This window comes from Lepidochelys kempii, chromosome 4 (assembly GCF_965140285.1).
Source record: "Lepidochelys kempii isolate rLepKem1 chromosome 4, rLepKem1.hap1, whole genome shotgun sequence".
Lineage (NCBI taxonomy): Eukaryota > Metazoa > Chordata > Testudines > Cheloniidae > Lepidochelys > Lepidochelys kempii.
The window spans coordinates 124984404-125044818 of record NC_136383.1 but is presented as its reverse complement, the minus strand read 5'-3'; the positions used below and the strand labels follow the sequence as shown (position 1 = coordinate 125044818).

Sequence of the window (60415 nt, the reverse complement as noted above, 5' to 3'; positions counted from 1 at the left end):
GGCTGAAGCCCACTTTTGGCTGAACCAGAGGAGGGGGCTGAAGCCCACCTCTGGAGTCCTGCAGCTGAAGGGGGAAAAATGTGGGCTGAAGCCCTCCCCTGGAGCATCTGGACACTGCAGGGATGCACTTCTGTTTGACCCCTCCCCCATCTCTGCCCAGGAGGCTGTCATGGCCACAGGAAAACACTCAGGTGACCGCATGTGGCCACAGTGGCCGCATTTGAGAAACACTGTACTTCTGTAGATACAGCACTACCCTTAAAAGATGCAAGAATATTTTACATTTATGTGTATTAGTGCATTTGGTATACTACAATATTATAAAGTGTTACTAAGCTCTATTCTTATGACACAAAGATCCACTGAAATTAAAACTTCCAGTCACCTCAAAGAGAGGCTTTTTATAGTTAAAAAAGTAAAGAAATATATAGTGAATCTACTGGGCAAGCTGCTCAGATAGGAAAGCTTGTATTAAAAAGACATACTGGCAATCATCTTATTTTTACTTTATTAAAAAAATACTCTGCAGTTCTATAGTGCTTTTCATCCAAGGATCTCAAATTCCTTATGAATTAAGCTTCATAACACCTCTCCAGTAAAAGATTATTATTCCAAGTGGGAAAACAGACATAGAAATTGAGTGACTGTCAGTGAGAAAGCCACGGTCAGACTACCCATTTCCCTGCTGCGCCTACTCCATTAAAGACCACACCTCCTTACCATTGTGTTATGCAAACTTGATTAAAATAAATACTAAATTATCTTTATTTGCAAAAATTATTACAGAAGGGAAATGCACGCACCTATCTGAGAGCAGAATTCAGCCCACTAAGACTGTGTAATGTAGGCTGAAAGAATACTGTAAATGTCACTTCAAAATAACCTCCCCACAAACTCATACTCACTTGAGCATGCATCATGTATTTTAAATTATTAGTGTCTTGCTTTTATTTTTTTTCAGACTTAGCACAAGCCTGAAGCTAAGGAATTCAATTGGATTCTGGACAAATAAAAAAAAACAACTGATGTCAGTTAGCAATTTTTTATGAAAGAGATTCAGATCCACATGGCCAGCCTCTGTATCAAGTTTCGATTCCATACGATCTGAAACAGCTGAGATATGAAACCCAGGAAAATCATCATTAATTAATTAATATATAGTATAAAGAGTTGCCAGTATTTCATAGTAAAGAGTGCATGCCTAACAGCATGCTCAAGTGAGTACTTTCCCCAAATACAAGTAATCTGGTAGTTTATATATATAAAAATTAAAACAAAAAAGAGGCCTATTTGTCATTTCTAAGTGTCCTTAAACCCTGTCCACAATACAAGTTTTAACCATATTTGTAACCAGTTCTTGACATGCCTGGCTTGTGTCTACACACCACACAGGCTGTGGCTACACCAAAGTTTAAATGAAATCTCCCACTATTGCAGCTCATTGCTTGTATTATTACTATGCTTGGCAGAACTGACTATTTTTAAAAAAATAATTTTGGCAGATAATATAGAGGTTTATTTTTAAGCATTTGTTTAGATTTGTATTTATTTAAATTTTCATCTTTGCAGGAAATTGTTAGGGGTGGGTGGGGGGTGAGAAGAGGGTGGTGGTGGTCCAGACAATAATTATTTAATGACAGTAGATGTTGAGATGCAAAAAGTTAAAGCTACCTAAATGGCATCCCTGCTTCAGCTCCGCTAAGCCAGCATTGCAACACGCTTTATACACATTGAGGTGGGACTCTAATAAGTTCTCAAGCAGCATTTTTCTCATTTTGCCTATCTATAAATTTCAGTTAGTATTGCCGGAAATATTATTTCATCAGTTTGTGCATGTCTGGTGAAATCAACGTTTCCTGACATTTACCAATAAAAATCTAATTCTTCAAAGCATAATTGTTACCAATGGTGGGAGCTCGAGTGTAGAGTGGCTGCTATAATTTTTTACACTACGCCATCTACTTCTGCTCAAAGTGGTCCTACATGACCTACAGTGATTCAAATGCTGGCAACCACTAGCACCTTGTCTATACTCCCACTGCTACTACCTACCCCTTGTGGAGCTGCATCAGTGGGAGGTTTTAAGGAAAGTGCCAGAGTAGACAAGGCCACACAGTTGACGCACTAGTAATACGGTCTTGTCCGCACCAGGAAAATCTCTCTGCTTTTCTGCACTGGTGCAGCTCCATTGTGGAAGCTGTGGTATAGGAAAGCACCAGCATTTTTACCACTGTGTTGTCTAACCCACACTCTGTCTATACCTGAAATAGCCAGCATGGCGACACGTCCTTATCCAGTCCTGACACCCCATTCATTTGGAAAAGCAGTTGCCGAGGAAAAAGCTACAGGTTTTGACACAGCCGAACATTCTTTTGGATTACTCAGATAATTGAGAGGATTGCTGCTCTCCGTCCAAATATGGATAAGTCATGCTTAACATTAGCATTAGCTGGAGAGTGCTGAGACTCCGAACAGGGAAAAAGTAGCTCTAGCTATAAGATGCTCTACACAGCACCAGCAGCACTTCAGATTAATGAACTAAATTAACCACCCTTTTTGACTGACCTTCCTTGTATACTAAATATATCTGGAAACAAACTATTTTCTATTCTTCTTTGCGCTAAACTCCCTGCAGAAGTTACAGCGTAATTTCCTAGATCTCTATAGTAGTTGATCTGTGGGCCTGTTTTGGTGGAAAGGAAAAACACAACACTGAGACGTCTGTTTTGAGGAAAGCCCACAAAAATTAAAATGGACTTTACAAATGGATTCAAGATGAAGAAAGGTAGGCTGCAATTTGAGCCAACTATCCTTAGCAATAGCAACTTGCTTAGTACATCTTATTATAAAGGAAAATTAGCCCTTAGCTAAAGAATCATTAAACACCCATGCTTAATCCTGTAACTAAAATAGCACTTAAGATATAGCTAGTTTACCAGGATTTCACCTATGATGTAAGGGAAGCAAATGGGCCACTCTTATTGGTTTAAAGTGCATCCAACTGTTTGGAAATGAAAAGCAAACCCCCCCCCAAAACTCAACAATCTAAAATTTTAACTACGATGTTAGTGAATAAAAATGGAGAACACATTTTGAGGAGTGGGAAGAAAAGGAAAAGAAAATGTTGGGTTACCATTTTCAGGGCTTTGAAGAAGAAAACTCCAGAGCTTTTACCTCTTCAGAAGCAGAAGAGCAAGAAACAAATCTAATGGGGCTCGCATCCAACCCTGCTGTGAATACATTCAGATTTCAAAAGGTAAACTGTACCAAGATATTATTCATTGTATTATGCAAACATCTAAAATGCAAAACTTTGCTCGGCAGGTTGGACAAGGCACTTGGCTTGATAGCCAGGTCTCTGGGTGCTGCTGATCCTGCCGGCTGGCAAACCATTTCCCCATGCAAGTCAGGCACCACATAGGACGACAGTAGCATTGCTGGCATTCTCCTTCGTTTGGCTCTTGGCAATTTTTAACAAGCTTGATGTTTGCATTAGTCTGCATACACCCTATACATGGCTCCAGCTCCTATAGAAAGAGAAAAAGGGTAAAAAAGCATAACCGTATAGAAAATTATTGCTCTTCAATAACATTTACGAAGGTACTTGAAATGTAATGTTTGTTATGTAGTCTCCTTCCCCCAAAAGGAAGGAAGATATATTGGGTGAAATCCTAACTCCAATGAAGTTAATGGGTGTTTTTCAAGACGGCCAGGATTTCACCCCCTGGGAGTTTTCCAGCAAATTTTGTATAACTGAAAAGGACAGACTATCTGGGCATTAATCCACAGTTAGTCATGTTGGGTGTGCACCTGCAGCCCCCTTGAGAAGGTGCAGGCTGGAAGAACAGTTTTTAATGGTTTTATTAACAATAATATTTTGCATCGCCACTGGGCTTTCCAGCCCAGACCCTCAAAGCATTTACGTGGTCCAGCAGATAGGGCACTAAACTGGGAGGATTACACCTGAGTTCTGCTCTCAGCTTTTTCAATCATTAGTGTGGCCCTCGGCAAGTCACTTAACCACTCAGTGCCTCACTTTGCTCATCTGTAAAATGGCCTTTATTATACTTACCATACTTTGTACAGCACTTTACTCTATAAATGAAAAGTGCCAAGTACTATTTACAATCAAATTAGCCTCATAATTCCCCTTCAAGATATTATCTACATTTTACAGAGGGGGAAAGCTCAGGCACAGAGGGATTCAGTACATTGGTTAGAGTCACGCAGAAAGTCAGTCTCAAAGCTAGGGAGATATCCTAGATCTCCCAATTCCCATTTCTGTGTTTTAACTCCCAAATCATCACCTCTCTTTTTCAATGTAGACCATTACTTATGGTATCAGTCAGTATCAAACCAAAACCCATAAGCACAAGTACTTTATACCTAAAGATACCACAAGCTAAAAGGACTGAAATAAAGTGATTCTCTCTCAACCCAATAACTGTACAGTTCTGAGCCTGAAGGTTTGTTTCCATTGACACTTGGTCCTTATTATTACCGAAGAAAAGATTCAAAATATTATTTATAATGAAAATAAGATCCAGATTAGGAATCATTTCAATACATTAAAGGATAATAGCCCAGATCAATAAAGATGTTTAGGCACCTAATTTCCATTGATTTCAAAGGACATTGCGTATTTAAAAACCTTTAAGGATCTGGGCCCAGATCTAAAGTAACTTAGCTCTCCAGAAATACAAGATGTAAGGTGTGAGCTAGCTAAGGCAAATTGTCAAGACAGGGTATGCGCATCAATTTCAATTATTAATAGGAGTTGTGACTCTAGCTCTCTAGACAACACATGGAAATGTAACTCCATCATTTCCAAATTCCCCAGGTAAAATCCTAGCGTTGACATTACATTAAAATAAAACTCCTTATTATGATATTTCCCATCCTCCCCCAAACTTAATCCATCAATGGCTTCTCTTGGAGCAAACACCAGAAAAAACAGCCAGGTTTACTTTACTAAATATTTACTGAATTGTAAGATAACCACTACGCAAACACAGTAATCATAGATTTGACTAATCCAGAAACTACAATTATTATAATGTCAAGTGATTAGAAACTCCTACCTGATTGCTGGGAACAGGGTATGTCTGATTAATTTCCACCAGAGATGTAAAGGTTTCCAGAAACAAGTCACTGAGGCTCTGATGGATCACAACGTTAGCTGCATTACGGATCGGAGCATGAAGTTTCTCTCGTAGTTCCCCATACTCTGAGGAGTTCAACCTAAAGAAAGGATGGAACAGAATGTCACCTCATCATCCATTTAAGTAAGAAGAGAAAATTTATCTTGCTTGCTACTTTGAAGCATAACATGAAAGAAGTGAATACCTAGAAAAGTTGTGTAGAGTGGTGCAGTCTGGTATCTAGTCAGAATAAATACACTTTGGGCTTTTTTTTTTTTAATAGGTAGTAAAAGGAAAAACTTTATTTTCCTTTTCCACAGGTCAAGACAAACCCTGAAACCCTAAACTCGTTCACTCTTTTTTTAATTGTTGTGGTTGGTTCATGCGGGACCATATTTTCAAAACTGGCTTCTCGTCTTGAGTGCCTAACTTGAGACACCTTTGGCTTGTTTCTTCAGAGATGCTGTGCACCAACACTGCCACTGATTTCAGATGGAGTTGCAGGTGTATGACACCTTGGAAAATCATGGCCAAGTTCAGTCAAGCTGGGGTTCCAAAAATTGGGACACCACAACCCTGAAGCCACTTCTGAAAATGTTGGTCTTAAGCATGCATGAAAGGGGTTAGTCTGACAATACTGAAGGGTGAAGCCATCCCTTTAACTACAGGGCAGATATAACCTGGATAGTGTGTGCTTTTCACACTGGCCATTATCATGCCTCAACCAGACCGAGATGCACGGCTACTAGGGCCAAGAGTGTAGTTTGGACTTCATGCCCATTCAAGTCCTTGGCTTCTTTGCCAAGACTGCCAATAGGGGCCATACAAGAGATGAATTAAAATATTACATAAAACCAAAATAAACCTTGTTCATCAGTAAGTGGAAACCAACTTACTGAGTCTCTGCAGGATTTACATATGTTACCTTGTCCAGTCCCTCCCCCGCCCCATTTGCACTCACTCATTTACATCACGTCTAAATTCTAGTTTGTAAGCTCTCTGGGGCAGATATCAGTTTAGTTATTGCTCCTTTCAGGCACATATCACATAGCTAGGTGCAATATAAATAAATAAATTAGGGCTGTCGATTAACTGCAGTTAATTCACGCGATTAACTAAAAAAAGAATCGTGATTAATCGCAGTTTTACTCGCACCGTTAAACAATAGAATACCAATTGAAATGTATTAAATATTTTGGACGTTTTCCTACATTTTCATACATATTGTGTTCTGTGTTGATTGAAAACAAAGTGTATATTATTTTAAAAATAATAAAAGAAATAGTATTTTTCAATTCACCTCATACAAGTACTGTAGTGCAAGCTCTTTGTCATGAAAGTGCAACTTAAAAATGTAGATTTTTGTTACATAACTGCACTCAAAAACAAAAAACAATGTAAAATTTCAGAGCCTACAAATCCACTCAGTCCTACTTCTTGTTCAGCCAATTGCTAAGACAAACAAGTTTGTTTACATTTACAGGAGATAATGCTGCCCTCTTCTTATTTACAATGTCACCAGAAAGTGAGAACAGGCATTTGCATGGCACTTTTGTAGCCAGCATTGCAAGGTATTTATGTGCCAGATATGTTAAACATGCCCCTTCATACTTCGGCCACCATTCCAGAGCACACGCTTCCATACTGATGATGCTCATTAAAAAAATAATGCGTTAATTAAATTTGTGACTGAACTCCTTGGGGGAGAATTGTATGTCCCCTGCTCTGTTTTACCTGCATTCTGCCATATATTTCATGTTATAGCAGTCTCGGATGACGACCTAGCACATGTTGTTCATGTTCAGAACACTTTCACTGCAGATCTGACAAAACGCAAAGAAGGTACCAATGTCAGATTTCTAAAAATAGCTACAGCACTCGACCCAAGGTTTAAGAATCTGAAGTACCTTCCAAATTCTGAGAGCGACGAGGTGTGGAACGTGCTTTCAGAAATCTTAAAACGCCACTCCGATGTGGAAACTACAGAACTTGAACCACCAAAAAAGAAAATCAACCTTCTGCTGGTTGCATCTGATTCAAATAATGAAAATGAATATGCGTCAGGCTGCACTGTTTTGGATTGTTATCAAGCAGAACCTGTCATCAACATGGACCCATATCACCTGGAATGGTGGTTGAAGCATGCGCATCTGGCACGTAAATATCTTGCGACACCGGCTACAACAGTGCCATGGGAATGCCTGTTCTCACTTTCGGATGACATTGTAAACAAGAAGCAGGCAGTATTATCTCCTGCAAATTTATACAAATGTGTTTGTCTGAGTGATTGGCTGAACAAGAAGTAGGACTGAGTGGCCTTGCAAGCTCTAAAATTTTACATTGTTTTATTTTTGAATGCTTTTTTTTGCACATTTGTAAGTTCAACTTTAATGGTAAAGAGATTGCACTACAGTACTTGTATTGGGTGAATTGAAAAATACTATTTCTTTTGTTTTTTACAGTGCAAATACTTGTAATAAAAAATAAATATAAAGTGAGCACTGTACACTTTGTATTCTGTGTTGTAATTGAAATCAATATATTTGAAAATATGGAAAACACCCATAAATATTTAAATAAATGGTATTGTTATTAGCAGTTCAATTATTAATTGCGATTACTTCTTTTAATCGCTTGACAGCCCTAAAATAAATAAATAAAGTGTGTTAATAGTGCCAACCATTGTACTGCTTTGTATGTAGCATTATGGGTAACACAACTGAGATTTCATGTTTCACATAGGCTATACCTACAACCATTAGATGGTAACAACTCTGTGTCACTATTGTCCAGCAACATTGATCGGGTCCACATTAGGTTATTTTTGCTAAAGTTTCCCACTCTTGCTACCACCAGTTCAGCGCCGGAGGTGGTAGCCACAGTGGCAATGCTAGTTAAGATACGGCTCCTGGTGGCCCCCATTGTTTTAAGCACTGCTCAGCACAGGTCACCACAACATGGGGCATAAAACCTGTTGCAGAGGGTAACTTGTCTATAGTAGGGCTCTCATATGTGCTATCACTGGTGGAACTGAACCTGCGGCAGCAAAAGTGAGAAACTGTAGCAAAAATGTCCTAATATAGACAAGGCCATAGAGGTAAAGGCTCTTCATCCTATTGCTAATTCTCTGAGCTACCCATGTTCTTTAACTGTGATTTTCCTTTCTAAACCTGCTCTTCCCCCATTTTGAAGCAGCACAGGGATACAGCAATTTTGCTTTAAATAGTGATGGCACACAGGAAAATCAGGATGTGAAAGGCAATTACTGCTGGGTCTTTCTAGGAAACAGAAGCCTCTAACACAAACCCCCTACATTGGGAGAGTAATTTCAGGAGCATGATAAGATCTTATTTGGCAAGTTCCAGAGTAGCAGCCGTGTTAGTCTATATTCGCAAAAAGAAAAGGAGGACTTGTGGGACCTTAGAGACTAACCAATTTATTTGAGCATAAGCTTTCGTGAGCTACAGCTCACTTCTGTAGCTCACGAAAGCTCATGCTCAAATAAATTGGTTAGTCTCTAAGGTGCCACAAGTCCTCCTTTTCTATTTTTGGCAAGTGCAGTTTGCAGGGACACAACTAGCTGTTTGGTTCTGTCACAGCCAGAACTGATAAAGAATACTCATCCATTACTGGAAAGAAATCTTTCAAGGCTAAGGCTAAGCTGATTTAACAGATCAAACTCTTGTCTACAGCCATATACTGTAGTCTCTAGTACTCAGCTTTTCAGCCTTTACAAGTTAAGCTTTCACACTGATCATATGTATCTGAAAACAACACATCTTGTTTTGACTACATCTTAACTTCAGTAGACTGAGAATTATTTTGATAGGTAATTTAACCTACGATAAGGTAAAATTAATCCTGCCCCAGCAGAGGGGGCTGGACTAACGGAGCCCTACAGTTCTATTATATTTTAACGTAGGGCTGCAATCACACTGAATATTACTCTGTTCAAGTTACAATATGTAGGAGTCTGCAAAAAATAAAAAAGGAAAAGGAACAGTTCAGGAGGACTGCACCTAGGAGATACTTTAAAAGAGACATTCCTGGGATAACATACATATTTGTAATGTGTGTCACCACTGCCCATGGCTGAATGGAATCACATCTGCTCAAGTGTTTGTGATGCTATCTTCTGGTGGCTGCAGACTACAGAGTGGTTAAATGCCCTAACCCCCAATGTTTTCGGAAAGCTCAGTGGGAGAATCAGCTGCACCTGGGAGAAGTCTGAGAAGGGTTTAATGGGCAGGAAGTGAAGTGAACTGGAGTACTGGAGAGCGGAGTACTGGAGAGCAAACTAGTGGTGCACAGAGCTTCAGCAGCACACAGGTGCAGGAAGCCTTGCAGTGGTTGGAGAAGCACAAAAGGTGGGATACTAGGAGCAGAAAGGGAAGCCCAAGTGTTGTTTAGAACCGCTGGCCAGCTGCAAGATGGTAGAAACTGGAGCTGGGCGTGAGGGTCAACGGAGAGATGTGTAAGAGAAACTGAAAAAAAAAATCACCTGTATGAGAAAGGCATGATACAGCCCTTTGGAGAGCTACTCCAGTACACTACTAAATGAAGAATTATAGCTAAAGGTAATATTGCTGATAGCAAGTAGAGGTATTCTTTCAGTGCAAATGGTCGAGGCCTGTGTGTTCAGGGCAGAAGGTCCTAGGTTCTCATGTTGAACGTGTGTGATATATGGGGCCTTGTTCACACAAGTCAATTTTTACAAAAACTTTCCACTGTTGCTAACAATGGTGCAACTCAGCCTGTGGGTATGTACCTATACTGCACACAGGGGGAAGGGGAAATGTTGACATATGTCCTATTATGACTTAGTTATGTTACATCTACATTATACCTATGGAGATTTGCTATTTCTGCATTTTCTTATTACAAGAACTTTCTGACTTTATAAAAAATATTCTTGGTACTAGTTTATTTAGCAAAAGGAAGGCCCTGATATTTCTTTGGAAAAAATTACCAAGGTAAGTGTCTGATTCTTAACAGTGGATGTGACTTTACTATTGCCTCATTAAAACACAATTGAAATAATCAGCTAATGAATAATCTTTATGTCACCACCTTCAAAGCCCTACACACATTTGACCCTCCCTACTTATACCTTTGTCAAGGATTGCACTGGGCTCCTCCCTTCCCCCCACAATCTCCACAGTTCTGCAAATGTTCCAGCTCTGTCAGTTTTTCACAATCACCCTTGTGCCTTCTTCCATGCTTCCTATGACCTCCCTGAGCTACCCTGCAAGGGTCCTGCCTGGTCCACTTTTAAATCTCTCTTAGATACACCTCTGTCATGCAGTAAGTCAAGTTGATTTGTATATAGGTTGTCCATTACTGTGGCCTTTTCCTTAAACTCTTTCTACTTAACCGTCCTTATACTAAGCTCCTAGAAGTAGGGACCATCTGTTTTCAGTGTCTGGCAGATGCCACTGTAAATAAATAACACACTGAAATTGATGGATTAGTATCTTAGATCAGGCCTGAATATATCTGCTATTCTAGTTTAGACTTCAGAGCCCTCTGACACTTACGATTTAATCTGTCAGTCATATCCACAGGCTGTCCCACAGACTAGAAACTTACAGATTCAGCCATGTAAATGGACACTGTCAGCTACCTTTTCAAATATATAGTTTTAAATATCCTTTTAGAAGCATGAATAAAAACAAACTACAGGGCGTTGTTTGTTTACTCCTTTGTGAGACAGCATTACTAAGGATGTCAGCATCACTAAAAATAGCCTTTGTTAACTACATTTTGCTGCAGAACTGTAGATTTATCTAGCTCCTACATAAACAGTGACTTGAAAAACAAAAACAGCAATTGAGAGGAACACAGAAAACAGAAAATAGGCATTTAAAATCCAGAGAACATTCACTAAGAACATAAGAATGGCCATACTGGGTCAGACCAATGGTCCATCTAGCCCAGAATCCTGTCTTCCGACAGTGGCCAATGCCAGGTACCCCAGAGGGAATGAACAGATCAGATAGTCATCAAGTGATCCATCCCCTGCCCCCTTTCCCAGCTTTTGGCAAACAGAGGCTAGGGACACCATCCCTGTCCATCCTGGCTAACAGCCATTGATGGACTTATCCTCCATGAACTTCTCTAGTTCTGTTTTGAACCGTTAGTGTCTTGGCCTTCACAGCATCTTCTGGCTAGGAGTTCCACAGGTTGACTGCGTGTTATGTGAAGAAATACTTCCTTTTGTTTTAAACCTGCTGTCTATTGATTTCATTTGGTGACCCATAGTTCTTGTGTTATGAGGAGTAAATAACACTTCCTTATTTACTTCACACCAGTTATGATTTTATAGACTTCCATTACATCCCCCATTAGTCATTTCTTTTCCAAGCTGAAAAGTCCCAGTCTTATTATTCTCTCCTTATATGGAAACTAGCAGGATTTTAAATTTAAATAAGGTGAAATTTGGGGCCAAAGCTACTTGTCCACTTCTCTTTAAAATTAGGTTTGTTTGCAATAGGTCACTGTGAAAACACAACCACAGCTTGTAAAGGTACGTATGTCTCAAAGGAAGATGGAAATCATGGTCAATTTTGCTAGAGTCATTGATTTTTATCACAATTTTGACGGGAGATTTTCCCTTGTTCCCTCTTCTCCCCCATCCCTCACCCATAGCTCTTCTAAGTGGCTTCGCTCTCCCTCTTTAACCTGCTCTGGGAATGAGTAACTTGTTCCTCTGACTGTCCAATATGCCTTCATTGCCTTACAGAGTAGCAATCTCCCTGAATAGCATTTTTCCCTGCACTTTACAGGGCTACACACAACTTTCTCTGTTGGCGGCGAAGGGGAGGTGTCAACACCCTAAAAGTTTTGGGATCTGTCACAGCAGCAGCAGATATGACACATGCGCTTCCCTATCCATCATCAAATGGCATATACTATACACGGCATAACACTGCAAGGTTAATTTGTTTTACCGGATATCAAAAGCTTTCACATAGGGATTAATACTGGCAACACGGATGGTGAGGAACTGCACAGGCATGTTTGAATCAGGTGATAGTTCGTGTTGTCTGGAATCTGTCACTGTCAGATGAATGTCCTGCTGTTGGGCAACATGTAAACTGTAAGTGGTCACTTTAATCACCCAGGTGTCCGTAACAATCACCCTTGCTCCTGGTGCTCCAGTAGCAAACTTGTCAATCCTCCTGAATTCTGTATTGATGGAAGAAGCCACTGCCCGCCAACCAGACTGTGGAAGAGCATGAAAGGCAAGTGTCCGAGCTAAAGGATGGTTATCCCAGCCATTCCGTGACCAGTAATATGCCAGGATGCCAGTGACTGTTGGAGCAAGAACAGCCAGCAAGAAGAATATTTCCCAGCCTTCTGAGGCCTGGTAAAAATAGAAAAGCTGCTTCTCTGGTGCTGCAAAGCACATGCCAATGTAATAACCTGCAAAGAAAGATATTTACTTTCAGAAGACAATAGAATATATTCACACCAATTGATCTTATAGTTCATCTGGCGGGTGTGCTCAACTCTGGGTGACTTTTTTTTTTTAGGGTGGTGACTTCAATTTCAACTTTCCTAGCCTGAGTCTTTAGAAGGCATTTATTTTTACACAAGTTATACAGTTAGTAAAGGGAGGTCATTACAGTTTGCTGAGTAAACAAACCCATATCCCTATATAACATATAGTCAAACATAGCCAACTGAGAGTTACCGAGAATAAAAGTAAAGTGGTATGTATATAATATGCAGGTCCCAGAGATGGAATTAACCCCATTATTTAAAGTTTGACAGTTTGGGTTTTTTTTTAAACTTTATAATAAATGGCACTGCACTACCACCCTGAACTGCCTTTCTGTGCTTGCTTCCTTCCCTCTCTGGGGTTAGTTAATCCTGCCAGAGTAGGTCTTCTGATGACAACAACAGACAGAGAGAGTTTCTCGGACAGTGGTGCTGATTGGTTCAGTTTCACAATTCACATGCAGATGTAATTTCATACCTGTGAGTTACAAGATTTCTCCTCCCAAAATGGATTACTTTGTTTAACACTACAGCTCAAGTATTATTTATGTTCACTTACACTGCTTTATTAGAGTGGTGTAGAGACACAGGGCACCATGGTTGGGGTGAATGCAAGACTGTCTTTATTTTCTGTTTACACAGAATTTTACCTCCCTACAACATGCTCCCTAGGGGCCACCCTCAATAGCGGCTCTAAGCGTTCACATCTAATGCCCCAAGCAGAACCTCGCTATTTGCACCATTTTCTGGGAAACCCATTATTGATTACTTCATAATTTGCAGAATCTGACAATCAGTTAGTTAAAAGGTGCTATATCTTACAGTATTTTTTCACTGACATGTAGTTTTGTTTTATTTATAATATTCTGTAATGTCTGAGTAAATATTCTAATAGTGAATTTTTGTAAAACAATGAATTCTTAGTAATACCAGATCTCACTAGAGCTGATATTAGATCTCCACTCATAGGCAGGGCAAGACCATTGTTATTTTGGTGCAAATTAATGAGGCTCTGATGCATATGAAGGAGCTGCTTCACCTCACAAGTACTTCAGATGTGTTTGTGGATTTGCAAAAGAGACAGAAGCATGTAAAGACACTGAAGCCATGGACAATCCCTCAACCTTCAAGATCTAGGTCTTGCCTTCCTTCAGCTCACACAGCCACACCCACGTCAAGGGGACACAATAGAGCGCATTTTTCAAACTCAGTGCAGACAAGGCTACATTCAGTAAAGAAGTGGGGATGCAAATCACAGCAAGTGAAAGAGATGAGAAGGGGAAACCACACTGTCAGAAGACTGACTAAATGATGACAGACCAGGGTCCAGGCTTTCTGCACAGTCACTGCTAACTGAAGGTGCAACGGGACAGTCTGACAGCAGAGACTGTACAAATACCTATTTTAATTTGCTGTCACCTTCTTCCTCCTTCTCCATCCCCTCAGTTCTTACCACACGACCTAGGTATTATCCCCCCACCCCCTTCACCACAGCTCCCTGGCCATTTCCCTCCATCCCCTCTCCTCAAGCTATACTCCCCCATTCTCCATAGTTCCTTGATCTCATCCAACCCCCTAACCGTTCTCCTGCCTGACCATTCTCCCACCCTTCCCTACAGCCCCCTCGCTATCCTTTCCCACTCCCTTTCCTTCCTCCCCCTTGCTACTCTCCCCCAGCACTTTCCCCCTCCTTCCACCAACCCCTCGCCCGCTACTCTTCCCCACCATCATCCCGTTCCTCCCCCCCCCGGCCACTCTGCCCACAGCCCCCCCCAGCCACTCTGGCCCCAGTCCTTCCCCACAGCCCCCCTCCCCCCCCCGGCCACTCTGGCCCCAGCCCTTCCCCACAGCCCCCCTTCCCCCCCCCGGCCACTCTGGCCCCAGCCCTTCTTCCCCCCCCCCGGCCACTCTGGCCCCAGCCCTTCCCCACAGCCCCCCTTCCCCCCCCGGCCACTCTGGCCCCAGCCCTTCCCCACAGCCCCCCTTCCCCCCCCCCGGCCACTCTGGCCCCAGCCCTTCCCCACAGCCCTCCTTCCCCCCCCCGCCACTCTGGCCCCAGCCCTTCCCCACAGCCCCCCTTCCCCCCCCCCGGCCACTCTGGCCCCAGCCCTTCCCCACAGCTCCCCCCCCCGCCACTCTGGCCCCAGCCCTTCCCCACAGCTCCCCCCCCCGGCCACTCTGGCCCCAGCCCTTCCCCACAGCCCCCCCCCCCCGGCCACTCTGGCCCCAGCCCTTCCCCACAGCCCCCCTTCCCCCCCCCGCCACTCTGGCCCCAGCCCTTCCCCACAGCCCTCCTTCCCCCCCCCGGCCACTCTGGCCCCAGCCCTTCCCCACAGCCCCCCCCCCCCCGGCCACTCTGGCCCCAGCCCTTCCCCACAGCCCCCCCCCCCCCGCCACTCTGGCCCCAGCCCTTCCCCACAGCCCCCCCCCCCCCCGCCACTCTGGCCCCAGCCCTTCCCCACAGCCCCCCCCCCCCGCCACTCTGGCCCCAGCCCTTCCCCACAGCCCCCCCCCCCCCCGCCACTCTGGCCCCAGCCCTTCCCCACAGCCCCCCCCCCCCCGGCCACTCTGGCCCCAGCCCTTCCCCACAGCCCCCCCCCCCCGGCCACTCTGGCCCCAGCCCTTCCCCACAGCCCCCCTTCCCCCCCCCCGGCCACTCTGCCCACAGCCCCCCTTCGCCCCCGCCTCAGCTGCTTCCCCCAGCCCCGCTCCCTCCGTGCCCCAGGCCCCGCTCACCGAGCGGCAGCAGGCCGTGGGCCAGCATGGTGCCGGTGCTCCTCCGCAGGTGGTAGTGGACGAAGGCCGCGTCCTCGCTGCCCAGCCAGCCGGCCAGCAGGTTCTGCACGGTGAGCCCGGCCGAGCGGAACTCGTTGGGGGTGAACACGAAGCAGACGGCGAACACCAGGTAGGCCAGCGTGAAGGTCACGGCGGGGCTGTCCATGGCCCGCTCCGCTCCAGAGGCGGCTCCGAGTCCGCCTGTGCCCGCCCGGCCCGGCCCGGCCCGGCCCGGCCGCCGCGCAGGGCCCTGGGAGAGGAAGTTGTGCGGCGGGACAGAAAGCGGCGATCCCCGGCGCGGCCTCCGCCCAGCGGGAGACCAGCCCCCAGCGGAGCCGGCTCGGGACCCTCCTGCGAGCGGGGGCGCTACAGCGGGCTGCAGGGCACGGAGAGGCCCCGGGGGCGTGTGTGCCTGGCCCCGGGCCGCGAGCAGCCTTCCCGGCCCGCCGCCGCCGACTCCCGCTCGGCTTTCGGGTGCAACTCTCCGGTTCCCAGCCCCTGTGACGCGAGCCCTGAGCACGTAACCGACTCCGGAGCGAGGTATCCGAAGTCCTCCCACAAGCAGCGGGCTGCTGGGCTTTGAGGTCCAAAAAACTTCATGACAGTCGGTCCCTCGGTTTTTCACAAAGAGCCGTGGCCATTTCACACAAGGGGCCTGACCTGCGTGCCCCGGTTACTACCCGGGCTGTTGTAATTCCCTGCTAGCCCGCGGCCTGTGGCTGAGTCAGTGCCTCTACTGAGAAGCCCGCAGCCTGAGCTCTGCTCCCAGGGGCTAGACAAGGGACTGACCTCAGGGGATCGATCCTGATACGGATTCCCCTGGGCTTGGTCAAGTTACACAAACCGGCATTTTCCAACTTGGGCACCTAACTTTAGGCAACCAAATCTAGAGATGCTAACCATTGCTAGTATTATACCAATAAAGTAAAAACCAGCAGGATCTTCTTAAAGGGGAAAAGGCAAAATGCCACATTTATTGTGAATACAGAAAGAATCATAGTCAGCAGTTAGTTATAGCTATAACATTCCATTCAATCTCATATTTAGTCACACATTCATTCATACACACTCTCACAGGTTCTGCAAGGTTGTTATCCTAGTTACCAGCCTTAGAGTTGCTCATGCCGAGCCACTGGCCAGGTGGCCTGGACATGAGGAGGGAGCAGGGCCTTGTCAGATGCTCATCTGATGCTCCTGGAAGTTGGTTTGCAGAATCAGACCCCAAAGTTCTCACTTTCTAGAGTCCATTTTTTGTAGGAATTCCTTCCTATACCAGTCTATGGGAATTGCTTCATAATGCTGTTGCTGAATCAATCAGTAGATGTCACAATCCTGAGGGCTCCGTGCTGCCAGATGTTATCTTGTTCTTTGGTTCTCCCATTCTTGAGGCTGTTGGGTGGATTCCAGTCTGCCCTCCCGGCTTATGCTTAAATAAATTTGTTAGTCTCTAAGGTGCCACAAGGACTCCTTGTTGTTTTTGCTGATACAGACTAACACAGCTACCACTCTGAAACCTTTACAGAACAGTGTTCAGAGTAGCAGACGTGTTACTCTGTATCCGCAAAAAGAAAAGGAGGACTTGTGGCACCTTAGAGACTAACAAATTTATTTGAGCATAAGCTTTCGTGAGCTACAGCTCACTTCAGCGGATGCATTTAGTGGAAAATACAGTGGGGAGATCTATTTACACAGAGAACATGAAACAATGGGTGTTACCATACACACTGTAACGAGAGTGATCAGGTAAGATGAGCTATTACCAGCCGGAGAGTGGGGGGGGGGGGGAGAGGGAGAGCCTTTTGTAGTGATAATCAAGGTGGGCCATTTCCAGCAGTTGACAAGAAGTCTGAGGAACAGCGGGGCGGGGGGAGGGCAGGGAATAAACATGGGGAAATAGTTTTACTTTGTGTAACGACCCATCCACTCCCAGTCTTTATTCAAGCCTCAGTCATGCTGAAACTGTGGAAAAGCAGCATCACTTGCCCCATAACCTCAGCCGTGCAGAACACAATGCCATCCACAGCCTCAGAAACAACTCTGATATCCTAATCAAAAACGCTGACAAAGGAGGAGCTATCGTCATCATGAATAGGTCGGAATATGAACTAGAGGCTGCTAGGCAGCTCTCCAACACCACTTTCTACAAGCCATTACCCTCTGATCCCACTGAGGGTTACCAAAAGAAGCTACAGCATTTGCTCAAGAAACTCCCTGAAAAAGCACAAGAACAAATCCGCACAGACACACCCCTGGAACTCTGACCAGGGGTATTCTATCTGCTACCCAAGATCCATAAACCTGGAAATCCTGGATGCCCCATCATCTCAGGAATTGCCACCCTGACAGCAGGATTGTCTGGCTATGTAGACTCCCTCCTCAGGCCCTACGCTACCAGCAGTCACAGCTATTTTCGAGACACCACTGACTTCCTGAGGAAACTACAATCCATCGGTGATCTTCCTGAAAACACCATCCTAGCCACTATCGATGTAGAAGCCCTCTACACCAACATTCCACACAAAGATGGACTACAAGCCATCAGGAACAGTATCACTGATAATGTCACGACAAACCTGGTGGCTGAACTTTGTAACTTTGTCCTCACCCATAACTATTTCACATTTGGGGACAATATATACCTTCAAATCAGCGGCACTGCCATGGGTACCCACATGGCGCCACAGTATGCCAACATTTTTATGGTTGACTTAGAACAATGCTTCCTCAGCTCTCGTCCCCTAATGTCCCTACTCTACTTGCGCTACATTGATGACATCTTCATCATCTGGACCCATGGAAAAGAAGCCCTTGAGGAATTCCACCATGATTTCAACAATTTCCATCCCACCATCAACCTCAGCCTGGACCAGTCCACACAAGAAATCCACTTCCTGGACACTACAGTGCTAATAAACGATGGTCACATAAACACCACCCTATACCGGAAACCTACTGACCGCTATTCCTACCTACATGCCTCCAGCTTTCATCCAGAATACACCACACGATCAGTTGTCTACAGCCAAGCTCTACGATACAACCGCATTTGCTCCAACCCCTCAGACAGAGACAAACACCTACAAGATCTCTGTCAAGCGTTCTTACAACTACAGTACTCACCTGCTGAAGTGAAGAAACAGATTGACAGAGCCAGAAGAGTACCCAGAAGTCACCTACTACAGGACAGGCGCAACAAAGAAAATAACAGAATGCCACTAGCCATCACCTTTAGCCCCCAACTAAAACCTCTCCAATGCATCATCAAGGATCTACAACCTATCCTGAAGGACGACCCATCACTCTCACAGATCTTGGGAGACAGGCCAGTCCTTGCTTACAGACAGCCCCCCAACCTGATTACTCACCAGCAACCACACACCACACAACAAAAACACTAACCCAGGAACCTATCCTTGCAACAAAGCCCGTTGCCAACTGTGTCCACATATCTATTCAGGGGTCACCATCATAGGGCCTAATCACATCAGCCACACTATCAGAGGCTCGTTCACCTGCACATCTACCAATGTGATATATGGCATCATGTGCCAGCAATGCCCCTCTGCCATGTACATTGGTCAAACTGGACAGTCTCTACGTAAAAGAATAAATGGACACAAATCAGACGTCAAGAATTATAACATTCAAAACCAGTCGGAGAACACTTCAATCTCTTTGGTAACTCCATTACAGACCTAAAAGTGGCAATTCTTCAACAAATGGAATTAATTTGCAAACTGGATATAATTAACTTTGGCTTGAATAAAAACTGGGAGTGGATTGGTCATTACACAAAGTAAAACTATTTTCCCATGTTTATTCTCTGCCACTTCCTCAGACGTTCTTGTCAACTGCTGGAAATGGCCTACCTTGATTATCACTACAAAAGGTTCCCCCTCCTTCCCCCACTCTCCTGCTGGTAATAGCTCATCTTACCTGATCACTCTTGTTACAGTGTTTGGTAACACCCATTGTTTCATGTTCTCTGTGTATATAAATCTCCCCACTGTATTTTCCACTGAATGCATCCAATGAAGTGAGCTGTAGCTCACGAAAGCTTATGCTCAAATAAATTTGTTAGTCTCTATGGTGCCACAAGTCCTCCTTTTCTCTTTACAGAACAGAGCCGCAGGTGTGGAGCTCAGCCTTCTATAGGCCTCTTCACTTCTGACTGTTAAATAGAGACCTGATCCTGCACTGAATTCTGCATGGGCAGACTCTTATGCCTGTCTGAGGTCAATGGTGCTTCATCAAGTGCAGAAGTCCACCTGTGAAGAGCTCATTCCAGAATTGAGGTCTAGGTGTTTTCATAGCTTCCACCAATGCACCATATAAAAATCCAGTTGAGGCTTCAAATTCAGAGCCTTGCCTTGTAATTTCATCCCATATCCTTATGTGGCCTTGTGATCACTAGGCTTAATTTTTGTAAAATTTCCCCTTTGCAGAGTGGTTTATGGCATAAACACAGAGAAGTTAGATAAACAAGTAAAGTTATCTTGCTAGAAGTTTGCAACTTAACACTACTTTATTTCTTAGAATTCAGAATGATAACACACAAGAACGAAAGAGAGACAAAGCTGTTCCCTAAGACAGAGAGGCACAACTCACCTTCCCCTTGTTCTTTTCAGACTGACTATGGTACTGCTCCCCATCCCAGATGACTAAGGTACCTAGCCTGCAAGTGGACCTGGAACTTCCTCCCTCCACACACACTCTTAAAGTGATAGCTTGCATGTCCAGATTATTCACACAAGTAAGGGTTATTCATAAGAACAGTCCTATTGGGTCAGACCAATGGTCCATCTAGCCCAGGATCCTTTCTTCTGACAGTGGCCAGCACCAGATGCTTCAGAGGGAATGAACAGAACAGCGCAGTTTTGAGTCCAGTCCCATCTTCTCGCAGTTGGTGCTTTAGGGATACCCGGAGCATGGGGTTGCCTCCCTGACCATCTTGGCTAATTGCCATTGATGGACCTATGCTCCATGAATTTATCTAATGCTTTTTTGAACCCACTTACTTTTGGCTTTCACAACATCCTATGGCATTGAGGGTCACAGGTTGACTGTGAGATTCATGTGAGTAAGAATTGCAGGATTGGGCCTTATGTTAGTCATTTCAAAAGTATTTTATTCAGTTATTTCCAGAGCAATGTTTTATGTCATTGTTGTTAACATTTACATTTTTCAGAATTAAATAAGTTTTTTGTAGCATTGGCTTGGTGTTTTATAAATACCAGAGGTCCTTATCCTGCAAAAGGGACCCACTTGTGCAGACCCCTTGCTCACACAAAGTCCTATGCATGTCCAGGGACTGAATCCCTGGTTGATGCAGGTGCAGTGATCCACCTACAACTTATTATGGCATTTGTGCCCATGTGAGCATAAGAATCCTTGCAGCATTGGGACTTGAAATAGATAATTTCAGTATTTATATTGCAGTAAGATTTTAAAATAATATTTGTGTAGGATTAAAGTAATTATTTGCCCAAGTTAAATTTTGTTTGTAATACAGACAGTTGTGGGGCTGTTTCAGTGACCTATGCTCTTTATTAGTAAATATACAGCATGTTTCTTGTAGGAAACATTTATTTGAAGCAGAATATATTTAGGTCTCTCATTAGCTTTCCTGAGCTCACAAACATCAGCCCCTGAAGCCAGTGGGGAGAATTTGGTGCTTAGCCAGCGGGAGCGAGATGAAAAGATTCTCGTGTTCCACCCTCATCCCTAGAAAACTACATTTCCCAGCATGCCGCACGCACCATCGCTTAGTTCTGGGGAGCTTTTATCGGCTGGGTGCCCCTCCTCCAGCCCCCTCTCTGATTGGTCTGTTCATACCGAGGTCACCTCTGACTTGATTGGCTCCTGGCCTGTCATTGGCAGAGTCGAGCTAACGTTGACATTTGAAATCCTGAGGCGGGGGCCGCGGCTGCGGCGAGTGGGCTCGGCTGGTTGCTTGCCGGTGACGGGGAGAGCGGCTGCGGGGCGAAGAGGGGAGACACTCGGGCAGCCGAGCGCACAGGCAGGGCCTCAGGCCTGGAACTCGCCGGCAGGTAGCAGCCCCCCCCACCCCCAGCTGCGGGGAAGCTGGCGGGGTGGTGTGGGGGGCGCTGAGGTGTCGGGGAGGGGAGGGGTTTGTGGGTTCCCCGCTGAGGGAGTCTGGGGTGTGGTGCGGGGCCGGGGGGGGGGAACTAATGCGACTCCCTGGGCCGGGTGGATTTGGCTCGTGCACTGACGCGACGGTGAGGGTGTCCTGACAATACGGCGGGGGGGGGGGGGCGTTCGTCTGTCGGCCTCTAAGCCTCCCAATCTCCCGTCGCCCCCTCTTCTCCCTCTGTCTAGTCTAAGCCGATGAAGCGAGCTGCAGCTCTCGAAAGTTTATGCTCAAATAACTTTGTTAGTCTCTGAGGTGCCCCAGGCCCTCCTTTTCTCTTTGCGAATACAGACTCGCACGGCTGCTACTCTGCAATCTCTCTAGGCTGTTCTCCCTTCCCCCTTGCTGCAGCTCAGTGGCCACGTCTGTGGCTGCCCGGTGTGGGAGCCGCTGCTCCATTCCTGGCTCTGCTGGTAACCGAATGTCTTGGTGATTCACCAGAAAAAGGCCCTCTTTTGTTCCCCTGAAATGCGTGACAGGGGCATGGGGGAGGGGCAGGGGGTTTAATCATCAGCTGACTTGGCAGTGGCATGACCGGGATCTCCTCTGCTCCCTGGTGAGGCTGTGTCACCCTCAGACCTTTCCTTTGAGTTATGTGTTACTTTCGCAGACTTGCCTGTGGGGCTGTAACTTACGAAACAGGATGCCTTTTTGTGGCTGGGAAGTCTGAGTAAAATCAGCCTGGCAATCATGTCTTCTAGTTGTAAATAAAAATTGATTTTCATTTACATTTGCTACTAACTTAAATGCTGGTATTTTTTTTTAACATAGCTATGGTCATCCCAATGACTAGGCTCTTACTGAGTGCTAAATCTAAGAGCTCAATATTGCAAAAAAATAAAATGTAGGTTTAAAAAAATGTGGTATGTTTTACACATGTGCCCAAGGAATCTTTAAATATCCATGTTAATATGACCGTGATTCTCAACCTATTTATCATTGTGGGCTGCATATCCAGCTCTCTATGTGTTATGTGGACCACATCCACACAATATATATTACGTGTATGGCCCCGAGGATGTCATATGGGCTGTAGCTGTGTGCTGATTGGGCCCCAAGTGGTCCATGGGTTGAGAACCACAGTTCTATGAACTGAACATAGACAACATGCACATGCCAGTATAGAACACTGGCCATGCAAAGCACTGAAGCTACCTGTTCTTCATGTCCTGTGTTCTGCTGAAGAACTGAAGGCATTATTCATAATGCTCCACACTAGTCTCTTCTCTCTACGCTGAATATTCAATGCAAACTTTAAGTATGCACAACTGTGTGAGTATTTGGGTACGCTGTTGCCATGATCTTAAAGTTTGACATATATGCCAAAATGAATTACTACTAAACAGTTTTTAGCTGCGCATCTTCTAATTTCAGGTTTTGTGCATTCTGAGGCATACAGAGAAACCTGAGTTGACCTTTTTATCTAATGATAGTGACAGTTCTGCATATGCAATTGCAGATTGGCACCAATGCACTTAATTATATCCTTCACTAAAACCTAAAGCAATTAAATGTTAAATAGTTGAGATTTATATATTTATCAGGTGGAAAACTCAGTGATGGCTTTCACATACTAACTCAATCACATTTACACATGACCATTCTTATGCGGTTGTACCTCATGGTATACTAATATTTATGCAAATGGATCAAGTTATAGTTAATTGCTGTGAAAACTAATTTGTGTTCTCAACCAAATCTTACATTAAAGTAGTCTATTCTCTGCAACACTACTTCAGATATCAAGTATTTACAATGACTTTGTTTCAGAAAGTAGAAATGGTTGCAGTGGTTGCTAATGTATGGAAATCTAGATATATGTGGTGTGTGCGTGTATAGTATCTTTAACTCGATGTTGGATCCCTATTGTGCACATCATATGTCTTTTTAGTGGTCTTATTAACTTTTCCAGCATGAGCAAAGGCAGCTACATTGAATAAGTGAAGAAGTCTCTGAATGGTCCTTGTTGTGTAAAGAGATCTGGTATTAAAAGGATGCTGTCAACTTAAATCTTATCTTATACTTTCTATTTTATTCACTGACTACTTAGAATATTACAACTACAACTCTAAAAATTCAGTTCACTGCTGCTCACAGGTTTGTGTGCATGTTAACGCCCCCTCCCCCCTTTGGCTTGGACAAAAAGCAGTGAGGTTAACTTCCCTTGAAGATTCTCAGAGCTGTAATTTGGGGGCAAAGTTTCAGTTGACACTGTCCCTTTAAAACAAGATGAGGACTAAAAAAAATAGCAGACATGCTTTAAATCCTGCTAAACTTTCTTGCATACCTTTCCATTTTTAAAAAACCCTCATAGATAGTTCTTAAACATTCAAGAGTAATACTAGGCATCTGTAATTATTATCACAATCATACCTACAAAAAGACAGACAAATGAAAAGTGTCTGTCAGAAATCGCCAGAGTTAGAGTCCAGTGCCAGCATTAAAAACATTAGGATTTTTATAATAATTTTTGAATACTTGCTTTCACTGTGCTCTAAACTTCTCTATCTTTTGTCCTTGATATAAAACCCACTGAAAAGTAAGCATACTATAAATTGTGCTCCCCTAGATCACTCGTAAAACAAATCAGCCTACAAAGTCTGATGAGCTGTATATAAGCTCCTTTTAATGTTGACAGTAACGTTGCATGGAAAAATTATATTCCCTATAAAGCTCTTCTGGTTCTCATGCTAAAATGTTATATATATTATTTATGTAAATAGGACCCTATGGTTCTATGTGCCTTATTATGTCTGCTTGAACTGTTGAGTCACAATTTATATTTGAGGGGGATGAATAACTGACATCCTGAGAAAGTGGGAGGAAATGCATATTATGCTTATGTCCTCCGTACCATTTCAGAACATTAACTATTAAAAACTCTGTTCAAATAAGGAGATTCTGGAAGCTTAATCATGATGCATTATAAATAAAATGTAGGAATTTTGCAGGCATTCTGTTTCCCCTGCAAAAACTGTGGCTACGCATAGCTTGAATGTCATGACAACTGCATGACTGCACATACCTGTCAGGTTTGGGGGAGGGGAGGGAAGAGAAGAGAACTTGTGACCACTTTGTGTTTAAAAGCAGAGTTGCTGATGTAATATTGTATGTATCTGCTTTTTCAATGTATTGTAGTATGTTAACTTGCATAAGGATTTAGAATAGTTGTAAAACTCAGTTCTGTGGCTGTTACAGTCTTTCTTCACTAGCATGCCAGGCTGACTGTTAAGAGGCCAATTATCTGAAAGCACAGCTGTCTGTCAACACCCTCTCATTCACGTTGTGGGCATGTAAATGTGTTTATTTTCTAGAATGAGTCTGCAGATTTTAAATGGCGAAAACATCAGTGATGATCTAACAGCAGAAAGCTGTTCCTTCCTTTTCCCGCCACCAGAGTCCACAGGGAGACCTTCTATCCTTCGTCCATCACAGAAAGAAAATCTGCCACCAAAAAGTGTAGCAAAAGCTATGAAGGTATGTCTGCATTTATGTTAGCCTCTTCCTTCTCACGCTTTCAGGGCCTCGCTCTTAAGAGAAAAAATCATGTATGTATTGTTGGGGGCTTAAAAATATTCAATCAGAAACTACTTTTTTTTCACCTCAAAGGTAACTTTTCAAACTCCTATGAGGGATCCTCAGACTCACAGAATCCTGAGTCCTAGTATGGAAAACAAACTTGATGCTACTTTCACACTAGACGATTGTACTGAAGTTCTAGGAGACCTTCATCTGTCTGAATCCAGCAGTGCTGCGTGAGTAATACACTTAGTGTTCTTGCAAATAATTAAGGCTATTAAGAGTGACTGGTTTGTGAATGCAATATATGTTGAGGACGACTATCTCCCATTAGAAATTTGTCTGCATAATCAACTCTGACACTTTCATACTTATCAACAAGTTCTAAATTGTACAAGTAAAGCAATCTGGTGCTGCAATTAAAAATGATACAGGGGAGCCTACATAGCTGGAGCAAAAATACCCTAGTAATTATAATAGTACTACAATAGTAATTCCCGTGTTCTAGTCCCAATGCTTTCACTGATACTGGTCAAAGGAGTCTGACTAGAGGCAATGCTTGAGTTATACCTATAAAACAATGCTGGGAAGACAAGCCCTTAGACTACACCATTGTAATACATGTACATGACTAAGATTTTTTTCAGTGGTACTCACTTATAAGTAGGGCTCTTGATTTAATTGCAGTTAACTCACACGATTAACTCAAAAAAATTAATCGCGATTAATTGTAGTTTTAATCACATTGTTAAACAATAGAATACCTGTTGAAATTTATTAAATATTTTGATGTTTTTCTACATTTTCAAGTATATTGATTTCAGTTACAACACAGAATACAAAGTGTGCAGTGCTCACTTTATATTACAAATATTTGCACTGTAAAAATGAGAAACAAAAGAAATGGTATTTTTCAATTCACCTCATACAAGTACTTTAGTGCTTTCTCTTTATTGTGAAAGTGCAACTTACGAATGTAGAATTTTTTTTGTTACTTAACTGCACTCGAAAACAAAATAATGTAAAACTTCAGAGCCTACAAATCCACTTAGTCCTACTTCTTGTTCAGCCAATCGCTCAGACAAACAAGTTTGTTTACATGTGCAGGAGGCAATGCTGCCCGCTTCTTGTTTACAGTGTCACTTGAAAGTAAGAACAGGTATTCACATGGCACTGTTGTAGCCAGCATTGCAAGATATTTACGTGCCGGATGCACTAAAGATCCATATGTCCCTTCGTGCTTCAGCCACGATTCCAGAGGACATGTGCCCATGATGATGATGGGTTCTGCTCAATAACAATCCAAAGCAATGCCAACCAACACATGTTCATTTTCATTATCTGAGTCAGATGCCACTAGCAGAAGGTTGATTTTCTTTTTTGATGGTTCAGGTTCTGTAGTTTCTGCACCGGAGTGTTGCTCTTTTAAGACTTCTGAAAGCATGCTCTACACCTTGTCCCTCTCAGATTTTGGAAGGCACTTCAGATTCTTAAAACCTTGGGTCGAGTGCTGTAGCTATCTTTAGAAATCTCACATTAGTACCTTCTTTGCATTTTGTTAAATCTGCAGTGAAAGTGTTCTTAAAACAAAGAACATGCTGGGTCATCATCTGAGACTGCTCTAACATGAAATAGATGTCAGAATGTTCAGTCACAAATTTAATGCATACGTTATTTTTTTAACAAGCATCATCAGCATTGAAGCATATCTGCCAGAATGGTGCCCAGAGCATGAAGGGGCATATGAATGTTTAGTATATCTGGCACGTAAATACCTTGCAATGCTGGCTACAACAGTGCTATGTGAATGCCTGTTCTCACTTACAGGTGACATTGTAAATAAGAAGCGGGCAGCATTATCTCCTGCAAATTGTAACCAAACTTGTTTTGTGTGAGCAATTGGTTGAAGTAGGATGGAGTGGACTTTGTTTTATTTTTTGCAGTTATTTTTTGTATATAATTCTACGTTTGTAAGTTCAACTTTCATGTTAGAGATTGTACTACAGTACTTGTCTGAGGTGAATTGAAAAATACTGTTTCTTTTTTACAGTGCAAATATTTGAAATAAAAATAATATAAAGTGAGCACAGTACACTTTGTGTTCTGTGTTTTGTAATTGAAATCAATATATTTGAAAATGTGGAAAACATCCAAAAATATTTAAATAATCTATTGTTTAACTGCGTGATTAATTGTGATTAATTTGTTTAATCGCTTATAAACCCTACTTGTATGGCATTTTTTGTTCTTTTTTCAGAAAATTACTATCTCCAAGCTGGCTAAAAAAGAACTGGGTAATCTTTGACTAGTGGTCAAATTCTGATCTCAAACCCACGCAGCCTCTCTGAACTGAACAGCAGTATTTGATTCTAGATCTTTAGGCATGGTCACTAATTTCTTAGTTGTAATTCATATGTCAACTAAACTTCTTGCTCCTATGTCTCTAAATGTCAGGGTCTGACATGTAGGGATTAAGTGACTTTTACAATGGCAAAGTGGAACATTTATTGATGGTGTTGTACAGTCATGATTCAGGCACAAGTAACAGCATCTCAAGAGCTACTGCTTTTGTTAGAATAATAGAATATCAGAGTTGGAAAGGACCTCAGCAGGTCATCTAGTCCGTTCCCCTGCTGTTGTATATCTCCTCTCCCTTTCTCCATGCTACAATGAGAACGCTTGTGTTGCTGCAGTCTAGTATTGTGTTGTGGTAAGGAGTATGAGGACTTATTTTAGGACTAAGAGGAAGAAAGTACTGCAGACGGAAACTTTCAAAGAACAGCACTGTGGTGCATAGTTCTCAGGCTCTTATTGGTTAAGTACTGAAAGAGGATGGGAGGGGTCTGATTACTTAGACAACAAGTCTTGCAGAGAAGAGACTCACAGGGTGGGGAGATCGTAGTGAACTGTATCCTTTCTTGCTTCCAACTTTGTCATGCTGGAACTTTAACTGGTTGGCTTTTAATTATGTTTTGCTGTATAGCTTTTGTGTGTGTGGCATTCATATAACTTTTTGTACTCTTTTGCAAAAGAGGCAAAACAATGGGAGGAAATACTTTTTCAGGAAGTAATGTCTTAATGCTCTATCATGTGTACATGAGCTACAAATAAGCAAACTTGAGCTCAGGGGTGACTTGGGAACATAACATTAGAATGTGTCTGTCGTGATTATGCATAATCTTTCTATAATCTATTCACTTACAGCAGTCAGTCATTTCTTTCTCCCCCCACCCCCTGTGTTCTTCCTTGCCTCTCTGTTTTTAGTAAGTCTTAGCATTCAACTTCTGTATTCAGAGCAGTCTATGCAATTCTGGCATACATGTTTCATAGATGGCGGGGGAGGGAAGGGAGTGTTCACAGACAGCCAAAAAAAAAAAAATCAGCAGTGACCAGAGAAAGCAAAGGATGGAATGGAAGAAGTGAGTCATGTTATAACTTGATACATTATGTTGATGGTCACTCCCATTCTTATAAACCCTGTGTGAATATCTACAGTAGTCCAGGAATCTGTACCATTATCTGAATCTAAGTTCTGTAGGGGTTTTCAGTACTACTGGTTCTTTACTATTGCAGTACATATTCAGCCTATCCAGAGAGTTATGCCCTGAATTTCAGCCTCCCTTGTAAAGCATTCCTATGTGGGGTTGAGGAGAAAAGGAAGGGGACTCAGCAGTGTGTTTCTATATGAGCACAATGTGGTGGAGGAGAACTGACTTCTTTAAGAGAGGTTTTGTTGGCTTTTCTCTAATCCCTGAACAGTAAGATACCAGGGTGGTAGGCTCTTTAGAAAGCAGACAAATTCTCTTGCTTTTATGGTGATCTCAGCCTTCTTATGTCCAACTCTTTTGGTGTAGCATAAAGCTTTGCAAACTCCAGCATATGAGTTTGAAAACTGTTTTTTTAAATGGTGTCTTAAAATGGCTAATTATAAATTAACACTGACTTTATTTTTGTGTAACAGAAATCAACATGTAACAGAATTTGACACTAAAATTACTAGAGAAGATGCACAAATGCAGGAGGAAGCCAGTGTTGTTCCTTATCCAGATGATGAGATGCCAGTGAAAAGCTGTGGTACATACAGCATTGATTTTGATAACTTAAACAACATCAATCCATTCCAGAGTTCCTCTCAGATGCAGAATTCTCCTGAGAGCCTAAAAAAGTCTCCTATATTGTCTAGCAACCCTGAAAAGGTTTCTGAGAAAAATGATACAAATTCTCTGTCACTGGATGATACCCTTCCTGTTACTTCCCCACCTACTGCTGCAGTGTCTGAGAGTACAAATCTAAATGCAGACACCCTTATTGGTGTGACAAAAGAGACTGTTTTCATGGATGTCGTGGTGTCTGGTAATGAATCCAAACCAATTCCTAATGACACTGAACTGGATATAAAGCCCACTTCTGGTGAAGTCAGCAAAACCAATTCTTCCAACGGATCAACACAAACACAGAATTCTCCACCACCTGTACAAGGGTCCTACACCTTTGATCCTAACAGCTCTGATACAACACATCCTTTCGAAACTAGGGAATCAAAGCTACAGAATTCTCCAGTAGCAGAAAGAACTTCAACAAAAGAGTCAAAACCTGAAGAAGAGGCTAGCTTCTCCAAAGCCGAATCTGTGAAACTAGAATTTGACTTCACTGATAACACAGCTAGTAAAAGGCCACCTCCAAGGAAACTAGGTAAAAGACCTGGAATTAAGCCTCCTTCCAAGAAAACCGCTATAGCTCTAGGGAAAACATTGGAGAACTCTGAGGCAAAAAGCAAGAGTAAAACAGAAAGTGATATTCCTGTTTCCAGTGCATCTTATAACTTTGACTGGGACAAATTTGATGATCCAAACTTTAATCCATTTGGAGGAGGTTCCAAAGTTTCTAGCTCACCCAAATGCCCTAAACCCAACACCGAAAAAGCTAATCAGCAAGAGGAACAGGATAACACCTTACCAAAAAGGGAATCTCTTCCACCAGAGCAGCTTAACAGAATTGTTGTTGCAGATGAGACTGCTGAAGAAATAGTGCCTGAAGCTCAGTAAGTAAATCTTTAATTGAACTTGTAGAACTGCCTCAAAGACTTTTTTTCAGGGCAAGATGATGCCAAAAATTTGTGGGTGCAGAAATCTGTACAGTTCTGAGAAATCTGTGCTGGTGCCTCTGAACAGAATTTTTCGGTTGACAGTCAACAAATTTTAAAAATACTTCTCTCTGTCCTTGCTTCAAAAAATAAAAGATAAGAGCATCAGATCTGTGTGCCTGCTCTCCCTTCAACATTGCCCTGCCCCTCCTTCAAAATAAACATATCTACCCTGTTTCCCATTCACTGATCTGTCACATTCCTTCCATTGTAGATGTTAAAGCTTGGAGAGCTACCAGATAATGGCTGGTTCAGTAGCAGGGAGCGGAACAAACTGGACAATTGTTCTGTTTTACACTCTTAGCCTAAAATCAATTCTCACTTCACCTCTGGTACCTAACCCTAATGTTCTTGGGGTGCAGGACAAGAGCTAGCAAGGAAGAAATGACCCTCTTGTTCATCCTATTATTCTATAGTAGGGAGTTCACACTGCTTTCTGGTTGTGAACACGGTCTGTAATATAAATGCTTCTCACAAAATCTGGAGCTGCAGGAAAAAGTAGTAATATCAAGGGACTGGAGCTTTCTTCCCCTAGTTAATTTTAGGGTGTAGGGTGTTGAGTTTTGAAGTCCAGTTTTAACCACTACATGCCAACGACTTTACTATGGAACATATTGGAAACAACTAGCTGTTTATCCAGAATAGACTCTATTTCATTTCATTTGATAAGAATGAGTAATACGTGTTCACTCTCCTGGTCAAGCATACAGAGCCACCTATTACTGTTAAACTTAGGGTAAATATTAAATTTACACTACCATCAGCTAAAGTTTTGGACTGCTACAGTGAGGCTTTATGGAGTGCCTATAAAAATGTTACTACGGATATTAGACCATTGTTAAGGGGAGGGTGGGAACCCTATGAGTTCTGGGGTTTAACTCCAACAGAGCTGTTTTCACAGAAGTAGAAACTCCTTTAAATCTAATCTCCCTGTTTTTTGTTAATGGAAAAGGCTGTTTGGCCATTCTGTGACAGTCATGACTTTCTATGCATCCATGATAGCATTCTAGCTTTCATGGGAGAAGTATGTAAATTCATTGTCTTACCTGCTGATTTTTTGTTAATGGAGAGCTTGTTGCCATTTAGAGACCACTATATTAGCTGTGGGCTGAGGGGGGAGGCAAGCTGTCAAACAAGCTTCCTCTGCCTAAATGACTCTTAGCCAGGTCTAGGAACATGTTTAGACCTTACAACTGACTAGATTACAATGACTTTAACCGTTTGTTTAGTAGCTTCCCTGAAGAAAAACTGAGTGAAGATGAAGACAAATTTGTAGTTCAAGCAGAAATTGAAGAGGAATCTTCAAGAGAACTAACTATGGTAATGTGTATCTATATTTAAGATATCCAGTTCTAGGTAAAACCATTATGTTAAAGCAGTTTTCTATTTCTAATAAAGTTGCTGTTCTCCCCTTCTTGCATGCCTTTCAGTCTAAAACTGTAACTCTTACAGATCCTCAGACTTCTTTAGTGAAAACAAAGTTTATTTTAAAAACCAATGAAAGAGGGGTTGGGCCCTGTCTGTACCAAATACCAAATCCATAAACTCAGCCTGACATAACTGAAGGGATCAAATCAGTATCACGGAATATCTGAAATATCTTGATTTTAGTTGACAGCATAAAGTGCTCAGGCTAAAAACTTAAATCAAGGGTGGGGAATCTGATAAAATGCAGTTCTGCTTGATGAGGATTAACACAATGTGTTGGGTTAACAAATTCCTGCTGCTGTTGCAGTCTTCCCCATGGATTCTGTTTCAGCAACCCTTTTAACTGTTGTGTAACAAACTGATTTAACCATCACTAACGTTTTTAAGTGCCATAAATGCACTATGCCAGTCATACTCCCAATGTTCCATATTACAAACTAAGTGTGTGTATGCCTTCCAGGAGAAAAAAACAAGCTCAAATACCTCACCAGTTGATGCCCACAGTCAAGATAACTTGCCTTTATTTGGCAGTGGAACATCCCCTTTGGCTGACCAAGAACATGAAGCCAATTGCAAGAAAACTGAAATGGCAGTTGATATAAATGATCCAACAGTAGTCACTGAGTCTGAAGAGTACTTCAGACCCTCAACAGAAGGTAAGAGCAGTTGCTCTTAGCAAGGCGCTGCAACAGAACTGGACACACATGCTGTTAAAACAGCTCTGTATGCTGTTTTTCTGCTACTTCAGTTTAAGTTACAGGAACATACATCTCATTACCAATTCTAGTTTTTAATGTTTCATCCTGCCTACCTTTAAAGGGACAATTCTTAAATTCAGACCAGTAACTTTTCCTAAGATTATTGAAACTGACAGAAGTTTAAAGAGGACTTTTTACACTTAACACTTGAAAGCATTGTTTACGGTCAGTTTCCCTCTAATAGTTTTCTTTGACTGTTTGCTTCTTGCAAGTACTACCCAATAGCTATTTTTAAAGTTGAAGGAGGGGGGAGAGGAGTAACTTTAAAGCCACCAAAACTGGCAGGGTTGTCGGAGCTGGTGGAGTATCCAAAAATACTCTTTCCTTTTCCTTCCCCCTTCAAAAACTGACTAGATTTCCTGTTGACATTGTCCCGTCAAGCAATAGTCACTAAATAACCAGGTGCCAAATCCAGTTACAATCCAAACAATACCACCTCGCCTGTTTTGGTGACAATGATACAGTTTCTAATGGGTTTCACTTGGCTGGTTGTAACATTAGAAAAGCACTTTTATGTTGAATTATTCTTTTCAGGTCATAAAACCACACATTACCAAAGTGCCCACTATACAAAACACAAATCTATTGAACAATCTTGATACTACATTTACTTCATACAAACCCATAGGACCCACCCTGTCCTTGTTATGGTACAAATAGCTTTTCTGCATTTTCATACCTTAAACAGAGAAATCAAGTGCAGAATTGCAATTTTATTAAAAAATAAAAACTTCTGTAGTATGCTGCATAATTCAAAAGATTGTTTACGCTCAAAACTAGAGGGCTAGGTCTATCATTGCACATTAAGTTTACTGGTTCCCCTTTTACAATCTATCACAAACCTCTTAATACTTGGGTTGGTGGATCATTTTGGAAAACGATGACTATGGTAATAGCAGCTGTGTGTAAATCTGCATAGATTGAACTGTCAATGATATACTAAAAGGACAGAGCTCATAGAAGAGCAGTGTGTCCATTCTTGAGGATACCTCCATGTTAAACTTAAAGATGTGCACTAGCTTTTCAACTACATCAAGACACTTGAATCGTGTTAACTCCTTCCGTCCCCAAATAAATAAACCTGAGTTTTAAGAAGAGCAGTGGGGTTGTGGGGTTTTTTTGTTTTATTTTTTTTAAATGCGAACTCTTTCCCTTCTAGGCTAAAGTTCAGGGTTCTTTTCTCCTGCTAATAACTTAATCTAACTGGGGACAGTAGTTTCTCTTTGCTTTCCATCAGTTTCATATCAATGTCACTTTCCATCCTGCTCTATTAACAACTGTATGACTGTATTAAATCATTTTTATTAATATATTTGCCCTTTCCAGTTCTAGGAATGGGCATAGAAATAGACTACCTGGAACAATTCGGTACATCCTCAGTAAGTATCTGATATTTAAGCAGTTAAACTTGTTGGCTCAAGAGTTAGGGGTGGGGAGAGAACAATAAGATCTAATCCTTTCTCCTCTAGGTTGTAGGTTCAAATGTGGCCCAGTTGGGTGTAGCAGTTTTATGTACCATCTCATGAGTAGATAGAGACAATGGGTTGAGCTCAGTCTTTCTCATGATCCCCCTATAATTAGCTGCTGTCCTTGTTGGTAGTCTAGCCAAGGCTGAGGTTTGACTAAGCCTATCTTCTGGAGAGAACACACCACTTGAAGTTTCTGAGTTGGCTATACTACAAAGTAACATATCCTTCAATGTGAGTAATATCTCCCCTATCTCTCCCCAGTTTAAAGAGTCTGCTTTGAGGAAGCAGTCATTGTATTTGAAGTTTGACCCTCTACTGAGAGACAGCCCCAAAAAGCTGGCCCCTGGAACAATAAACTCATGTGTAGTCAATGCACCATTTCAAAGTGGGTAAGTGTAGATTTTAATCTAAATTATAGCACATAAATTTGGTTTTGAACACTCTCATTTTAACTGTTTTTGTTTTTTTTAGTCCTCTTTCTGACTTCAGTAGACTGCCTTTGGAAACCCCAAAGCCTGCAGTGAAATCTCTTCAAAATGAAGAAAAGCCTAAAGGACTGGATCTTCTGGGAACTTTCCCAGCTCCAGTAAGTAAATCATAAACATGTCAATTTTCATGTTAGTGGATTTTTGGATGAGTTCTTCGAGTGGGAAGAATAAACAACCTTTATCAACTTCTTGCCTGCTTAGTGTTCCTGCACTGCTGTGGATTAGTGTTGGTGTTACAATTGCCAGTACCCTCAAACAGGACGTATGCATTCACTGGGTGAATGGCATTACAAGTGTTGCCAAGAGACTTTAAATGGCTTAATACATATAGGTTGTCTGAGTTTTAAAATGACAAAGGAGCTGTGATGATGTATTGAATCTGGGGTACACTTGAGGATATTATGAATATCCATTTTGTAATGAGTTATGCCAGATATGCCATGTAAGGTATCTGCAAAAATGTTATAATTTGCCAGATCTGATGATCTGATGTATGTGTTTATTATGAGTTCTAGATATGTATGTCTGTATTTCAAACTTGTGCTATGCTTCTGGGTGACACCCCCAGACAGTTTGGTATCTGTACTGCCTAGTCTGCTTGATGGCCAATTAAGGACCATCAGCTGTACAACTGACCCATTGAGAGAAGGTATGGGGATACACCTTATGAATCAACAAGGCATGAAGGGCATGCCTAAGGACAGAAAAGGCTTCCAAGCCATGTGCTGGGCAGTTTGTTTGAAACAAAGGAAGCACAAGCCACATGGCAAAAGACTGTAAAAAGGCAGCTGCATGTTCTCCATTTTGGCTTCAATCCTGCTTCTTACCTCTGGAGGAACTTTGCTACAAACTGAAACTCTGAATAAAGGACTGAATGACCCATCCACGCTGTGGATGTATTCCAGAGGGACTTTCAAGCCAGCAAAATCACCAATACTGCTAGGAGCCTGATATACATCTCTCTTCTGGTCCTTCCCCCACTTACAATAAACCTTTAGGTTTAGACACTAAATCATAGAATATCAGGGTTGGAAGGGACCTCAGGAGGTCATCTAGTCCAACCCCCTGCTCAAAGCAGGACCAATCCCCAATTTTTGCCCCAGATCCTTAAATGGCCCCCTCAAGGATTGAGCTCACAACCCTGGGTTTAGCAGGCCAATGCTCAAACCACTGAGCTATCCCTCCCCCATAAAGGACTGACCAGCAGCTTGGTATTTTGGGTAAGATCCAAATTGTACTGATCTGGTAACGTGGCTGGCCCTTTGGGGTCAGAAGAACATTTTTTGTATATGTGAGTAGTTTTAAAACTAAACTTCTCACTGTACTGGGACTAGGTGCTGACTGGGAGCCAGAGAACTGGAATGAAATAAGAGGGCTGTGTGATTTCCTTTTTGCTTCTTGATAACTAGTGGGGAATCAGAAGCATGGTTTGTGACTGGTTGAGGAGATAAACTTCAGTGTTTCCCACCAGTCTTGGGAGTATCTGCTCTCCCTTTTGCAGCCTGCCCTCCACAGGTCACATTGGCATAGTCTTGGCAGGATCCACAGAACCAGATTATTTGGGTTTTTGATCAGAACCCCATGATATTCCAAATTGGAAATTTAAAACTGAATGTTAAAGTTAGTTAGCTGGCCAGTCCTGTACAACTAGCCCTGCTGGCCACACCTCAAAGATGGGATATGGAGATTAGTTAGTGGAACCAGCTGTATATGAGGAGCCGATTCCTTTATAAAAAGCAGCAGGAAGCTTCAGAAAGGGGAGTGCTCAGGGAGAGAGACAACAGTAAAATGGAAGTCAGAGACTGCTAGGAGTGAGCAAGTTCCAGCATGAAATCCTGAGCCGTAGGGAAAAGGGCTTCAGGTAGGGAACACCTAGGAGACACCCTCAGCAGGAAATGCAGATTGCAGCCTTGATGGAGGTTTGAGGACTTTGTTTTATTATTATTTTTGATTACTCTGATAAAACAATCCCCAAGGAGGGTTGTGCTGAACCATAGAATTTGTTTAGGTAGCTTGATTGAGTGTGATGGCTCTGTTAGTAGAGCCAGGTACCTGCAGAGTAATCTCAGGCCATGAAGGGGTGCTCAAGAGGCAGTTGGCCTATTCACAAGATCTTCATATTTAAAATAGTTTCTAGCCCCAATACTGGGTATTAAAACTAACTTTTTTTTAATGTTTAAGTGAACTGTTATCATTGGTGAGGAGGCTTCTATCAAGCTTGTTTTGACATCAGAGTCACTGTCCTATAATTGTGCTATATAATAACATTTTTGTTGGCGCTTTTGTTTTACTCTGGCAATTAAAAACAAATCTCCAAAAGTGTCTTCCACACCCTGAATTTCTCTTCCTAGTATCTTCCACACTATGTCTTCCTAGAGAGCAGTTAAATGTTACAATCTCAACATATTTAATTTTTGGCTTAAAATTAGGCTAAGATATTGTGTGTCTGAGTACAGAAATTCAGGATAAAGAGGAAATTCCAGCACTAAGCACTGGTCCTTTGGGGGAAACGGGGGAAATCTCGCTTGCTTACCATAACCTTAAGCTAAATTCTTACAAAACTTTGTGTGATGAGAAGCATTTTTGTGCATGATCCTTTAGATTAAACTTGATTAAATGGTTCTCTGATGCCTAATAGCATTGATCCAATCTCTGAAAATTGGCGCTATTAATGATCTACAGTGTTTCTGATGTTAAACACTAAAACAGGCTTGCTCTTGGATAGTGGGCTCCTAGACTGGTGTTATTGCATGTTGCCTTTCAGTCCCTAGAGGCAGCTCAGATTCCCATTTCAGTCAAAGCATTCTTTTTTCATACAGCTGAACCCATGTAAGGTGAGAAATGGGTTTTCACTGTAGTTCCTCTGCTTCTTGAATAAGCAGCACTCTGTGCCAAATTCTACAATTAAATGTAAAGTTTTAAACTTGGCTGTCCTTGTATAACTCTTTATGTGGATGAAGGTCTGTTTGCCTAGCAGTAATGCTTAACTTGCTGTGGGGGGAGCTGTTTCTTTGTCTGCTGTTCATGAATAGGCAAATAGTGCAGTGCGCTGCATCTCAATATAGCTATAGTATTACCACATCTCTTTATCAAGCTAGAAAAATGACTAAGCAGTTTATAGGGATAGCTTTGGGGTTAAAATAACTTGCAATAATCTGAATAGATTCTAGTGTAGCTGATGTGGTAGCCACTCAAACTTTTTGTTTTTCTTCTCCGCAAAGGATACAGTTCCTCTAATTCCAGATATCTCAACCAGTAACGCTTCACCGCTCTCTCCTTTTGGTGTGCCAACCAACACTGCAGTTGACGCTATTATAGAAGTGCTGAAATATAGCCAAAAAGATATGGATGCAGCTGTTGAAACAGTTAAACTAGAGGTAAGAAGAGAGCTTAAAAAGCCTTGAGGAATGTAGCACTTACTTTGAAAAGGCGTGTCATTATAACTTGTGTTATACCAATAAAATAAAAACCAGCAGGATCATCTTAAAGGGGAAAAGGCAAAATGCCACATTTATTGTGAATACAGAAAGAATCATAGTAAGCAGTTAGTTATAGCTATAACAATCCATTCAATTTCATATTTATTCATACACACTCTCACAGGTTCTGCAAGGTTATCCTAGTTACCAGCCTTAGAGTTGCTCATGCCAAGCCACTGGCCAGGTGGCCTGGATATGAGGAGGGAGCAGGGCCTTGTCAGATGCTCATCTGATGCTGCTGGAAGTTGGTTTGCAGAATCAGACCCCAAAGTTCTCACTTTCTAGAGTCCATTTTTATAGGAATTTCTTCCTATGCCAGTCTACGGGAATTGCTTCATCATGCTGTTGCTGAATCAATCAGCAGATGTCACAATCCTGACGGCTCCGTGCTGCCAGATGTTATCTTGTTCTTTGGTTCTCCCATTCTTGAGGCTGTTGGGTGGATTCCAGTCTGCCCTCTGGGGGTCCTCTGTTTATTTCCATTTGATGCCTTCTTCCACCGATGGACACTGGATTCTTAGGCTGGCACCTCCCTGATCATTCCGTTATTATCCCCACCAAGCATCCATCCACATACATCCTCTATCTCTATTTTAATCACAATTGTTAACAAAGTGAGATGAATACAACAAAAGGGCGGAAAGTCTCTAGGTGCTGTTTCTGTTAGAGTATTGCTTTGAGTCTCTCTGAGTAGTTGTTGTTACAAAGAATTGCTTTGAGAACAGACTCTGTCTTAGAATGTACTAACACAATTAGAAGCTTGCAAGTTTCATACACAGAGGAAGAGAAACAGTACCAAAAATCAAGAGACCTCTTAATTAGTAATACCCTGGAATTTAAACTATGGGGAATCAAACTCATTTGTGATTTTAATACAGAACTTCTTTAATATGATCCAACACATGCAAGCATTCCCCTCTTTGAGTTACTCAGTAAATACTGGGCATCTATTTCAACACTTGTTATCCCACTACCCCCACCCCCCTTTTCAGGTTTTGAAGTACAGTAACTCCCCACGTAACGTCATCTCGCTTCACGTTGTTTCGATCTTACTTCCCTGCTCGATTACAGAACATGCTCCATTTAAAGTTGTGGTTAAGGGTGGGGGCTTCGTGCAAGGGGTGGAGTGGGCAGGCCGAGGGTTGAGCCCCCCCGCCCCTGGTGCTTGCAGAGTAGGGGAAACTGCCGCTGCTGCTGTTCAATGTGCTTCTAGCCTACAGCACCTTCAGCCTCCTTGCCTGCCTCGTTATCTCCAGTGCCAGTGGGCTGTGCCTGTGTGGGGTAAGGTGGGGGCACCTCCCAACTATAGTACTGTACTGTGACAAGAACAAGAAATGATGGATGCCCTGAAAAGACCATTCTTGATGAGTTTCTCTGAAGGAGGAAGACTTTTTTTTAAAAAAAAATAATTTTTTTAAAATTATTTTTAAAATGCCCTATAGTGACAACACGAGGGGAAGAATCTTATCTTTTCAAATCAGTTTCTTCTAATCTGGAGCAACAAACACAAATATAACTTCATGGTTATTGCATGGCTTCACTACAGGACAGAGTCATGTTTGTCTGGGGGCCTTAACTGTGCTTCTTATAACTTAAAAGAGAGCCAACCATTTTAAACTAAGCCTGAATTTCCTGGGGTTATAATGCTTGCTACTAGGATAGTTCCTACATAGCTAATGTGTTTTTTCTCAACTGTAACTCCATCTTAATATAACTTGTCTGAAAATGTAAGGTTATCCTTGTTCCCTCCAAATTTGTGTGAACACAGATTGATTCAACCTGCAAATTAACATTGACTTGAATAGATTAAAAGAGTTGGCTGCATTCTGAGAGAGTCAATAGTTTAATACCGCGAACAGTGTGGGAGTAAGATGCCTATATCACAAATTAGGGGAAGTCTACTTGGAAAAAACCAGTCTGTGATCAATGTATGAAGAAATAGTAAACTTAGTCTTGCTGTGTGATGCAACAAACACCAGTGCTGTGTGTACAGGGATAGCATGGGAAGGTCACTTGTAATCTGCTTTAAAACAATTTTTTGTGTGAATCTTTTTGATTGAGAAGTGTTGAATATTACAATGAACTATGAGACTAGTGATAACACTACATCACCCAGTCTACTGGTCTGTCTCTGACTAGTACTAGAGCTTTCTGCCATAACTGACACTTATGAAATAGTGTCCATAGGGAAAATTTTATCTTCTGTCAACACCTCTTTAAGATACCCTTCAGGTTGTTGTGAATGTCCGTTTATCTCAATCCCTGTTAAGTAAATGTAGAACTTTTTTTTTTTTTTAAGGTTCAAGAAAAGCAAATGGAAGTTTTAGAATGGAAAAAGAAGTATGACAGGCTTTATATGGAATACCTGGAAATGGGGTTAGTGCCTGCTAATTATACAGCTTGATTTATTGCTTTTGATTGCTTTCTCTAATGTATATTCAATATTGTTTTTTTTAGAAAAATTGTTGCAGAGTTTGAAGGTACAATAACCCAAATGATGGGTAAGTATACTGAATAAATGGAACACTGCTTGAGATGGGCTTTTGCTTAGACCTGAAGGGCTCACTAAATATATAGCTGGCTTTGACACAAGAATATCTAGTACTTTAGTCATGCTGTCAATACTGCATTACATGTTACACTTGTATCATACTGAATCCTTGGAACAGAGATCAGAGCTAGACAAATTAATGTGTTTATGGACAGATTTCTAAAGTAGAATGTGCACAGTTGTATGCATCTTAATTACACAACTGGGGTACTTACATGTTTGCTTGACTTGTACAGACACATGCACGTAGCAAGGTAGGTGCCTGATTTGTACCTAACTGAGGCATGCACAGTAATGGCCACAATATGGCTCGTAGCTGTTCAATTCTAGATGGTCCATTGATGTTACAAGTTCCAGTTGCTTACTAAGCAATTCAACAGTTTGCTACTAAATGAGAACAATAATCTGTTCCACTTCTGTAGATCACACACAGCCATATCACTTCTGACCAAATGTCAGTGGAACCCTCTGGTGGACACTTCTTGTTTCTACTGTTCTAAACTGCAAAGGCAACGATTAACATGTCAGCCAAAAGCTTGCATCTTGAGTCCATAAGAATATGAGAACGGCCATACTAGGGCAGACCAATGGTCCATCTAACCTAGTTTCTTGTCTTCCGACAGTGGCCAATGACAGATGCTTCAGATGGAGCAAACAGTACAGGGCAATCAAGTGATCCAGTCCCAGTAACTGTCAGTCAGGCCTAGGGAAAACCAAAGCATGGTTACATCCCTGACTGTCTATTGATGTACCTATACTCCATGAAATTATCTAATTCTTTTTTTAATCCAGTTATAGTTTTGGCCTTTGCAACATCCCTGGCAATGAGTTTCACAGGCTGACTGTGCATTGTGTGAAGAAGTATTTGTTCATATTTGTCTTAAACCTGCTGTCTATTTCACTGGGTGACCCCTCATTCTTGTGTTACATGAAGTGGTAAATAACACTTCCTTATTCACTTTCTCCATACCATTCAAGATTTTATTGACCTCTGTCATACCCCCTCCACTCCTTAGTCATCTCTTTTCTAAGATGAATAGTCCCAGTCTTTTTAATCTCTCCTCAGATGGAAGCTGTTCCATACCTCTAATAATTTTTGTTGCCCTTTTCCATTTCTTATATCTTTTTTGAGATGGAATGACCAGAATTGCACACAGTGTTTATGGTGTGGGTATACCATGGATTTATATAGTAGCATTATGATATTTTGTCGTCTTATCAATCCATTTCCTAATCGTTCCTAACGTTGTTAGCTTTTTTTTTTTGACTGCCACTGCACATTGAGCAGAAGTTTTCAGAGAACAATCCATAATGACCCCAAGATTTTTCTTGAGTTGTAATGGCTAATTTAGACCTCACCATTTTGTATGTATAGATTGGATTATATTTTCCAATGTGCAATACTTTGCATTTATCAACACTGAATTTCATATGCCATTTTGTTTCCCAGTTGCCCAGTTTTAAGAGATCCCTTTGTAACTCTTCAGTTAGCTTTGGACTTAACTGTCATGAGTAATTTTGAATCATCTGCAAATTTTGCCACCTCACTGTTGGCCCCTTTTGCCAGATTTATGAATATGTTGAACAGCACTGGTCCCAGAACAGATCCTTGGGGACACTATTTATTCCTCTCCATTATGAAAATTGACCATTTATTCCTACCCTTTTGTTTCCTGTCTTTTAACCAATTACTGATCCATGAGAGGACCTGCCCTCTTATCCCATGACTGCTTACTTTGCTTAAGAGCCTTTAGTGAGGGACGCTGTCAAAGGCTTTCTGAAAGTCCAAGTACACTATATCAACTGGATCACCCTTGTCGACGTGCTTGTTGATTCCTTCCCCACCCCCCGCAAGAATCCAAATAGATGAGGCATGATTTCCCTTTACAAAAGACATCTCTCCTCTTCCCCAACAAATCGTGTTCATCCAAGTCTGATATTTCTGTTGTTTACTGTATTTTCAACCAATTTGTTTGGTACTGAAGTTAGGCTTACCAGCCTATAATTGCCAGGATCACCTCTGGAGTCTTCTTTTTTTTAAAAATTGGTGTCACCTTAGCTATCTGGTACAGAAGTGACAGATTACATATCTCAGTTAGTAGTTCTGCAATTTCATATGAGTTCCTTCAAAACTGGTCCTGATCACACATTACTGTTTAATTTATCAATTGTTCCCAAACAACTTCTATTGACTTCAGTCTGAGACAGTTCCTCAGATTTGTCCCTTAAAGAATGGCTCAGGTGTGGAAATCACCCTCCCATTCTCTGCAGTGAAGACTGCAGCAAAGAATTCATTTAGCTTCTCTGCAATGGCCTTATCTTCTCTGAATGTTCCTTTAGTACCTCAATCGTCCAGTGGTCTTACTGATTATTTGGCAGGCTTCCTGCTTCTGATGTACTTTTATTTATTTATTTTTGCTGTTTAGTCTTTTGCTGGTTGCTCTTTTTGGCTTGCCTACTTATACTTGATTTACCAGAGGTTTTTTTTCCTTTTTATTTTCCTCAATAGGATTTGACTTCCAATTTTTAAAGGGCTGCCTCTTTGCCTCTTAACAGCTTCTTTTACTCTGTTTTAACCTTGATGGCTTTTTTTTCCCCTATTACTGTTTAATTTGGGGTATACATTTAGTCATCCTTTTACAAGTAAGCATGCTAAAGCTGTGCATAATTTAGATTAAATCCTTAATTAAGGAAGACTCATATTTACAAGAATGACAGTTCTTCGATGCTTGTCCTTTGGTCCTTTAAAGAGAATTCTGCAGGAAAAGTAATATGGCTGCGTGTGCTGATAAGAATTAAAGGTTTCGTAAGTAGAGATAAGAAGTAACGGTTTCATTATGCTACAGTAATGTCTGGTCCTGTGTCTTTAGTAACTGGGATGAGGGGGTGCTTTGCTTTAAGAAAAACAAAAAACACCCAGCCCTCTTGTATTTTTTTTTTTTTTTCATCTTTAGAGGATGCCCAAAAACAGAAAGAGCTTTCAAAAAAGGAAAACCAGAAGATGCTGGAGGAGAAACAGCAAGTTCTGTCAGATCTGAACTCCATGGAGAAGTCTTTCTCTGAACTCTTCAAACGATTTGAAAAACAGAAAGAGGCTTTAGAAGGTTATCGCAAAGTAAGATGATGGAGTGACACTGGTACTGTGCTCCCAAATCCCAAACAAGACTAAGGCCCTGTTGAGACTGGGGAAATAGCTGAAATTCTAGAACACCTCACTTTACACTAGGTGTTAGGTGGTCACAGTCAAAATTCGACTCCCCCTAGAAATGTGGCTGGTTAAGGTCTCAAAGATGTTAGTAGTTAGGGTAGACAAGGTTCAAGTCATGTTTTAAAATGCAGTAAGTATGGTTTAAAAAAAATTTGTTTTTGTTTTTTTAACTGAAAGTACTCCACATCTTCCTGGCTGTCTTGAGAGTTGCATCAAAATGTGACTAGCTCAGTGTCCTATCCTTTTCTATCACGAACAATTGAACGAGTGACTCTGAGAAGATTAGATATGTGTCCAAAGAGAGCCTGTCTCTGGATTATTCATAGGTTCCGAGGCCGCAGGAGGTCAGACTAGGTGATCACAAGGGCCAAGATCATTTCTACTAGAAGGATCTGGTTCAGGTTCAGGAGAAGTCTGCCTATTACATTAGCCCTTGGAGACCCTAACTTTTATATCACAACTCCCTTGTGCCAGAACTGTACAAACCAAGGCGGACCAGGCCTTTTTGCCCTAAAGTCTCACTCAGGGGAAAATGACTTATCTTTTCTCCTCCCATCTCACTGTAGTGGCTTTTGTTGCACTGCATGGTTTCATACGTGGTATTAAATATTTAATATTTGATTCAACTGCAGCAGGGTCCAAATCCTGAATTTTCCCCATCATCTTCTGCCTTTCCTGGAAGAGAGTTGATTTAGCCTTACTTTGAGCCAGAGTAGGTGGTACATTGATTGAACGAATAGAAGTGGCACAGAATGAGAAAATTTCAAGAACATGGTGGCTTTTGATAAGAGAAGAGAGAAAAAGAGACAAAGTTGAGGATGCAAACTAGGATGAATTTCTCCTTTGTCGGCATTTTGAAGATAAGTGAGCCTAAACAGAGGTGGGCGAGAACAAGTGGCTGGGTGGGTGTCGAGGAAAGATCTGACATTCAACTATACCCTTAACTATTTGTTTTCTTGAACAGGTCTTTTGTTTTAAAAAAAAAAAAAAAAAAAAAACCCCTGCAGTAGTAGAGTCTTGCCTGCCTATGGGGTAATGAGGTTAAATTCAAACAACCACCTTGACACTAACTGAACTCTCCAATTATATTGGGATAGAATGAAGAGGCTCTGAAGAAATGTGTTGAAGATTATCTTGCAAGGATTAAGAAGGAAGAGCAGAGATATCAAGCACTGAAGGCACATGCTGAAGAAAAACTGCATCAGTGAGTACTTTCTCATTCTTAGTCTCTCATGTTTACCTTATACGTAGGGTGAATTCACAAGCAAAACTCCCCTTGATTTCAATGGGGCCAGGATTTCACTTTAGTATCTCAATCTCAAAACCTCTCTTAGAAATATTGTAACCACTTCTAAAGTGGAAGAACCTAACTTGACTTCAGACCGTAACTTGCTAGCTGTTTTGAATTAAGTCAGATTTAAACATTAGCTCACTTTCATTCCAGAGCAAATGAAGAGATTGCCCAGGTACGGGGCAAAGCCAAGACGGAGTCTGTAGCACTGCAAGCTACTTTGCGTAAAGAACAAATGAGGGTACAGTCTCTAGAAAGAAGCCTTGAACAAAAGGTCAGTTTAAGTATCTGCTACTTGACTGGTTTTAAACTTGTAATAAGCTACGTTCTAAACTAGCATCAGAACTGGTGTTCTCAGGAATACCACTGTGAAATAGCAAGAAGTCTGGTGGTACCTTAAAGACAAACATGGCTACCCGCTGATACTGTGAAATAGGAGTCTTGATTGTATGTCTCAAATATTGGTATGGCAGAACCCTTTGATACTGAGAGATGGAATCCATCTACCCTTGTAGAGGGATCTATTGTGAATAATGGGTTCATTTGCATAGATGGGCCTCAGAAGTAACTAACAATATATAGACTTCCAAGACTGGATACTAGCTGAACTGTTGAAAGGGTGTAACTAAAATATAGGTTCAGGTTGAAAGTGAACAGTACACCTTGTCCTGGGAATGAGGCTTAAATATGATGGCACTGCATCCGTTCTAGATGCATTATGATCTAAAGAACCAGCATCACTCATGCTATAAACATAATTCCATAATGAATTGCTTCAGCCACTTAGGAAGTGGAAAAACAGGCACCAGTAATAGGTATGTTGATGGTTGCATCTTCTATTTAGTTGTAAAGAGAACTTACAAAAGGGTGTACAACAGTCTAACAATAGTCCTTAACAGTAGAGACTACAGTCTAAATTTTAGACACTGCCTGGAAAGTTAAGGAAACAATGTAATGTAGCTGTCCCTTTAAAATCTAATCAAGATATGCCTCCTTAGGATGCCTTGTTCCAAGTCTTTACTGCATTTACAGAATTTGAGCATTTGTAATGGAACTCCTGTTCCACACAACACCAAAGGTGCTATGACTCCTGTGACTGCAATTTTGTGATATGAATGTGAGTTGCAGTTTGTTCTTGACTCACTAATTCTTTGTCTTCTTAACAGGCAAAAGAAAATGATGAACTAACAAAAATCTGTGATGACTTGATTTTAAAGATGGAAAAAATCTAATATTTGGACTGTTGTACATATGTTCACTCAGATTCATTCTGTCCTTTTTCTTTGTGTGTTCAGTGACTTTTTAATTATGTATGTGGAAAGTAATAAAAAGTAATAGATTTCACTTGCACTTGTTCCTTCATGTAATGTTGGTTGTATATTGGCTATAAATATGGAGTGTCTGCCTAATTTAGAAATACACTAAAATGAGCAGGTTCACCACATGCCTATGAAAAGTCAATTGAATAAATGAGCAAGTGTAAGTTTCACTCAAATTTTGTAAATAAAATAAATTGGGACACTCATGGCTCTTAATCCATTAGCTGTGGCAATCTCCTCAGGAGCTCTGGACTAAAGATCTTAATATCCCACTGGCTACACCAGCTCTCTGTTTGCCTTGCCGTTAACAAGATATGCACTCCAAATACCCTTGAAGCATTCCCCTGTGATATCCAGTCCCTGATACTGATTATTCACAGAAATCCCAGATACTTTACCCAGGAGCAGCACACCCCAGTTTTACCTTAAATCTCCAGTCCTGTCTTATATCAACACTTGTAATAAAACAAAAGGTTTATTTAAGAAAAATTAAGGACTTCTCTAGAAATCAGTGACAGAAAAATGATTACAATACAAAACAGTCATAAAATCCAAACTAGGGCCTAAACTTACTAATAGTTACCTTTCCTATCCAAGTAGGCCTCCCCCACAACCATGTTCATCCTGCAGAGCTGGCTAGTTTAACAGGAATCAGGATCCAGTTTTTTGTGGAAAAACAGCCCAGATCAACAAGATGCCTCCTGATTGATTGGATCCAAAGTACCTTTTCTCCATCTCATGTTAGCATATAATAGTTTCTTGCCTTTATTCATAGGGTCATCCCTTGTCTGTTTTATTGTTTGCAGTTGTTTGTTTGAAGGTTTCCTGTTGATGGGACAATGGTAGACAGTTGAGCATTGCATTACATCACTGGCTAACCAGTGTCAATTCCCTCTGATATAAATAGGCTTTCACTAAGTACTGGATTACTCCTCTTAACCTTAAGGGCATAAACTTCAATATAGTTACATTATTCCTTAAATTGCCATTCCCATCATGCCAGGATAATTAACATTGAGAAGTTGCAAGCTTTCAACAGAGATCTTACACATGTCATTTTATGTATTTGGCATGAGTTTGTCAGGACTGAGAGGAATGTTGTTTGCAAAGAACACGGGACCCTTGCTCAAGGAGCCATTGTGACAATCTAAAATAAAGGCATCTGAGATTCAGTTCTTTCAAAACGGGAGCTGCGGTTTTAAATATGGCTCAAGGCCCTTCAGTTTTTCCTATTACATACAGCATTGGAGGGAGGAATTTTGCCACTCATATGCAACTTGGGGTACAATATAGAGCTTCACACTGCAAGGGCAAGCACGAACCAGTCCATGCTTAGGCAGCTTTGACCCCTCTCCCTCCCTACAGCACTGTATTAAGCTCTCCCTCTTCATACTGCTTTACTACCAGTTTTGTTTTCCTTACTTAAACTAATTTAGTGGTCATGGAAGTGACAGACTCCTATAAGGTAGTAAGTTATTCACAGAACAGGTACCTCACATACAGCAAAAATTTCCTGTGCCTGTTTCAACTTTAGCCAGTGGGGATGGCTGGAGGATATTGACTTTTGGTCTGATTTGCAATGGATTTAACTAGCTAGCCTTGTAGTGGAAAGCTCTCTGCTCTATCAGTGGTCTTAAGATGTATCGCTCCCTGGAATTTTTCTTTGAATATTATTTCCATTAAACATTTTTTGGGAACTAGTTACTGTGATGAATCTTCATGGATTTCATGATTTTTCTAAGAACAAGACTGCAGTGCCATGTGTTTCCACAAGATGTAGCTGCTGCCCTTCTAAATGGACTATATTTTATCTGTAGTAATGTGAGGAAACTATACCTAGTCAGTTCTCTTTATGTGTCCAATACATTGGATCGCCTTCTCTGTTCTTCAGACACTCATGAATTAAAGATTCATTGTTCTAATGAAGGTTCTTTTACATGATAGGCCAACAGCTGCAAAAGGAAATGTACCTACTGATCATATATCCATTCAAGGCTCCCCCTGTTATGATTAGGGTTGAAAGTTTTTTTTTTTTATCAAACTGTCACTTTCACTGTACAGACAAAGTGATGAAGAAAATATTTCCATTGATAATTATTGAAATTTACAGCTATGTAGTGTAAGAAAAATGCTGCTTGAGAACTTAGTTTGATTTAAGAATATTTACTTGGTATGTTTTGACATGATGTTGAAAATGTGTTAACAATTAATAGAGAGCTCACTTTTTGAATCTAAACATTTACTGACAATTATTGTCTGCCCCCATAATTTCTCATACTGGACAGTATAAATTGCTAAAAATAAAGCTTAAAATTCATAATTTTGTGCAACTGAAAATGTAAATCAATAAACATTAACAATTGCATAAAATAAACGTGGATATCAGTCAATTATAAAATAATAATAATTGAATTCTGCTAAGCCCAGTTATGACAGCTTCCCAATAGCAAATGTTATAATATGCTTATGTATAGACTAGGAACTTAGAAAATGCCACTTTCAGGAAGTGATTGATGGGATAGTACAGAGGAAGAAATAAAGCCTGACTGTTGCACTGTCTTGAACACCCTGGATAGAGGAAAATATTTATAAGGATCCTTGGAGATATAGTCCAAAAGGTATGCTGAATATAACCTCTGCCCATGTAACTTTGCATTGTGATCCTGTCAGCTCTTACAACGTACAGCATTAAGCTGTACCAAAATTTAAATGGAGAGCTCTAAGAATCCTGGCTACTAAAGGAAGTGGGGTTAGTGATATGGCAGATGGTACTTGACTGAGGCCTTGGCTACACTTGCGAGTTACAGCATAATAAAGGAGCCCCAGGTGCACAAGCATACTACCTGTCCACACTGGCAAGGAATGTAGAGCGCTCTGACTCCACGGCTACAGCACTCCACCTCGGCGAGTGGAATAACGTTTGCTGCTCCCCTGCTGGAGCGCCGCAGCGCCAGTGTGGATGCCCTGGTCTGTTAGTGTGCTCTGATCGGCCTCCAGAAGTGTCCCACAATGCCTGTGCTAGCCACTCTGGTCATCCCTTTGAACACTACTGCCCTGCCCTCAGGTGACCAACCCTCAAACCTGCCCTTTAAATTCTCTGGGAATTTTGAAAAATCCCTTCCTGTTTGCTCAGCCAGGCGTGGAGTGCTCTCAGCGCATCTTTCCAGGTGACCATGCCTCCATGTGCCAGGCGAGCCCCAGTATGGAGCAATGGTGAGGTGCTGGACCTCATCCGTGTTTGGGGGGAGGAAGCTGTCCAGACCTAGCTGCGCTCCAACTGTAGGAATTACGATACCTTGGGACAGATATCAAGGGCCATGCTGGAAAGAGGCCATGACCAGGACGCACTGCAGTGCAGGGTTAAATTGAAGGAGCTGCGGAATGCCTATCACAAAGCCTGCGAGGCAAACCACCGCTCCGGTGCTGCCCTTGCAACCTGCCATTTCTACAAAGAGCTGGATGCGCTACTTGGGGGCAACTCCACCTCCACTCTGGGGACCACCATGGACACTTCAGAGCCCAGTCCAACAAGGCAGGAGGAAAAGCAAAGCGGGAGCGAGGGTGCTGAGGCAGAGGAAGACACTCCGGCGTCCCTAGATGCATGCAGTCAGGAGCTGTTCTCAAGCCAGGAGGAAGGTAGCCAGTTGCGGCGGCCGGTGCTTGGGGAGGACAAACACCAGAGGAGGTTCCCGGTAAGCGACTTCTATTTTGGGAAGGAAGTTATTCGGTGCAGGCTCTTGGGGTGAGGAGGGTCAGGGCTACATGCATGCCTAGATGCGGAATAGGGCATTGATGTGCTCTCTCACATCATGATAATCGGCCTCAGTGATCTCTTCAAAGGTCTCATCCAGAACTTGGGCAATGCACTTGCGCAGGTTTCTCGGGAGAGCCACTGTGGTCCTTATCCCAGTCAGACTAACTTATCCGCGCCACTGTGCTGTGAGGGGCAAGGGGACCATTGCTGCACACAGGCAAGCTGCATATGGGCCAGGGCGGAAGCCGCATTGCAGTAGAAGAGCCTCCCTTGCTTCCCAGGTTACCCTCAGCAACGTGATATCTTCCAGGATGAACTCCTGTGGAAAATGTGGGGACAGTGTTCAGTATAGGGGCCCCCTGCCACTGTTGGCTCTCCCCAAGGCCCAGAAACCCAGAGGACAGTACAGCCATGAAACAATCAGTCACGCTTGACCTTGTGCTTGCTCACCATTTTGGGGCTCCCGTGGGTTATGTGCACTTGCTTTGGGACGGGCAAATTTATGCTATTGTGTGGACTGTGGTTGCCCTTAAGTACGGGGGAATCATTGCTCTGTCTGGTGTGAACAATGCTGCCTCTGTTAAGCGTTGCATTTTGCCTTTACAGATGCAACCTTGAGATCTCAGCCATCCATGTTATCACTGGCCGAAAGACTCCAAAGAATCAGGAAGAGGCCACGTAGAAGCAAGGAAGACATGTTGCATGAAGTAATGCAACATTCAAGTAATGAAAATCAAAAAGTGCAGGAGTGGTGGGAGAGTGAAAGGAGGATCCACCAGCAGAATGCAGATCGCTGGCACCAAAGCACAGAGCAGCTGATAAGCATAATGGAGTGCCAAGTGGACTCGATCCTGGTGCTCGTAGCCATGCAGGCGGAGCACTACCGCACCCACCCACCCCTGCAGCCCTTGTCCCAAAATTCTTTCCCTTGTGCCCCCATGTCAACTCCAACCCACTTTCCCCAACATCCGGGTTCTTACCGCCTCCAGCTGCTTCCAACACCTGTAGCTTCACCACCCAGCCCTAAAAACTACGATCCTTACCCACTGTACTCAACCCCTATCATCATGCAGTATAGCCATCCTGAAATGCAGCACTCATTGCACAGCACTCCAGGCAGGACATATGCAAATCTGTGATTGTACCGTTTCACACCCCTTTGCCCTTTCTATTTCCCAAGCAGTTGTGTCTCTTTTCAATAAATGGATTTATTGGCTTTGAAAAAATTCTTTATTATTGCATAAAGTAAAAGATACCTTAGCCTAGGAAAGAAACAGGCACTGCAAGTCAGCGTTGCAAACACAGATTTCTACTAACATTGGAACCACTGCACTTCACTCCCGTGCAGGGCACCAGACATTACTGGTAGCTTTCAGCCTCAAATTGCTCCCTCAAGGCATCCCTAATCCTTGCAGCCCCACGCTGGGCCCCTCTAATAGCCCTGCTCTCTGGCCATTCAAATTCAGCCTCCAGGTGTTGAACTCCGAATTTCATGCCTAAGAGGAATCTTTCACCTTTCCCTTCACAAATGTTATGGAGGGTACAGCATGTTGATATAACCACAGGGATGCTGTCATCGGCCAGGTCCAGCTTCCCATACAGAGAGCACCAGCGGCCCTTTAAACAGCCAAAAGCACACTCCACAGTCATTCTGCAGCAGCTCAGCCTGTTGCTGAACCGCTCCTTGCTGCTGTCAAGGCTCCTTGTGTAGGGTTTCATGAGCCACGCATTAAAGGGTAAGCGGGGTCTCCAAGGATCACAATGGGCATTTCAACTTCTCCTGTGGTGATCTTCTGGTCTGGGAAAATAGTCCTGGCTTGCAGTGAACAGGCCAGTGTTCCAAAAGGTGTGTGCATCATGCACCTTTCCAGGCCAGCCTGCGTTAATGTCAATGAAACGCCCACGGTGATCCACAAGCGCCTGGAGAACCATCGAGAATACCCCTTCCAATTAACGTACTCGGAGGCTAGGTGGGCTGGTGCCAGAATTGGAATATGTGTGCCATCTATTGCCCCTCTGCAGTTAGGGAAACCCATTTGTGCAAAGCCAGCCACAACGTCATGCACGTTACCCAGAGTCACGGTTCTTCTGAGCAGGATGCGATTAATGGCCCTGCAAACTTGCATCAACACAATTCCAACGGTCGACTTCCCCACTCCAAACTGATTAGCGACCGATCAGTAGCTGTCTGGAGTTGCCAGCTTCTAGATTGCAATAGCCACCCGTTTCTCCACCATCAGGGCAGCTCTCAAGCTCATGTCCTTGCGCCACAGAGTGTGGGCGAACTCATCACACAGTCCCATGAAAGTGGCTTTTCTCATCCGAAAGTTCTGCAGCCACTGCTCGTCATCCCAAACTTGCATAACAATGTGACCCCACCACTCAGTGCTTGTTTCCTGAGCCCAAAAGTGGCATTCCACGGCTGTGAGCATGTCCGTGAATGCCACAAGCAAACTTGTGTCATATGCGTTACTTGAGTCGATATCGTCGGAGCCCTCACTGTTCCTTTGGATCATAAGAAGTAACTCAACGGCCAAACGTGACATGCTGGCGAGACTCGTCAGCGTACTCCTCAGCAGTTCGGGCTCCATTCCCGCAGACCGAAAGGGAAGACAGAGCTAGCAGTACAAAAAACGTTGAAAGATGGTGCCTAATGTGGACGGAATCACAGAGGTTTCTGGGATGCGAACCGATGCCTCAGGGGGTGTTGGGACAGGACCCAGAATGCCCTGCACTCCCCGTCCCCTTCCTACAAGCCACAGCGCCAGAATGGGAAGAGGTGTTCTGTGGGATGGCTGCCCATAATGCACCGCTCCCAATGCTGCTGCAAATGTGGCCACGCCAGTGCGCTTGCAGCTGTCAGTGTGGAGAGACTGCAGCGCTTTCCCTACTGCGCTCTACGAAGGCGGGTTTAACCCTCAGTGCTCTACCTCTGCAAGTGTAGCCATGCCCTGACTTGTTAAACGCTGGTTCTGACTGCTTGGGATCATTAAAGATGCCACAAAACTTAGCATTAGGAGCACTAAAGCTGGTACTTGAGCTAAATTTCAATTCAAATAACGATATTCTGAGTGCCAAAAATTCTCCCTGCGGTTTCAGTTGGGTTTTGTGATCACGTTCTAAACTTCAGTGTCTGCTGTAATTGCTGCCCGCTTCCATCTCAGAAGTAGCTGCATTTTAGTTGTGGGTGAAATGTATCACCCTTACTTATTCAGACAGATAGTATGAGCCTTTATTTAATGTTTATAAAGTACTTTTTGATCCTTGCATGAAAGGTGCACTTGAAATGCCTTTTTACTGAGCATTCTTTTTACTGCCTATGGATCCTCAAGTCCTGAGCACCCCCTTATGGCAGAATTTATACTGTTGACACTGTACTATGTACAGGGGCTTGGATATGCATTTAAGAATGCTTGACTCTATTACACTTGTGGGATATGATTGTTTTCATGCAATTTAAGAGGATTTTTTTGTAACCAAGTGGAAATGGGGGCTCCTAGCATGGACAGTGTATGGGTGCTATGGGCAAAGGACGCAGGACCTGGCTGCTGTCACTTACAAACCAGGAGAAAGCCCATGGAATTACAGTGATATAAAACCCACCTGAGAGAAGAATCAGGCTAAATATTTTTTGATCCTGATGCTGTAGACACTGGGGCCTACATCTTCAAAAATACTTACATGCCTAAGTCCACTGTTAGTGACTACTGCTGTTCTCAAAACTGCTACTCAGCGGCCACTGCTCAGCATTTGCAAAGCCACCTAGGCTGATGCTGCCCCACAGCTAATATGCTGCTCAGAGTTGTATCTCAAACCCAAGTCCTGGAGGCCCCGAAGTGGGATGCTCAAATTAGGCATTCCCTCGCCTATCTCACTAGCAGGATCTGTGCAGCTGAGATTTCCTTGGCATGGAGGAATTTCAATACAGTTATAGCCACGAGAAATGGAAGTATTGCAGGTTTCAGAGTAGCAGCCGTGTTAGTCAGTATCCGCAAAAAGAACAGGAGCACTTGTGGCACCTTAGAGTCTAACCAATGTATTAAGCTGATGCTCTAATAAATTGGTTAGTCTCTAAGGTGCCACAAGTGCTCCTGTTCTTTTTGAAGTATTGCAGTGCTGTATCAGACTGTGAATTCACATCCATATATAAAAAAAAGCTGCATTTTTAACCTTGTACTCTATAGCTTAGAAGTGGGTTTAATTTTTTATCCTGTTTGTTACCACATTGTAAACATTTAAATAAAATGGCTAAAAATGGATTAAGTAGTACACTGGCTCAATTTTGCTTCCACCTTCAAACTGTTGTTGGGACCCACAAGCCAGAGCATTTTTTCAAACATGAGGAGGAAATTATTGTTATTTTTAATGGAAACACACTATTAAACTCTTTTGCTTAAATCTAGTAACTTTGGCTACATTCGGCATTTACAGTTTTTAAAAAACTATTAACTGATAACATGATGAATCATTTATTTTTGATAGGCCCAAGCTCTGCAAAATGGAGTAGTCACAGTAGCAATTTCCTGGTGCTTTCCAGTGGGCTTAGTACAAATGGTCCAAATATTTTATCTCTCAAAATTAAGTGATAAATTTCCAAGCATCTTCCTTTCTAGCAGGGGGTAGTTTGTGCCTGCAAAATGAATTGTAGTTGTACATCTGATTAGTTGCACCACTACATAAAATGTCAGCTAGATGTTCAAGTATTTAAGCTTCCCACGTGCACTTCATTTGCAGAATCAAAATTGGGTGACTAGAGGCCTGCGTCTCCTCTCATTTAAACCAGTTTTACAGTGGTGCAGCTCTACTCACTTCAATAGGGTAATGGTGTAACTCCACTGATCTCACTGGGGTGGCTGGATGCACATAAGAGGATCAGCCCACAGTTGCTCAGCTAGTGTAAATTGGCATCACTCCAGTGAAGTAATGGAAGCTGATTTATACCAGCTGAGGACTTATTTGTCCAGATAAATGCATATGACAGGTCTCAATGGCCCTGAGCACCTGTGACAGTTTATTGGGGAATAATCCACATTATGGGTTATTGGAAGAACAATGTATATCCCCAGATGGATTACTTTACTTGTTAGGATTCAGGAAACAGCTGTTATATAAGCTACAGTTATGGAGGCAAATCCTCCCCCATATGTCTGTTTGTGTCCGGCTGTCGTCGCTTGTTTTATACTTAGATTGTAAGCTCTTTGGGACTGGGGCCCTCGAGCACAGAGTTCATTGGAGTGGTCCTCGACTCTACCTGTTTCAAGGTGTTCCTGCTGCTGGAAAGGTTCCACACGTTGACGAACCTCATCATGGAAGGCTTCGCATTCCCTCTGACTGCTGCCAGGGTCTGTCTGCATCTCCTGGGTCATATGGCAGCGTGCACTTACGTGGTCCACCACGCCAGGCTCCAGATACGATCTCTGCAACAAGGGCTGCGGACAGTCTATTCCCGGTCCCGAGACCCCCTGGAAAAGATGGTTACCATTCCCCAGGCGATACTTAGTTTGCTGCGATGGTGGACTGACCACAGGAGAGTCCTGGAGGGGGTTCCGTTTGACAACCCCCCTCACGCCATCGAGTTGGTGTTGGATGCCTGAGATCTCGGCTGGGGTGCACATCTCGGCGACCTCCGGACACAGGGGATGTGGTCCCCGGAGGAGGTGCGGTTACACATAAATATCAAAGAGGTCTGAGCAGTCCAGCTGGTGTGCGGAGTCTTCTTGCCCCACCTGTTGGGCAAGGTGGTACAAGTCCTGATGGACAACACAGTCTTGATGTTCTACATCTACAGGCAAGGGGAAGCGCTCTCATTGGCTCTCTGTCAGGAGGTGTTCCATCTGTGGGACTTCTGCATCAGCCACGAAACCCATCTGGAAGCTTGTCACCTTCCCAGTCTCAGGAATACGCTGGCAGAGCAGCTCAGCAGGGACTTCTCCTCTGACTACGTGTGGTCACTCCATCTAGGGGCAGCCTACATGATCTTCCAAAGGTGGGGAACTCCCCCAGTGGACCTGTTCGCTACCAGACAGAACAGGAAATGCCAACAGTTTTGCTTTTGGCAAGGTCTGAGCAATGGGCTCCCTCTCGGATGCCTTCCTCCTGTCATGGTCAGGGAGCCAGATGTATGCGTTCCCTCCGATTCCGCTCATCAGCAGGGCCCTGGCAAAGATCAAGAGAGACAAAGTGCAGGTTGTCGTGATCACCCTGACGTGGCCTCACCAACATTGGTTCGACACACTCATGAGCTTGTTAGCGGCCCCTCCCTGGCCCCTGCCCAACCGACCTGACCTGCTATCACAGGACCACGGCCGGCTCCTATGCCCCAACCTCGAGTTCCTCCACCTCTCAGCTTGGATGTTGCATGGCTGAACCTGGAGGAGGGGACCAACTCGGGAGTAGGAAGCCCTCAACCAGACTGACTTACCGGGCCAGGTGGATGAGGTTTTTCTGCTGGGCATCCAAGAGTGACATCTCTCCCTCGCATTCTTCCATTTAGGCTGTCTTGGACTACCTGCTCCATTTGAGGAACCAGAGCCTGGCACACTCTTCCATTAGAATGCATCTAGCGGCCATCTAGGCTTTTCACCCGCCGATCCAAGGACAGATGGTGTTTTCCCATGACATGACAGTCAGATTCTTGAGAGGGCTCAAGAGAGTCTTCCCGCAGGTATGGACTCCCTGTCCTGCAGTGGGATCTTAACTTGGTCCTTGGCTCACTGGCCCACCCTTTGAGCCACTGGATTCCTGCTCCCTTTCCCATCTGTCATAGAAGGTCATGTTTCTGGTGGCAGTGACATCGGCAAGACGGGTCTCTGAAATTAAAGCCTTGATCTCAGTACCGCCATACATGGTCTTCTGCAAAGATAAGGTTCAGTTGTGACCCCATCCGGGATTCCTGCCAAAGGTGGTCTCCACCTTCCATATGAACCAGGACATCTTCCTCCTGGTGTTTTGTCCCAAACCACACAAGACCAGTGAGGAGAGGTGTCTTCAAGCCCTGGACGTCTGGAGGGCCTTGGCTTTCTACTTAGAACGTACCAAGCCTTTCCAAAAATAGACCCAACTCTTCATCACTACAGTGGATAGGATGAAGGGCCTTCCGGTGTCCTCGCAGAGGATTTCCAATTGGATAAGCTAGTACATAAGGACCTGTTATGACCTGGTGGGGGTTCCGCCATTGCTGATTGTCAGAGCCCACTCGATGAGAGTGCAGGCATTTTTGGCAGCCTTCCTGGCACACATCCCTATCTAGGACATCTGTAGACCCACAACGTGGTCCTCTGTTCACACGTTTACCACTCATTACGCCATCACTCAGCAGGCCAGAGATGACGCTTGGTTCAGCAGAGCTGTGTTGCAATCTACACATCTGTGAACGCCTACCTGCTTCCAGGGGTACTGCTTTGGAGTCCCCTAATATGGAATGGACATGAGCAAGCACTCAAAGAAGAAAAAACAGTTACCTTTTCCGTAACTGGTGTTCTTCAAGATGTGTTGCTCAGATCCATTCCACAACCCGCCCTCCTTCCCCGCTGTCGGAGTTTCCGGCAAGAAGGAACTGAGAGTGGGGTGAGCTGGCGGGGCCCCTCATACCGCGCCATGCTGGCACCACTCCAGAGCCGGTCCCCTCTGGACGCTGCTGAGGGAAAAACTTCCGGCACTGGTGCATGTGGTGAGCTCATACCTAATATGGAATGGACGTGAGCAACGCATCTCAAAGGACACCAGTTACAGAAAAGGTAACTGTCCTTTCCCCACCCCTGCTCTAGTACAACAGGGTCCTGGTCCAGGCTGCGGCTCCTGGGTGCTACTGAAGTACAAATAATAAAGAAGAAGAAGAAAATCTATTTATTAAGCACTGCCCCCAGCCTCCTGCTGCCCTGATGTCTTCAGATTTGACTCGGTCCTCCCTCAAGCAAAATTTCATCAGTCAGTGGGAGTTTTCCTGAGTGAAAACCAGACAAAGCTTCAGGCCTGGGTCCTGGTGCTTTTACAAACATTGCATAAATATGTATTTAAATGGCAAACTTTAACAGGTGTTTGTCCTTCTGTTGACTTTGGGGCAGGTTGGCAATGGGCCACCTAATCAGCCAATTAAACCTTTCTCTGTCTGAGGGATATTGTGTCCTCTCCTGGTTAACTGTTCTAATGTTTGTCTTATCACTTTGTTAACAGCTAAAAGAAAGAACTACAGCTTTTCATGGGCTGTTTTAGCTCAGTTTCCAAAGAAATCCACACCATTCTTCACAAAGCCAAGCACCTGCAAACCAGCACATAAAGAATGTTTTTCAAATCAAGAACCTGATTCCTATCAAAGTTAAGACACTTTCCCTTCCCTGAGACACACCCCTCCAAGTAAACTTTGCACTTTTTGAATTCAATCAACCCATTTTCCTCTGTGTACAAGTGACAATCTCTCCATTATCCTCCTGGGGGATGCTGCACAAGCCAAATGGAGAACAAAGTCAACAGAAAAAGAGGTAATTCCATCTCCCGTGAGCAAATTACATGTATTCTTTAGAGGAAATGTGCCACGCATAGTCCCAAACCTCATGGGTTTAATTAGGCCTAGTCAATGAAAACTTGAATGTCTTCTGTAGGCCTGTATATGCAATCTCTGGGATATAGTCCCCCACTTAGACAAACATGCACCAGGAAGCAAAAAAGCTAATGTGCACAGATCATTAAGATTAACCGAGACAAAAAAGAAAACATTTGAAATAAGCTGGTTTTATAGATTTCATTATGCATAAAGTTCCACCCACATCTCTTTCTTGACTAAAAAATCCCCAACACCTCCCCCACCTTTCTTTTCATTAACAAAACAGGACTGATTCTGTTTCTCAAGAGCTAAGGAACAAACTGTGGCCAGATCAATGTGCTGAAAAGTAGGGCAGAAAGCTCTCACTTGATAGCTGATGGTTTTACTTATAATTGTGTCTTCATAATTCAGCATTTCCATTTTAAATTACTGTCAGTAACAAAAGGGAGAGCTATGTTTGGGTTGTAAATCTGAGCCTAAAAATGGGACCGGGGCTCAGATCCTGGACTCCATCCAACACAGTTCAGGAGATAAGGATGCAAAGCTGGCTTTAAGATATTTTTGCCTCCTGTTCCCTCACCTTCTACTGCTAGTCCAGTTCTGAACTTTATTACATGGTCATGATCTTTCCTGGATAAGAAGTAGTCTGTAGAGAGGCAATGTAGCCTAGTGGATAAGGCATGGGACTCAGGAGACATGGATTCTGATCTGCTGTGTTATCTGCTCTTCCTCTGTATGCCTTAGTTTCGCCATAGGTAAATTGGGAATAATGATACTTGCCTCTTCTGTGTAAAGATTTTTGACATGTGCAGACTTTAAAAGCTAGGAATTATTATTGATATTTTCCATGTTCTAGCTAGCTAGAGGCAGCATGGTGTTAGCATTTTAAATTTTAGCTGCCCAGATCTCGTTAGAAAATATGTCATTTTTATAAACTAATTAGCCATGAAACATCACATCTGGTAGAAAAGGACTCACAAGTCTAGTTTCTATGGAAATGTCTATAAATAAATAAAATCGGTTTATAAATAAATAGACTCTAGCCTCTGTGTCTCAATCAGCAGTTTCTTCTCAAACAATGGAACATATTGGATGGAAATGACATAAATCAGAACCCCAAATCAGAAGTCTCCAGAACTTTGTAGAAATTAGGATCTGACTGTACTTTTACTAGTTCTAGTACCATAATAATGTCATAATCAAGGTCCTGTGTCCTCTGTGATACTGTGGCTATGGAACTTGCTGCAAAATTCACGCATTTAGATTCAGCATCAAAGGGTATTAAAAAATTACATTTGTAGCCCTTATGTTTATAAATAAATATTCCAGTGTAAACTTGGTTTAAACCAATATAGCACTGCTTTCAATCAGCCTGAAACAATAACTCTAAGGCAAGTGTAAACTGCCTCCATTCAGACCAAGATGTTATGTCTGAACCTACTGATGGGAACTTAAATGTCAGTGTTAGTTATTTCACAATTGACAATTTTCATAGATTTCAAGGCCAGAAAGGTCCCATTGTGGTCATCTAGTCTGACTTCCTGTATAACACAGGCCATAGGACTTCCCCAAAATAATTCCTAGAGCATTTTAGCAAAGCTAAGCTGCTTATCATCATACAACTTCAAACTGCCTTCCATTCCCTTCCCAGGTTTCAAAGCCCCAAATGTTCTCTGCTTTGCAGACCTTCCCTCTGACTTCTGTAATGCAGTTATAGTTATCAAAAATGGGATCAGATCGTCAGCTGGTGTAACCAGGTAGCTCCACTGGAAGTCAAAAGGCTGTGTCAATTTACATCAGCCCTGAGGATTTGGCCCAGGATTTTATTCTAATACAGCTATTGATTGATTTTGTTATCATAAAGACAAGATGGCTTAATCAAGATGACCTCAAAACATG

General features: G+C 42.7%; 2 protein-coding genes across 8 annotated transcripts; one reads left to right on the top strand and one right to left on the bottom strand.

Moving 5' to 3' along the window:
- Window positions 1-741: 741 nt before the first annotated feature.
- Window positions 742-16179, bottom strand: TMEM129 (transmembrane protein 129, E3 ubiquitin ligase). Of its 2 annotated transcripts, XM_073342761.2 has the most exons (4): window positions 15381-16176; window positions 12092-12566; window positions 5082-5241; window positions 742-3527 (listed from the first exon to the last, which is right to left on the bottom strand). In XM_073342761.2, the coding sequence occupies exons 1-4, from the start codon at window positions 15583-15585 to the stop codon at window positions 3279-3281; spliced, it is 1089 nt and encodes a 362-aa protein (XP_073198862.1). In that variant the 5' UTR covers window positions 15586-16176; the 3' UTR covers window positions 742-3278. The 2 variants fall into 2 exon arrangements, with proteins under 2 accessions (XP_073198862.1, XP_073198863.1); XM_073342762.2 differs by lacking the exons at window positions 742-3527; window positions 5082-5241 and adding an exon at window positions 8643-9625 and having other exon boundaries at window positions 15381-16179.
- Window positions 16180-21313: 5134 nt separating this feature from the next.
- On the top strand, window positions 21314-46248 carry TACC3 (transforming acidic coiled-coil containing protein 3). 6 transcript variants are annotated; one of them, XM_073342758.2, is made up of 16 exons: window positions 21314-21469; window positions 24885-25047; window positions 25180-25325; window positions 29051-30130; window positions 31462-31552; window positions 32121-32316; window positions 33745-33797; window positions 34149-34276; window positions 34359-34473; window positions 37597-37752; window positions 40154-40230; window positions 40312-40355; window positions 43360-43520; window positions 44711-44817; window positions 45058-45178; window positions 46071-46248. In XM_073342758.2, exons 2-16 carry the CDS (start codon window positions 24886-24888, stop codon window positions 46134-46136), a joined length of 2703 nt encoding a protein of 900 aa, XP_073198859.2. In that variant the 5' UTR covers window positions 21314-21469; window position 24885; the 3' UTR covers window positions 46137-46248. The 6 variants fall into 6 exon arrangements, 5 of the variants coding, with proteins under 5 accessions (XP_073198859.2, XP_073198858.2, XP_073198856.2 ...); XM_073342757.2 differs by lacking the exon at window positions 21314-21469 and having other exon boundaries at window positions 23286-25047; window positions 31465-31552; XM_073342755.2 differs by lacking the exon at window positions 21314-21469 and having other exon boundaries at window positions 23289-25047.
- The last annotated feature ends 14167 nt before the right edge of the window (window positions 46249-60415 follow it).

What these genes read in the sequence shown, in the direction of transcription:
- TMEM129 (XM_073342761.2), bottom strand. Translation starts at nt 15,585, where the DNA reads ATGGACAGCCCCGCCGTGACCTTCACGCTGGCCTACCTGGTGTTCGCC. An exon ending in CCACGGCCTGCTGCCGCTCG is followed by an intron (nt 12,567 to 15,380) that starts GTGAGCGGGGCC and finishes CTTTCTTTGCAG; the next exon opens with GTTATTACATTGGCATGTGC. An exon ending in GTGAAAGCTTTTGATATCCG is followed by an intron (nt 5,242 to 12,091) that starts GTAAAACAAATT and finishes TCCTTTCTTTAG; the next exon opens with GTTGAACTCCTCAGAGTATG.
- TACC3 (XM_073342755.2), top strand. Translation starts at nt 24,868, where the DNA reads ATGTGTTTATTTTCTAGAATGAGTCTGCAGATTTTAAATGGCGAAAAC. An exon ending in AATGCACCATTTCAAAGTGG is followed by an intron (nt 34,277 to 34,358) that starts GTAAGTGTAGAT and finishes TGTTTTTTTTAG; the next exon opens with TCCTCTTTCTGACTTCAGTA. An exon ending in TACAATAACCCAAATGATGG is followed by an intron (nt 40,356 to 43,359) that starts GTAAGTATACTG and finishes TTTCATCTTTAG; the next exon opens with AGGATGCCCAAAAACAGAAA.